Raw genomic sequence first — 72089 nt, 5'->3', positions numbered from 1 at the left:
TCACGAGCTAACGCCTTCCCACTACTGGTACTGTCCCAATGTGTCCCCTGTCGTGATATTGACACATATGAGAAGGCGGACCTAAGTATACGAGACAGTGGGCTTGCCCAGTGGTTAAAGCCTTCGCTCGTCATTCCACAGGCTCGGATTCGATTCCCCACATTGGTACAATATGTGAAGCCCAGTTCTGGTGTCCCCTGTCGTGATATTGCTGGAATATTGCTTGCCCAGAAAGCGTTCACCCACCCACCCACCCAATGTGTGAAGCCCAGTTCTGGTGTCCCCTGTCGTGATATTGCTGGAATATTGCTGAGAGCGTCTAAGTTCAGCATGGGTTAAGCCAATATGTACGTCAATTGATGTTGTAATTGGTGTGAAATAAGACCTTAATATTTGAGGTACTCATTAAAGTTAATATGAATAACGAAATTTAATTAGGAAACAAACAAACTGGTGTTTGAAAACGTTGATGAATCGCATCCGGCCAAATTCCCGTCTTATCATTAAAAGAGATCGGCAAACATTCACACAGCTCTGCTTTCCCACGTTTATATGTTGAAATTACGACTTTTACATTTTACTAATCAATAAAATGATGAATATTTCAGTTTAAAACAACACACACCAACATTCACAGACGCCTGACGACACGTTTAAATGATTCTCTTGTTTTCTGTATCGACCTGATCCCTGTCACAAGGTCGATAGACGATATATTTAGGCCACGATTGTACTAGCGTGGGAACGTGTGGAGAGGGATGCAATACCACAGCGCTAAATCGCTTCGAGATGTATTGATTATCTTACACCACAAACGCCTGCTTAACATTTACAGTTCTGATAAATCAGGTATAAAATGCTGGATAGGTATGGGGGCGAAACGGGTGCGTGGGGATCGTGAAGTAGCTGAATCGACAACTCATGGGGATTGAACGGACGCTTCATTTTGTTTGAACATGTGCGCTCAACGATGCGTTTATGCTGTAGACTGACTGACTGACTGACTGAGTTTGGTTTTACGCCGCTTTTAGCAATATTCCAGCAACATCACGGCGGGGGACACCAGAAATGGGCTTCACACATTGTGCCCATGTGGGGATTCGAAAACGGGTCTTAGGCGTGACGAGCCAACGCTTCAACCATTAGGCTACCCCACCGCCCCTATGCTGTAGACACATGCTTCGAAGTGAAGAGTGAGTGAGTTAAATTTAGAGTCACATCGGCAATATTTCAGCCATATCATGACTAAAACAGGTAATACGATAACAATAGATAATATTAGAGTATAAATAAACAGTACAACAACTAGAATATTACAATTTGAGATATTAAAACTAGCATTTAATTAAAATTTATATGACTATTTGGGACAATACACTATAAAAACGGGCTATAGAACTCCAACAATTCACGTGAAGAACCGTAAGCACTACGTTGTTATATACGGACAGGCAGACAAACAGATATATTGAATAATCAAGGCACACAATGCACTAATTAAAGGCAATATTGCTGAAGGGGTCGTTGTCGGCACGGGTACTACAAATGTGTTCCCGTGGTACTTTTATGTTTACAGAAAAGTACCCAAGCCAAAATCAGAATACCGAAACGTACCGTAGGACGAGTCCGTATTGAGTCTTTTTCTTGATCAGAACTGTCATGCTGTTGCATTAGATACTTTCGACTGCGTTATGTAAGAAACAAACATACACAGTAACGAATATTTCACGATACACAACACCGCTTGCAATCAGTTGAACGGGAACAACATCATACGGTTTCGTTTTAAGAGTGAAGAAGATGGTACGTTTCTGTATTCGACTTTGTTTAAGGTACGTTTCTGAATACAAAATCAGAATAGGGAATGGGGTACGTATCTGTGTCGACAACGACCTCTTCAGCGGTAATATCCTGCACATCAAAGTATTCATATACTCATGCCAATAATGGTTGTCACCCCCTCCCCACCCCAACCCCCAACCCCTCTCCAATTAAGAAAATTGAAGGGGGTGACAACCATTATTGGCATGTGTATATTATATCAGTATTTTCGTTTTTCTAGTTGCTAAAAATATAAGCCATATAGAGCCCAATATTTTGTGTAGAGTGTTGATTTCATGCGTTGGATAGATTTTTCAGGTGTTGTACAGGCGGTCAGAGGTAAACGCATAATGCGTTGTTAGATGAGAGAAGTAGTCACATAGCATCAATCCATGGTACAAATGTTCTGTAAACTTCTTACTTTTGTTCAGACAAAATTCACAATGTCTTTTATCACTCTTCTACACCTAGTTTGTTTACACATTCCACTACAAGGCCTGTTTGTTGCCACAGGACTTGTAACAGATAACAAAAACTTGAATCATGGTTTATATTGTCACTGCCGGGTCTTAGCACTAGAGTAAGTGAGTGGGTGAGTGAGTGAGTGAGGTTTTACACCGCTTTAAGCAAAATCATGACGTGGGGCACCAGAAATTGGCTTCACACAGTGTGTCTATGCGGGGAATCGAACCTTGGTGTTTAGCTTGACGAGCGAAAGCTTTAATTAACCACTAGGCTACCCCAGCGCTCCTCTTAGGAGGCAATATATAGAAGGATATAAGACCCCGGCAGTGACAATATATACCTCGATGCCACTTTTCTTCGTTGCAACCCCCCTGGGTTAGACTAACAACTAGTCTCTGAAATGAACATATTTCACAGAAAAAAGGATCATAGTGAAAAAAAAAAAATATAATAAAAAGGAGCCCTGAGACTTTCTTCATTTTCAGAAGCTGTGGAAATCTAGACATTTTCTAGACTTGCGTGGGATTTCTTGGATATACAGTACAACAATATATACCTCGATGCCACTTTTCTTCGTTGCAACCCCCCTGGGTTAGACTAACAACTAGTCTCTGAAATGAACATATTTTACAGAAAAGAAGGATCATAGTGGAAAATACCCAAAATATAATAAAAAGGAGCCCTGAGACTTTCTTCATTTTCAGAAGCTGTGGAAATCTAGACATTTTCTAGACTTGCGTGGATTTCTTGGATATACAGTACAACCAGAAATTATTGAGAATTTAAATATTGTATTTTTAAAAAAATTCACTCATTACTCATGTATTAAATGTGAATATTATCAGAACATAACTCCAGATTCAAAGACATGTACAAGTGAACAGTTAGTATTTTGTCAAGTCACCATGGGCAGCAATGCAGGCTTCAATGCGGCGGGGCATACTACTGATCAAAGAAGTTAGAAAGTCGTGGTCCATGCTGTCCCAATATCGGACCACCTCTTCTTTCATTTCAGCAATATATGTAAGATTTTTGTTATTGACACTTTCCTCCATAGGTCCCCAAACATTTTCTATTGGATTTAGGTCAGGGCTATAGCTTGGCCAATCTAATAATGTCATATTTTGGGTCCGAAACCAGGCCTGTGAATGCTTTGAACAATGGTCTGGGTTGTTGTCCTGCTGGAAAATCCAAAAATTTACATAGAACACATGAGCAGATGGAAGTAAATGTCCCTCGAGAATATCTGTGTACCGCTCACTGTTCATATTCCCTTCAAATACACGGAGGGGCGTTGCCCCTAACACAGATATGCCACCCCATACGTTAAATTTCGGACTGTACTTTGGGCGCTGATACAAAAGTTTGGTCCAGAATTTCAGTGTATTAGGAAACAGCCACACAGAGCTTTCATCTGAGAAAATCACATTGTCCCAGTTAAAATGTCTATGCTGTAAGCACCAGTTCAACCTTCGCTCCTTTTGCTCAGGTTTCATGATCGGTGATGGAATTCCTCGACTTTTCTGCCAACCCATTGCATGCAGCTCAGTTCTAATTGTCTCCTTACAGACAGCCACAGTTCCTCTATCAGTCATATCCAGCCTTAAGTTTTCTAAACTCCTTCGTTTGTTTTTAGAAACAAAAATACAAAGCCGCCTCCTGTCAACGGCAGTCAATTTTCTGGGCCTACCTGCGCCTCCCTGGTGCTCAATGCCATATCCATTTGCAATATTTTTCAGAACACGATAAACAGTGGACGGATGCCTGTTCTACTTGAAATCACTTTAGCTGATCTGATGTCCTTGTAATAATACACTAAAATTAACTTCGTCTTCTCTAAATCATCCATACTGAGGATCACTGAAAATGTCGTCTGCTAGCAAGTAAACAAAGGGGGATAACTCTTCACAAACTAATGAAAAAGGATTAACGGAGTTGTCTCTCTTGAATGAAACCAAGCACTTGATAGCTGGTCAAGGTTGTTTATACTAGAAATCCAATTAAACATATTCCTAAAATTCTCAATAATTTCTGGTCATACTATATTTGCTTAAGGGTCTGTATGACAGACTACCCCCTGGGTATGTTGGCGGATATGATCTAACATTGAGTGGTGTATTATGAATGCCAGTTTGAGATATCGTATGAAAAAGCCTTTACCGAAATTCGCAGAGATAATTGAAAAGCACCGCTATTTTACAGCTAACAAGGGTTGTTATTAAGTCGACATATTGTTTTGGGTACTGTATCGATGAGTTCATGTGCTGCCCAGTCGCCAACTCCACCACTATCAGATGGAGAGATCTCCGTCCAACAAACGAGACAGAAACCTATGATCGCTTGTTCGAATCTGAAATTGGTATTCATGATGTTCCTGGTTTTGTCAGTACCATACTCACACGGGTTGGCACCAAAACTATTTTACTCAAATACTAGTATTGCTACAACACCGTTAAACAAACTCCACCAAGTATTGCATGTGTGTGCGTTCGTGTGTGTATGTATGTGTGTGCATGCCATATACAACAGTTGAGGGCATCCAAAATATATTGTCCAACATGTTCTTTCTTGTCCCTTCCCTCTTGTAAAACTGCTGGTGCCTGTCTACAAGAATCACATACTACTCTAAGTCTTTTTATTACCCATATAGGAACTAGGACACAGAGGTGTATTTGTCCTGTAAGTCCCCAGGGAAGTTACACCTTTCGGTGAACGTTGATTGGCTGATTCCAGCCAATGAAATGAAGCCGCGTCACAGGCGTATCGTGGGTTTATATTATGGGCCTACCTGTGGGCAACGTCCAACACACAGCCTTATATCTTTGATATGAAACAGAATCTTTGAATACACGATGACTTTTAAAAAGAATGATAATCTAATAGTGATACAAAATGACATTTACAATGTTTTACCATGGTCGTTTCATTGTAGTCACTTTGAACTGGGGTGGTACAGTGGACCAGTTGTTAAAGCGTTCGCTCGTCACGCGGAAGACACGGGTTCGAATCCAAAAATGGGTACAATGTGCGAAGCCCATTTCCTGGTGTCCCCTTTCGGAATATTGCAAAAAGCGGTGTAAACTATACTCATTCATTTACTCGAATGCTTGCTCCTTATAGAAACTTTAGGCAACGTCTGATTGAATGACTTCATTGTCCCTTCATCTAGACTTGAGATACTATGTGACGTTTAACCCATGGCACTGCCCCGCGTGGCACCGCAGACAACGACTGATTGAATTACGTTGTCGGTTTATGTAGATAAAAATGTAATTGATATTTACTATATCCAGCAGTCGGACTGATACTTTCGAAATGTCAGTCACGTAATAAGATAAAGCATTCAAATGCGATACATGAGATGATACCAAAGACGAGTCGTGTTACATCACTAGGTTCCGCTCGCACTTAACTAATAAAACTGTTATCGTGTTTCAAGAAATACGATTTTTTGTAAGACACCGTAGACATAATTAAAGTACTCTAGATGTAGATTGCAAATTGCACACATACACATCCTGGGCCTAGATTTTCGAAGCTCTCTTAGCGCTAAGATAGTCGTAAGTTAGTGTTAATGAATGGCACTTACGACTATCTTAGCGCTAAGAGAGCTTCGAAAATCTAGGCCCTGGAGTGTAAAGAATGTTGTCTCCTTGTAATCTGTTCATGTACATGTTTCAGGAAATTAGGCAAAACTCTACCTCTCTCTACATTTCCATCTCGCATATCCTATAAAGAAGCAAATGAACAATGGAACAACAAGCGTTACAACAAGTTATACACAGTAAAATGTGCAAATCAGTTCCCTTGGAGGCATCAGTGATCTATCGGTGCATCATATGTTCGGTCCCCGCAACCTGCTGCGCAGCAGACCCTGGGAACCAGACTGCTGTCAGACCGGTTCTTTAAGTTGCCAGTGTTGTTGTTTGTTTAACTCCGCACTCAGCAATATTCCAGCTATACGACGGTCGTCTGTAAATAATCTTGACCAGAAAATCCAGTGATTGACACAATGAGCATCGATCTTCGCAATTGGGATACGATGACATGTGTCAACCAAGTCAGCGATCCTCAACCCCCGATCCTGTTCGTCGCCCCTCACAACAAGTATAGGTTTGCTGAAGACCACCCCCCACCCACCCCCACCCCCGTTTTGTGCAGATACAAATGTATATCGTCATCCATTTGTGTCAAGATCGTTTAGTTAAGAGTCAAATCGGGTTTCAATCGACTTGCAGAAATAACAATAAAGAATTGGTAGGTGTCATGGGTGGTGCTCGATAGGCCAATCATCCATAATTATGTTTACATTACGTTTTAATCGGTTGCATGCGATGGTAGCGTAGCGATCGGCAAAGCAGGCGGGTAGGGTGCATCAAAGTGTCCGGCCTTGTCATGATGTATTGTACTGTGAAGCATTTCGAGTCGGGGGTCATCTCAAAAACAATATTTTTTAATCTTGAATGTCGCCAGTCACGCATCTGTCAACGTCGAACTCATCTGGCCCATGTCAATCGACGACGTCGGTTTTGAAGAGTCACATGCACTCCACAATAGGGTCAACGTGCTCGAATACGACGTTCTCTTAGTCGGCGGTACACTGCACGTCGACTGATACGGTGTCCTGGTGCCGTCGCTGCCGTTGACGTCCCGTTACAAAACGATTTCTCAGATGAATTGTCCGGATGTGGTCAACCACTCCTAGGCCGGTCTGACGAATTGCCTGTTTGTCTTAGTCGTTGCATCAGTTTGATGACAGTTGTTCGTGTGCAGCCGAAGGTTCTGGCAATGACGGTGTGGTTAGCTCCTTGTTCGGCCATTCTGACAGCTCTCTCTATCTTTCGATTTGCCTATTTTTGTGTGTGTTCTTTTCACTTCTGCCTTGCTCACATGTCGAGTAGGCTGTTTTCTACCGTCAATATGCACGTGCATTTCGTGATACATCAGAAAAAGTCGTTTTGGATTTTTTGCGACGTTTAGGCGATTCGTTAACTTGTTTCGCCGTTTGGTCTGTAAGTGTCTGACATGTCTCTTTATGGTTTTATCACTTCATTTCTATTTTTGTGAATTTTATGTAATATTTTGCGGTGTGTAGTTTCTTTTGAACACTAGTTTACTTTGTCTAATACAAAGTCTACTTTGTCTGACCTAACATGAAGGACATGACTGTACACAAAATTACAATCTCGGCATGTCTGAGCATACGACCAGGCACAGACAGTTAATCACTTGACGGCCTTACATACGACCAGGCACAGACAGTTAATCACTTGACGGCCTTACATGTGACAAGGTTGTGAGGTGGTTGAAGCACACTTCCTGTTTGAGGCACGGGTCACGAGATAAGACGGATTAGAAGTCTTACTTCTTGCGTAAGAACTTTCAACAGGTCACCAATCCCGGTAGCTGAACAGAATCAGTATTTGTATCTGTTTACCGCCCGGTAAAAGAATCCCCACAAACAAAGCGCAAATGTATGTTTCGCTAGAATCTAAACACAACTAAATATTGCAAAACGTAATGAAAATAGTGTTCATACTTGTAAGGATGTTGAAATGAGTACTTAGGTTCCTTGTCCGAAATACATACTTACAGTCTCTCCCACACAGGGGTTCAATACTAGTGTTGGGAATTGGTTAAAATCTCATAATTGATGATTGGTTCATTACCACCGATCAATCATCGAAAATAATTGGTTAGCGTCACTTATGAAATTTGTTAATGCACAAAAATAAGGAAAAAAACATGTAGTTAATTTGGGGTGTTTTGGCTAAATTTCACATCTTTAAAGGATGACTAGTATGTTAGGAACAAAACTTTCTTGGTGTCTTTAAGATAAATTTAATCATGACTTGGAACGAGCTTGTAATGCTTATGAAATGTAACAGACAAAACCAACCTTGTGAAAAATATTGTTAATGAAAACAAGTGTTCCAGAATTGTTTGTGTTCTATTATGAAAAAACATGATCGATTGCTTGGTCGTTTAGTCACTGCGACCAATCTTCGATTATTTCAATTAATCGGACCACCACTATCAATACCCCTTGAGGTGGGCTAGTGATTAAGTGTTCGCTCTTCATGCTGAGGATTTCCCGGTTCCATTCCCACATGGGTACAATGTGTGATACACATCTTGGTGTCCACCGCTATGATAATGCTGATTATTTCTCAAAGCGGCGTAAATACATACTTCCTCACCCTCTGACCACTGAAACTAATGGTAAACGTGGATAATAAAAATCAGCACCTCTTAGGATATCGGGCTAAAAATTCAGCCCGCGCCCCGCACATATTATGCGATTTTGCTGGAATGATTAAACCCTATTCACTCACTCACGTAACCCTTGTTGACTTTAGTAAATGCTGTCGCTGCGTTAACGTCTGTGTTTGTGTACCCAGCTGTTCACGACTCACACATTATACCTCCCTACAGGGTGTCGTTGTACGAACGAGCCTTAGTGCTACAGCTGTCGTAAGTCAGAGTTAAGGTATGGGAGTTACGATCATCTTAGCCCTAAGGTCGCTTTGTACAACGGCACCCTTTCCGTCTTCGTTCACATTAGCTTAAGTCACTGCTTGATACAGGCTAAATCACCTGCATGTGTGGTGGTGAATTAATGCTCTGTTTACATATCTTCAGTGTCTAAAATTTGACAGTTCACAAATTACAAACTTACCTCACGTTAAACCAACATAACACTTGTTCAGTTGATCTTACACAAAAATCTAAAATCTACAATATCATTTTTATATATTTCCACATCAAACACTCATTTCTAGACAGGGGATCCCCTTTACTATTTTATGACACATCACACGAATTTGTGTTTACATGGCAACAGATACTATCAAAATCCAGAACAGATAATATATTATTTAAGAACATGTTTTAACTGCTGGTCGGCAATAATGACTACTATTTCAACTGTTTCCTGAGATTCATTCTTCCATATAGATATTTTCCAGTACCTCCACGTCCCGGTGGAACATACAACGTTCTTGTGCCACAAGTCTGTCTCACAGACCCTGGATCATGTTTTCCCCTCTCTGTGATATCCGAATCAAGCAAGTCATTTACCAAACATTAAGAATCTAATTCTCCCGTCTCACTCCTTTTCTTTTTCAATTTACACGGATGTTTTTTTTAATGCAGTTAAATATGTTAAAACAAAACGCATTAGTGTAGTTCATCAGAAGAATAGATATGCCTATTTGGGATACGATGACATGTGTCAACCAAATAAGCGAACCTGACCACCCAATCTCGTTAGTCGCAGCTCACGTTAAGCAGGAACCCGGCACCTCACGGTATCTTGGTGAGGTACCAATACTTCATACGTAAACACAAGGGCGTTCGTGATACTTAGAAATAAAGGTGAGTGGTTCTTAACCCTTTCCTATCTAAGTCCTTGGGAACAAGGTAACATATAAACAGAAACTACTCATGTGAGGTAGACAATGAAATACGACAATGAAACATCAAGAACCTGAAGCATAATTAACACAAGCACAATCATTTGATCTACTCTGTCATATCAACAGTTACTATATTACTCTTTCATGGCTTAAATGTGTACTCCCGTCACATACTATCCTCGACCTTCGACGTTTATAGTCGTGTCAGTTAGGGCTGGGACGGGTCCAAATTTTCTACCCGGTACCCCACCCCCTATTACCCAACCCTACCCTGATACCCGTTATGTTAATTCCTGACATCAAATTTGTAAGAAATGGCAATATACATGTATTCTTCAGCTCGGAGGCTATAATTTCGAGTTTATTCAATATCTTATCCAGGTATTATGTTAAAAACAGAATAGAATTATATGTCTAAATCTTCAAAGAGAATACAACCTTTTACTCATGAAAGAATAACATATTACATTGTTTAATCTATTAGTCACATAATCATAACGGGTCCGGGTATTGAGACGGGTAGCCGGGTCCAACTCATTACCCACCCGTCCCGGGTATCCGGGCTACCCGTCCCAGCCCTAGTGTCAGTGTGGTGATGCTAGGGCCTCCTATTACCAGTAGGTCTAATTTTGTGCAAAGATTTGGACACAGTAGCTTCATCGATACCACTGTGGTATAATTTCACTCGTATGAAGGCACTTAAATAAGGATTCTTGGTCTTGCCAACATTTTCTGTTATCAACAGGCACAAAACTCCAGAAAAGCCTTTCACTAAAGACTGACACAGGAGGTTAAATTCCTCCATCTTGGATTGAGATTTCAAATAATCAGGGGAGATAACTACGAATGCATTTTTGCTGTTTGAAATGCCTTTCAATATAGCGTCAAGTTCCACATCGCCGGGATCAGTATCTCGCTCTGGCACAAACACAGTGACCCCATCGTTTTCGAGGCTGGGTAGCAGATTATCTTTGACCCACACAATCACATCATCACTCACCGAGATATAGATATCGTTTTCTTTCGCGGGCTGTATTCTCGGACGCCATTTCCGCCATTTTGGACTGACGTAGTAATGAACCAAAACCAGAATTTCAAAGCGAAACACATGTGATAAAATTGTGGAAACGATTACAATGACAGCCAGTGTTCCAAGTACTGCACCAATGATGACAGGAGCTGGGTCATCTGGTGCGCAAATGTCCAAATACGCTCGAAGAGAAATATACGTTTCTGTGTCCTCTAAAACGCATGTAGAATTGGTTCCGTTGATTTTCTTGATATTCTTCCAGTCAATCATCCAACCGAGGTCGCACTTGCAGATGACGTCATCAAGCTGTATTTTGATCACCGACTGAGGGAAGAGTTGAATTTCCTTGGGTAAAGTCCTTATTTTGTTTCTTTCCAAATTAATGTTTGTTGCATTTATCAACTGTTGGACAGCCTGTGCAGTTATTGTGGTTATGACATTATTGGAAGGTCAAGACTCTTCACACGGGGCAGGTAGGGTCTGTTGTCCAGAACAGATATTGAGTTACCTGAGAGGTCAAGAACCAGCGAGAGGCCACTGATGTCGGGAAGATCAAACGGAAGTTCGGTGAGACCAGCGTTGACACAGTCTACGAAAATATTCAAAACAGATGGCTGGCCTGTACACGTACAGACACTGGGACAGAACTCAGTAAGGTTACAGACCAATTTATCGGGTTCCATGTTAATAATAATATCCCCTCGATATTCAGGGGGATTTTCGCATCTGACGCCGAAGTAATCTCGGCCGTCGATCGCCTTGTAGTGTTTCTGAGCTAACCTCACAAAAGAGTACAACAAACAGTCACAGTTCCAGTGATTGTCCCTGATGTCGAACCCCCAGTCTGACAGGAGACCCAGACTAGAGATGTTGCCAAGGCCGAGCTGTTCCCAGTCAGGGAACTTTGTGAAGTTGTTGTATTGCAAGTCCACCATCCCTGGTCCCCGATGCTCAAAAACCTCCGTTTTTAATTTAACGTTGTTGACAAATTCCCTCAGGTTGTTATTGTTCACATTCATTTCACAAAAAGAGTAAATATTCAAATTGGAAATGTCAAAAGTTTCCAGTTCGTTGTCCGACAGATCTATACTCTTCAATCTGGGAAGGTGAGTTCCTATAGTTCCGACCTCCATGGTATGAATATTATTTTGGGACAGGTCGAGAATCCTTAGGCTGGTCAAACCCTCAAATGTGTGCCGGTTTAAACTTGAAATGAGATTCCTTTCCAATTTCAGCTCGTCAAGTTTGCCCAAGCAGGAAATGCCTTGGATATCTACGATCATGTTTCCTGAAAGATCTAATCTTCGCATATTAGGATATGCACAAACATTGCTTGGTATGAACACCAATCCGCCATTATTATGTTGCAGAAAAGAGTTCTTCACCTTGTTACCTACAACGACAGCGACACCTAGCGACATATACTCCAGCAGAAGCGGACGTAATTCCAAGATGAGATTGGACCTGCAATTACAACACGCGTCTGTTTCTATTTGGTCGTCCCTCCATTTACTGTCACAGGAGCGGCAGTCGCACATGACGCCGTCCTTCTCTTTCTGTGTGAGGTTACATGGCACATGGTCTTCAAATGCTTGTCCAAACCACGTGTCGCACACTAGACATAGAATGGAGATGGACCACAGGAGCATGATGAAGAAGACTCCAGCTCGAACATAGGTGTTTCCACTCCAGCAGGCGCCCCTTGAGCTTCTGCCAGCTACACCCCAGCTCTGTCATTTCTAAGTCCCCCCAATGCGGGCTGCAACTCGCATATAGATAAGAGGTAGACATTTGAAGTTCCTGTTTCGCATTCAGGGTACCCTAACTTATGTAGGTCGGGTGAGATTAACAACTGGTTTCACTGTAAACGTTTAACTGTAAACCTCATACCACGTGCAGTGGATTTGACTGAGAGATTATCTCGAGTTTTGCATGCATCAAAGAGAGACGTGATTGTAGCTTCTGACATATGCAGTCTTCATGCATTTCGAAATAAGTAGAAGATCCCGGTTTCTCTGTCCCGACTTGTCATTGGGTGGTTTGGTTAGATCTCCACCTGCAGCAGTTTGGGCTGGGACGGATAACCCGGATACCCGGGCGACGGGTGGGTAATGATTTGGACCCGGGTACCCGTCTCAATACCCGGACCCGTTATGATCATGTGACTAATAGATTAAACAATGTAATATGTTATTCTTTCATGATCAAAAAGTTGTATTGTCTTTGAAGATTTATACATAATTGACCGTCACCTAATTTGAAAATAATACCTGGATAAGATATTGAAAAACTCGAAATTTTAGCGTCTGAGCTGAAGAATATATTGCCCTTTCTTACAAATTTGACGTCAGGAATTAACATAACGGGTATCGAGTAGGGTAGGGTAATATGGGGTGGGGTACCTGGGTAGAAATATTTGGACCCGTCCCAGCCCTAGCATCAGTGTCTGTTGGTCACTCTAGGCGACAGCCGAGACTCGGGTGGTCTAGCCAAGTGGGTGTTGATTGCGTGTCATCCTAACCACTTAAAGGTCCTAACGTCTCTCATAATATCAATCACTGGACTGTCTGGTCCAGTAAAACAAACAACATCCTCTATTCCTCATTTTCTTATTCAGTGCTGATGAACACGCCTCATCAAGACTCATGATCTGACGTTATGCGTAAATCAACATATATCTCTATGACATAATAGTAAACAATATATAACCCTTTAATGAAATACGTCCAGATCAACATGTGCATACATTCCCCGTGAGGTATTACGTACTGACGACCACACATCCTCGTGACGTAGTACGTCCTGACAACAACACATCCCCGTGACGTAGTACGTCCTGACGACCACACATACCCCGTGACATAGTACGTCCTGACGACCACACATCCCCCGTGACATAGTACGTCCTGATCAACATACATCCCCTGTGACGTAGTACGTCCTGATCAACATACACCCCCGTGACATAGTACGTCCTGACGACAACACATCCCCCGTGACGGAGTACGTCCTGATCAACACACATCCCCCGTGACATAGAACGACCTGACGACCACACCCCCGTGACATAGTACGTCCTGATCAACACACATCCCCCGTGACGGAGTATGTCCTGATCAACACACATTCCTCGTGACGGAGTACGTCCTGACGACCACTCATCCCCCGTGACATAGTACGTCCTGATCAACACACATCCCCGTGACGGAGTACGTCCTGATCAACACACATCCCCGTGACGGAGTACGTCCTGATCAACGCACATTCCTCGTGACGGAGTACGTCCCGATCAACACACATCCCCGTGACATAGTACGTCCTGATCAACACACATCCCCCGTGACATAGTACGTCCTGACGACAACACATCCCCGTGACGGAGTACGTCCTGATCAACATACATCCCCCGTGACATAGTACGTCCTGATCAACACACATCCCCCATGACGTAATACGTCCTGACGACCACATATCCCCCGTGACGGAGTACGTCCTGATCAACACACATCCCCGTGACGGAGTACGTCCTGATCAACGCACATTCCTCGTGACGGAGTACGTCCTGATCAACACACATCCCCGTGACATAGTACTTCCTGATCAACACACATCCCCGTGACATAGTACGTCCTGACGACCACACATCCCCGTGACGGAGTACGTCCTGATCAACATACATCCCCCGTGACATAGTACGTCCTGATCAACACACATCCCCCTTGACGCAATACGTCCTGACGACCACACATCCCCCGTGACGTAATACGTCCTGATCAACTCATCTCCCTTGACGTAATACGTCCTGATCAACTCATCTCCCTTGACGTAATACGTCCTGATCAAACACAACCCCGTGATATAGAACGTCCTGACGACCACACATCCCCCGTGACATAGTACGTCCTGACGACCACACATCCCCGCGACGGAGTACGTCCTGATCAACATACATCCCCCGTGATATAGTACGTCCTGATCAACACACTTCCCCGTGACGGAGTACGTCCTGACGACCACACATCCCCGGTGACGGAGTATACGTCCTGATCAACATCCATCCCCCGTGACGTAGTACGTCCTGATCAACACACTTCCCCGTGACGGAGTACGTAATGACGACCACACATGTTCCGTGACGGAGTACGTCCTGATCAACACACATCCCCCGCGACGGAGTACGTCCTGATCAACATACATTCCTCGTGACGTAGTACGTCCTGTTCAACATACATCCCCAGTGACATAGGACGTCCTGACGACCACACATCCCCCCTGACGGAGTACGTCCCGATCAACATACATCCCCCGTGACATAGTACGTCCTGATGAACACACATCCCCGTGACATAGTACGTCCTGATAAACACACATCCGTCATGACGGAGTACGCCCTGATCAACACACATCCCTCGTGACGGAGTACGTCCTGATCAACACACATCCCACTTGACGGAGTACGTCCTGATCAACACACATCCCCCGTGACGGAGTACGTCCTGATCAACATACATCCGCCGTGATATAGTACGTCCTGATCAACACACTTCCCCGTGACGGAGTACGTCCTGACGACCACACATCCCCGGTGACGGAGTATACGTCCTGATCAACATCCATCCCCCGTGACGGAGTACGTCCTGATCAACATACATCCGCCGTGATATAGTACGTCCTGATCAACACACTTCCCCGTGACGGAGTACGTAATGACGACCACACATGTCCCGTGACGGATCGGAGTACGTCCTGATCAACATACATTCCCCTTGACGGAGTACGTCCTGATCAACACACATCCCCCTTGACGGAGTACGTCATGATCAACACACATCCCCCGTGATGGAGTACGTCCTGATCAACACACATACCCCGTGACGGAGTACGTCCTGATCAACACACATCCCTCGTGACGGAGTACGTCCTGATCAACACCCATCCCCTATGACGGAGTACGTCCTGACGACCACACATCCCGTGACGTAGTACGTCCTGATCAACCATCTCCCCGTGACAGTACGTCCTGATCAACACATTATCCCCGTGACGTAGTACGTCCTGATCAACACACATCCCCGTGACATAATACGTCCTGATCAACACATCCCTCGTGACGGAGTACGTCCTGATCAACACATCCCTCTTGACGTAGTTCGTCCTGATCAACTCATCTCCCTTGACGTAATACGTCCTGATGACTCCCCGTGACGGAGTACGTCCTGATCAAACACATCTCCCTTGACGTACGGACACGTCCTGATCAACATCGTGAAGTAGTACGTCCTGATCAACACACATCCCCGTGACATAGTACGTCCTGATCAACACACATCCCCGTGACATAGTACGTCCTGATCAACACATCCCCGTGACGGAGTTCGTCCTGATCAACATACATCCCCGTGACCTGATCCTGACGATCATCCCCGTGACGTAGTACGTCCTGATCAACTCATCTCGTGACATAGTACGTCCCATCCCCGTGACATAGTACGTCCTGATCAACACACATTCCCCGTGAAGTAGTACGTCCTGATCAACTCATCTCCCTTGACGTTATACGTCCTGATCAACTCATCTCCCTTGACGTAATACGTCCTGATCAACTCATCTCCCTTGACGTAATACGTCCTGATCAACTCATCTCCCTTGACGTAATACGTCCTGATCAACTCATCTCCCTTGACGTAATACGTCCTGATCAACTCATCTCCCTTGACGTAATACGTCCTGATCAACTCATCTCCCTTGACGTAATACGTCCTGATCAACTCATCTCCCTTGACGTAATACGTCCTGATCAATTCATCTCCCGTGACGTAATACGTCCTGATCAACACTCAGCCACGGTGATGGGAAACACAGAAAAACAACGGACACCCTATCCCAAATTTTATTCGGGATAATGAAGCATTCACCTTAAAAATCAAAATAAGCAATACTTGAATATCGGCAAAGAGAGCTTCAATGACAGGTACTTGACTACAACACTTGTCCCTAATCTAAATGGTCCCTGAAAATATATCATTTTGACAGAAACAAGTACATACATTTAATTTGGTAAGGAGCCCCAAGATTTACAACCTAGATTAGCTTCAAAGAGAACCACGGTATTGGACCCAGGGCTTGACGTAAGAGGAAATATTTGGTTAAGGGACTGTAATTCAGACGAGGTCGGGTATTTACTTTTAGCGTTTAATACCTCAACAAGTCACAAGGGATGTGTGTTAATGGGGCAGTCCCGTAAGATCGATCTTTGGGTCGAGGCAAATATCATTTGATGTTTGATGTTATCAGGACGTTGTTACGTCACAGGGCGTGTGTATTGTTCAGGTCGTACTATGTCACATGGCGTACGTGTTGTTCAGGACTTACAGCGTCATCGGAGATGTGTGTAGAAGTCCTTGTCATTGGGACGTAAAATATAAAATATACTGAACTGCAAAAGAAACGCATTTCTGGCTTTTTGTCAAGTTGTTTAATAGAAGACAACCAAAATTATGTCTAATAATTTATTCTATAGAAATCACTGTCAAATTAACAGCTGAAAGTTGCTGTTGACACTGAATCGCAATAAGTTTAAATTGATCACAGTCCGTCAAATGGAGATACCCCTGAATGTGAAAAGTGACAGTCTCTTTAGTAGCACGTATAGCCACCTTGTGCTTGCACACGGGCCGTGCAACATCGTCTCACTGTATTCACAAGCGTCTGAAAGAATGCCCGAGGCAAGTGTTTCCACTCAAACACCAATCTCTGTTCCAACTGTGCAGCATGAGTGGATGTCTACCTGCAGCAATCCTCCGTCTAATTTCGTCCCAGAATTTTCAATGGGAGCCATATCCGGGAAAAGAGACGGCCATAGAAGAACATTAATGTTGGTCTGAGTCAGATAATCCATCGACACTCTTGCTGTGTGAGGGCTGTAAACGTCGCTGGCGTTGTTGACGTGTCCAAATTGGTCCCACATATGGCTGTCGGCAGTGGATTTCAGCAGCCCGAAGACGATGCTTAATCGTATCGCTGGACACTGCTCCCCTTGACCCATGAACTAAGGTTGCTGCTACTGTTGCTGCTTGAGTTCAGTTCCTGAGATAAGTGACCCGGATGAATCAATTTTGCGCAGGAGTTGCCATTCGTGACCGTCCGGTATGAGGACGATCAGCAGCAACCCCGGTTTGCTGATGACGTTGAGCAAGTCGTGTAATGGTGGTAAGTTGACAGCCCAATTGTTTGCAGAGCTACCTCCGTGCAACTTTCCAATGGCCATTCCCCTCTGCTCAGTCGTTAGTCTAGGCATTGTTTGTGTGGCGTGTACACCTCCTAGCGTCAATACCGAACTGTTTTATGACACAAGCCTTTATAAAGGATGCCTCAGGGTGAACATGCTTTCCATCCACAATAGTCGATGCAGGAGCTAAAATTATGGTTTTGCTGCACTGTGGGTGTGTTTGTGCGAAAGTTTCGTATGGACGTCAAATTCCATGACATCATCTCACCTGGGATCATTACGTCACTTTACCATGAACGTTTCATAAACATGAACACTTACCATTATGAGATTCCAGTTTTTCGAAACTTGCGTTTCTTTTGCTTTCAGTATATTATCTTTGCTAAATTTTGCCCGGGGCTGTCGGAATTTATGGCCCGGTGGGATAAAGGCAGACAACCTTATCCATGCACACCCATAAAACAGGTCATTTTCATTTTTCTTCATCCACCTGTATAAAATAAAATAGTTTCCGAAGCAAAACAACTCGATTTAAATCACAAATGAAATTGAAGACTGGGTGAGATTGAAGATGTGAAAAGCAAAAGATCTCAGTTAGGTTTGTTTGTGTAACGACGCACTCAGCAATATTCCAGCTGTATGTCTGTAAATAATCGAGTATGTACCGGACAAGCCAGTGATCAACAGCATGAACATCAATCTACGCATTGGGATACGAGTGTGTGAGATAGTTTAGTTTTACGCCGCACTCAGCAATATTCCAGCTATAGTGCGGCGGTCTGTAAATAATCGAGTCTGGACCAGACAATCCAGTAATCAAAAGCATAAGCATCGACCTACGCAATTGGGAACCGATGACATGTGTAAACCAAGTCAGCGAGCCTGACCACCCGATCCCGTTAGTCGCCTCTTACGGTAATCGTGGATTGGATTGTTGAAGACCAGTTATTAAGAAGACACCCCCACCCCAATCTGGTAAAAGTCTGAGACGTGCGGCACTTCCAGATTATTGCATTCTTCCATGGTCGATGGAGTGGCCTAGTGGTTAAAGCGTTCGCTCGTCGCACTGAAGGTCCGAGTTCGATTCGATTAGATGAGACAAGTATTCCGAAGGTTGCTATAAAAGACGTTCGTGATATTTGGAAATAAAGGCGAGTGGTACTTAATCCTTTCTTCACGGGTATGTCTCGGTAAGGCATGGTTAGTGTTTACGGATGGGGAAGTTCGCCCAGGTTAATACCAAACTCCACATATTTTACTTCCTTGTTCATGGCTGTATGTCCTTTCTTGTGCTATAAGTAGATAGTTAGAGATCGCTGTCAAATCAAATAGGCCGACAGTGGGAGAAATGAGGGGCTTTTTGAAATACGAAACTTGACTTTCGGAAAGGTTAAAACTTTAACATCGTTTCCGCCTTAACACATGCATCTTGTGGATTGTGAAATAAGTATGGCTAAAAGTTTCAAAATGGCTGATTATTAGAGGTTTCAAAGAAACCTTTTTCTTAAATATGAATTTTTCTTGCTTTTTCACTGGTTTCAGCTAAAGTACAAAACATGGAAATGTAAGGAAGATAAAATCGGTTAGTTGAACATACTTAATAATTTTGATACCATATGGTATCCACATTTTAACATTATATTTTCTCAAAGGGTAAAAACAGCCAAATTCCCACCCCTTCCCTCGTCTCAGATTGGCCGTTAACTCCAGGGTATATATTGAGTGTGCTGTTGGAACGGTAGTTCTCGCCCAGCAAACAGTAATATCCCAACTTTATAATCAAACTTGGACCAGACAAACCATAATGAACGAAGAAGCAGTCACGGGAGTAGGTTCAAACACAGCTACAACATGCAGACCATTTCTTGGGATGGGTCGATCGACCCCGGGGGTGGAAACAGCTGTGAAATGTAGACACACACGTCACAGCCCCTGTGGAATCACCCAAGCAGCGGTAATTCTTAATGCAGACGTGGTTATCTTGCATAATTTCCTACCCAGCATAACCTAATGTATATATAAACAGTAATCTTGCATTGTTTTCTGTCCTGCCTAATCTAGTTGAATCTAGACATGGAATACTTTTCTTTCTTGTAACATGAAATAAGCTAAACCTAAATCTGTTCCATAATTATGTTATTCAACGTTCCATATAGCATAATTATCTTGAAAAATGCTCCTCAGTAAACCTTTCATGTTAATGCATACATGTATTTATATATGTGTGGGTCAACCGACGCGCGCCGAGTAATTAGTGTGTGGCCGACTTATGCACCGAGCTTGTAAATAAAGGGCTATGTTTCATGGGTTATCATGTCTATGGTGATAGTAGGGTTTCTGTTACCCGCTGAGGACTCAGTGGTGAAGACTGGAATGCGTTATTAGTATAAACAGTTTTCAAGTTTGGACCGTAGTCACTGAAATAAATGTCCTTGTTGTATTTGCATTTTTAAAGTATACGTTACGACTGTACGTGTTGCTTCTTGGAAATTTGAAATTTAGTATGAAAACCATCTCCTGACAACATGTGAAATGTGCATATACGTTAGGGGTACACAATTTCATCTTTTCGTGGTAAAAGACATAACTTATTATAATTTTTTGTTTGTGTACTTGTTGGACTAGTCTGGAATGGAGTGGTAGTTTTGGCTGTACTAATAATTCTGCTGACCGTCCAATCAAAATAAAGTAGCGAACTAGAAACAACGCAAGTTCTTGAAACATTTAAGTCAACTACAGAATTTGCAGAGCATGTGCACATTCATCTGGTGCAGAATTGTTGCACTTTCCAAGACTAGTTTCATTCCAATAAAGACCTTGATCAGGTAGTCCCAACTGAGCGCCGCCATTTTGTTTGAATCAGATGCAAGACTTAGTGATATGAGAAGGAGAATCTGATTGGTCGAAATGGAAGACACAGAAGGGGCATAACTCGTAATAGCCATTGGTGGAACTACGATCGGGCCACAAATGTTCATCCTAGTTCGGAAAGGTTTGAAATTGGACTGTTAACGCCAGTTAATTCCCCTGCCTTGAGGAGATGACTCATACAGGATATTTGACATTTTTTCATTAAAACGCAATACATCACTATGTTGATGTGAATAAACGATTTTCGCGACTTTGAAATTGGGTGTACGAAACTTTCTTTCACTATCACTCATCTAAGACACTGCTCATGTAAATGCTCTTAAAAGCTTGTCCCAAATCAAACTCCCAGTTCAAACTAAAACACCACCTCCTCGTCTCTAATTTGAATGTATCTCGTTTATCGATTGCCCTTCGATTTGTTCAGGGTACATTATAACCTGTTCGCTGGTCTAGGTGGGGATATGGGTTCATGTATCTTCTATGATAAGTTTGTGTTTTGTAACCGATGGATAACGATTTATTTCACTGCACACCTAATTATTTCCTATGCGTGCCTGTTTGGGTATTACAGTAAGGCCTTTACGAACTTTGTTCGTTTTTCACATTTATCGAAATATAACAGACTATTGAAAACTGTCAAATTGAGTTATTTCTCTAAGGTCTTTTTCATTTGGGAAATACTCTACATACATAAAACGGATATACCAGTTGATAATCGTGAATAATCAATGAATTATCCATTTGCTCATGGGGGCGGCATCACAACAGTTCGATAATTCCTGAAAGGGGTCATAACACCCAGCAGGCTCCGATGGTCATAACATTACATTTACAAAAGTGGTCTTAACGTTAGGAGCATAACTGTAGTATAGAAACCGCCATGCGCAAAGCGTGGGCTCACGGAGAGCAGACTGGTTCCCCCTGGAAGATGCGCAGGTGTAAAATAGGCCTTGGCATCTTGAAGTTCTGCTTTACAAGAACAGCATTGGAAACGTGATTTTATTCCCTATATATTTTGTTGTTAGTATTTATAGAAGCATTTAAGGCAATACATGTTATGTTTTTAATGAAGAGATTGGTTATTAAGTACGTTGCCAACCTTTGTTCGCTTCGCTCGCACATGGGAAGACTGGTACTTTTTCTCTCTGTTGCGCAACCCTATTTGCGCAACAGTTTGCCTGTGGTTACACACTACTAGTTGATTTATAGTGCACATTATGCTGAACTGTATCCTGGCAACGTGCATTTAAAACCATTAAAATCTACTACATGAGGTATATTGTACTACACAGATATCCCGTGGGAATATTTGTGATACATAGGCGGTTCCAGAGGGATGTACAGGGGTGCGCACCCTATCCCCGCCCCCGATTTGCCCTGAAAGTTTATTAAATGACCATTGAAACTGTTGAGAAAACGGGTGGTAATAAAGTGTGCACCCCCTGTCTCAAAAAGCTGTATCCGCCCCTGTGTTGCTTGTCTGTCGACGTTATACTCTCACGACGTCGTGCGTGCAAGGTCTTAAGGTCAAGGTCAAGGCTACTAGCTCGCTGCTTCTGTAAGTAACTGTTATTTGCCTTACGTATCCGGGTGCATCACAAACAAACCTTACAGTTGTAAGTCACTGTGACCTTCAACCAATGAATCGCTGGAAGGTCGGTTCACTCACTCACTCTGTGTCAATATCACATAAAGCTGACACGCTGTGTTATATGTGAACTAATGTTAAAGAAGCGAGAACCCAACTCACTCACTAACTCAGTCACTCTGGGTCAAGATCACATCAAGCTGACCCCCAGTTAGACACGAAAACTAATGTTAAAGTGACGTAGATCCTTCTTACTCACTCACTCTGCTTTAAGGTCACATCTAGATGACCCGCCCTGGTACACGTGAACTAATGTTAAAGCGGCGTAGTCCCACCTCACTCACTCACTCACTCACTCACTCACTCACTCACTCACTCATTATTAGGGGTGACTGTTGAGGGGGAAACAACTATTGCGATAGCGATAGTCTATTGTGACCAACTATTGCAATACTATTGCAATAGGTTTTCTCTCCTTGAATTGTCTCATTTGAAGTCATTTCCCAAATGAATGTTTGGTTTATTTGAAATATAAACAAGCTGAAGTAGTTTCAGTCTCTTTTAATAACTGACAAGAAACTTGAAACCCAGATGAAGTTTGTCCAAGAGGTAACAGGGACGGATAACTCTAAATCAAAGTGAACGAATCTGGTACTTCTTGTATTTTGCGCTGCGCATTGTCGATAGATACACATATACTATCGATGCATCGATAGTTTTTCGTTTCTACCGTCGATTAATTGCTATCGGAGACTCAACAATTGCAATCCATCGATAGTTCGATGCATCGTTACAGCCCTACTCATTATAGGTCAAAATCACATCACGTTGAACCATCGTAATATACGTGAACTAATATTACAGCGGCGTAGACCAACCTCACTCACTCACTCTGGGTCAACAGCGATCATTTCATGGGGATGACTACGGTAGGTCAACAGTCGAACTCATATCGCCATTCATAGTCTGGGTGCCACACAAATGTGTATATGACACCCTTTGCTGCGACAGAGAGCACACGCCACAACACTCATGCTGCACACTCGCTAAACAAAAACATCCTCAACGCTGCAGATTTGCCTTGTTCAGTTCTAGGACACATTAAGGTAAGCTTGTGAGTTTAAATATCAATAACAACTAAATATGTTTCAGTCAACTGCAGTTAATAACCAAAATATGGTTATTCGAGAGGGATGTTGGTAACAAAGTACTGTATCATGTTCACCCCAGTGGTACACTTGCATTACAGTTTGTTCTTAGTGGTACTCACTGGGAAGAAACGGTATGCTCTTAGCACGGTACGGTATGTATTGCGGTACAAAGCCTTCGGTTCGGTCCGTTTCAGTTCGGTATATGAGATATGGTCATATTGCAGAACATTGACAACAAGAGGGAGTGAGTGAGTGAGTGAGTTTGGTTTTACGCCGCTTTTAGCAATATTCCATCAATATCACGGCGGGGGACACCAGAAATGTGACAACAAGAGCCAAACCTTACATTGTTTAATAACATGGAAAAACTAACCATTTGATCTTAGTCATTTTGAATGAACAAAACTGTCATTTTATGACTAGACAGAAATGACGGTACGAAACCGAAAATTCCGAATGTTTGGATCGCATTACGGTATACCGAGCCGAAGGAAAAATACCGCGGTTCTACTAATACCGCGGTATACCGTTTCACCCCTGGTACTCAGCACGATAGTTACATCTGATCAGGCACTTCCATCCAAATAGGAAACGAACCCAGCAAATGTTGGGACAATTAGCGCCATATTCACTTCTTACAATGGTGTCAAACAGACAGGTCAAGTAACGCTATCATGAAACCGTGGCTTTGTTTCAGGACACTCAGCAGTATGCATACACTCATACGTTAAATGGGTTATAGGGGATAGAAAGTAATACAGGAAAATGTGATACATGTTATGAATTTAGATGCTTGCGTTAAAATATATCTGAACTGACGACATAACGGGAATGGGTAAAATACCCATGCCAAAAATGAATGAGCTCAGACAGTTGTAGACAAAATTAGAAATGCATTAATTCCCTACATATTTACTCATAAACCTTTACCCATTAACCTTTTAACAGTTGCAAATAATCCATGGTGGCACAGGGAACTAGCGGGGGTACATCTTTGATGGTGGCTAAATTAATGAAATCCCCCGTGAAGGTCCGGGTTAGAATTGGTCTTCAGCAACCCATGCTTGTCTTATGAGGGAACTGACGGGATCGGGTGGTCAGGTTCGTTGACTTGGTTGACACGTGTCATTGTATACCAATAGATCGATGCTCATGCTGTTGACCATGGGACTGTCTGGTCCAGATTCTATGATTTACACACCGCCGCCATTTAGCTGGAATATTGCTGAGTGCGGCGTTAAACAACCAACCAAAGTAATGAAACCAACAAAATATGGTTATTCGATGGGTGTGTGTTTGATATTGGTAACAAAATAGAGTTTCGGACCCACACTACCAATCTCCATTCAAATTGATTGGCCAAATGAATGTTCCCCAACATGTTGATAACGTCAAATCTTATGTGTATAGTTTATTTTGCCCGGAATTGCATGTGCTCCATTGAATACATTCTCAGATCAATGCTTGGCTGTGTGGGTTTACGTCATGGTCACCAGTAACCCCGCTGTATCAAGGCAACCTGACAATACCCGGATGTATAGCATGTCTGCTAAACCAGTGGTTCATAGCACGAACAAAGATCTGCAACATTGGAAACGTTGACGCAGTCCATCAAGCCACGTACCCATGTTTGCATACCCGTTAAGGTCTGGGTTAGAATATTGATCTTCAGTAACCCATGCTTGTCGTAAGAGGCGACTAATGGGATCGGGTGGTCAGTCTCGCTTAGTTGGTTGACACATATCATCGGTTCCCAATTGCGCAGATCGATGCTCATGCTGTTGATCACTGGAGTGTCAGGTCCAGACTCGATTATTTACAGACCGCCGCCATATAGCTGGAATATTGCTGAGTGCGGCGTAAAACTAAACTCACCCACTCACTCCCATGTTTGCATCCTACTAGGGTGTCAGTTCAATCAGGCGTGACTCAATAGAACGGATACAGTGTTCGACTAAACAATTTTTTTTATGGATTTGGCAAATTTAAAATGTTATCTGATCAGCCAATACACTCTATATAACATAGATACAGTGTCACTTCAGCAAGAAGTAAGTAGTTTCCTGATGAGATAACATGTCCTGACCAAAACATAACAAGTGGACAAAACAGTTGTATCAAAAGGTGCCTTTAGGGGCGTGGACTCCGTTGGTTGCAAGGGGATTCCTCTGGGGCTGGTAATGTATAATCGGGCTGTATATAATATCTGCAGCAACTAGCCAAATCCGCAATAAAGTGAAATGTACACTTAAATACATTAACATAATTCGAGCCTTTTTACTTATTTCCATGTAAAGTCTCATTCCAGTTTCAGTCACCTGTAATGACATGCCAAATCAACGAACATAATTTACTAAGTTCACATGTCTGGACCCCCCTCCGTGGTGTAGTGGTTAGATCGTCCGCCCGGAGAGCGGATGGTCGCGGGTTCGATCCCCGACCGCGTCATACCAAAAGACGTTAAAATATGGTACTTGTGGTCTCTGCCTGGCTCTCGGCATTAATGGGTACAACAAGGACTGGTCGGCTCGGAGTCAGTATAATGTGTCTGAGTAGGGTATTCCTGCTTCACTGCGGCATGGTATCTCAGTGGGCTAGCACTATAAAACCAGCTTCAGTCTGGGCTAGTACAAGCAGCCGCACATACACATACACACGCATGCACGTCGTCATATGAGCGAAATATTTTCAAGTACGACGTTAAACCCAATTTCACCTCACCTCACATGTCTGATCTCGACCATGTTTTGCTGGCAATAGTGATTCGTTGTATAGGTTTTAGTAAGACCAAATACAAACAGGTTTCATGGCATTTCTGTGTTACAAAGTTTAATCCTTCACTTTAGTTTCTCATTCTTTCAGCCTGCTAATTCAAATCGGCTGATATGATCGGCCCACAACTGATCTCATATAGAGGGCAGTTGGGGTGTGAATAAAAAACAGTCGTTCCATTAAGTCAAATCCCTTTCCTTTCTATTTCAGCTCTAAGGATAAAAATGGACTTGGAGAACCTCACTGTTACCATCGGTGAACACAACTACACAAACAATAACAAAGCCATGGAGGTATTCTCCGTACTTGGGCCCATCAACACGGCCTGGATCGCTCTCACCAATCTCTTGCTCACGGCGGTGTTATTGTCGTCTGCTCACCTCCGCACTCAGCTGAGAATACAACTTATTGTTTGCATCGCAATATGCGACATGACCAACGGTGTCCTTGTCAAAGCCTTCTTCTCACACGCGGCCATCCACAAAACCTGGAATCTCGGATGCCCTTTCCATTTCTTCGTTCAGGTACTCGGAGTGTTCGCCGATGTATTTCTCACCTCTTGGTATCTTGTGATTGTTAATGCTAACTATTTGGTTTATCTGATGGGATTTTCCTATCGAAAGTTATCTCCTCTAGCAGACAAGGTTGTCAGCGCACTTCTGCTGTCACTACCGATTCTCCTCTTCTGCGTTGTCCCTCTACCGATGATACTGACCCGCTTGACGGAGGTCATACCTCGCAATAGCATCTATTGTCCACTGTTTTTGGAAGACAAGTACGAGGTCGCTATGTGTTTCATCTGTTTCTTCGTCCCCGCGACATTTCTGGTCATCTTCTGCGCATGTTTCGTCATCTTCCGGAAGTCAGGAACGTGTTCTCGCGAGACCTTGGCCCGCAATCTTCTCTCTGAGACAACAATAGTGGAACGGCCGATGTTTTTTGTTATCCCAACTGTTACAATGCTGATTATGATGATGCCAGATCAGTTATTGAACGTTTTGTTTTTCACCGAGTCAATTGCTCCACACTCAGGGCTAGAGTGGATGTTCATGATATTCGCCTCCCTGGAAACGACACGAGGAGGGGTTCTTCCTATCTTGTGGCTGTTCTTCCCGGACATCCGCCAAGCTGTTAAAGACAAGCTCAGCTGTAGACAACGCTTCAAGGTCTCAGCAACGATGACGGTGACAAACGTTGGATACAAAGATCTACAAACCCAGTAGTCACGGCAATTCTCGAAACAAGGGTTGCACGTTTATGTCAGTTGTCTATATTTGCATTTAGAAGCCGTCGTATCAACGAAGATGTCTTTGTCTGTTGGTTCGTTGGCGCTGGTGACACGGCGCATCCATGCGGGCACTAGTTTTAAGGCCATATATACAAATGGTCTTGTTTCTCATTACCGCCCGACACAAAAATTCTACCCGACCCTAAGATTTAAAAAAAAAAATTACACTGAAGAAAATGCAACATTGACTCTCAAAATGTGCATGAATGTTTGACACTTCTAAGTTTTGATTTTCAATCGGAGGAAAGGTGTAAATAATCACAGAAATCAAGCGGTTTAGGACATAAAATAAAATGTAAAAATAAAAATCGCCCGCCCCATATTTTGTTTGAAAAAAACGACGAGAAACAAGAATATTTTTTTATGTGGCCTAACGTGTCATTTAATACTGGTCAAAGGACTTAGGCAACCATGGCGTCCCCAATCAAAATAGTCCCTTTACCGGATTGGATTCAATCGTCTCGCCAGTAACAGAGAGAAAAAGGACGGACTGTGTCATCGGTCGGATGTATGTGTCTTCGGCTCATCCGAATTCGAAATGAACCAAGTGGTGGTAGATATGGGGAAAGACTGTCAGGGTGAGAATCACGTCTGTGAATGTTGAGTGAAGTCTCGTCGTATTGTGGCCACAAAGGTAGAAGAAACTATTGATATGATTGTCTAGTGACATCGAGCACTGAACATCTTGCTGACTCTCCTGATGGATGCTGGGGAAACGTGGTCCAATCAGTGACGTTGAAGGAGACGGTGGATACAGAGAATCTCTGAAGCGCCGTACAATCACGCCGTGAAAATGTCAGTAAATTGGCCCTACGAATGCTTCCTGCAAAATTGTATGCAAATATTTCCTGCGTGTGAGTTGGTCAGACTATAAGCCGCAAGCTGAAACATACTCTTCACGTCACGGTCTGATACATAAACGTTGTAAATGTACCTTGCCTGAAGATATATATTTCAGTAAATATTAGTGTAAATATTATATATTTACTAAAATCATTTTAATCCCCCTTCCTATTCTCGTTGAAGCCCATAAACGATACAGCGTTACAATAGACGAATATTAAGAAAGTGGGGGGGAATTTTTCGTATATGCATATAAAACCTAAGTTTAACCATTCCTTGAAATAAATTTCTTACTTCTTCATTTTCTTTTGGGGGCGGGCTTGGTGTCGGTGATGGTGAGGTTGGTTTTGTTGTTGTTGGTGTTTTAAAATCGCCCAGGGGAGTCCATTCGGACTTGTTCGCCTAATTCTTCAAGGACCTCTCTCTTCGTGTGAGGGAACTGTGCGGTGGCATAGCCGTTAAAGCGTTCGCTCGTCACGCCGAAGACCCAGGTTCGATTCCCCACATGGGTACAATGTGTGAAGCCCAATTCTTGTGTCCCCCGCCGTGTTGTTGCTGGAATATTGCTAAAGGCAGCGTAAAACTAAACTCACTCACTCATATTTGTTCCAATAGTAGTTTTTCATTGTTGGTTGGTTGGTTTAAGCCGCACTTAGCAATATTCCAGCTATATGGCGGCTATTTGTAAATAATCGAGTCTGGATCAGACAATACAACAGCATCAATCTACGCAATAAGGATACGATGTCATGTGTCAACCAAGCCAGCGAGCCTGACCACCCGATCCCGTAAGTCGCCTCTTACAAGCATGGGTTACTGAACATCAATTCTAACCCGGGTCTTGCGTTACGGCTTTAAGTTTACGAGTATGCCGGCAGGTCACAAACTGACTATAGTCAGTTACCTTTGGGAACAATAAAAAAAACTACTAAGCTAATTCATTCAGGTCTTTTTAATATATTTCAGGATCGTGATTCCATCGAAGGTAGACTCCAAAGGGGCTGATGTTGGACCTCAGTTGTTGTTGAGTCTGTGGTACTGTATCAAAAGAATTAATAAAAATTAAAATATTACTTTAAAACGATAACCACTGTCACATTCTATAAAATCCAGTGATTGAAACATTTTATACTTATGCAAAATAGATCAAAAACAATTTCTCACTAAATGCTGAAAGTATTATCAGAAGACTAGAATTTGACTCCGAGAGGATTAAACAGGTACAATGTAAGAGTAAGTCTTACGTCGTTTTTAGCAGAGGCGGGGAACAGGACAAATGGGCTTCACATATTGTATGTCATGTCTACATTCCAACCGGTACCTTCGGCATGACAAGTGAACAGTTAAATGAAATCAAATGACCTCAACAACTGAAAGCTGCTTATGAAACAGAGTGGGCAATATACAATCTCCGGGCACTTGAAATAACCTCTAGGCGCATCCCCCGCCCCTTGTTTAGGTAATGGTAAATACAGCGGATTACCAGAAACAAAGAACAGCAAAACAAAACAAAGCAAAAAAACCCTAACAAACAAAAGACCCCACCCACCCCGAAAACCCCGAAACAAAACAAAACACAAACACAAAATGAAACAAAACAATCAATAACATAATTTTTTGTTGAAAAGGGAGTTAACTCTTGGAATAACTTCGGCTTCGGTCGTACCGGTTGTCATCAGTCGCTCTGTCTGTCTGTCTATCGTGACGTCCAAATGAAACCATACCAAGAGACAGTAACTTCAATTAATTTATAATGTGGAGAATTGAAATTACGTAGCTTTAGTACGTGAGACAGTCACGGACAAACAGATGACCGGATAGGCAGACACACGCATACACAACATACACACGCACGCACGTTGGCACACACACACCACAAACGTTCATCCATCCGTCATACACACATACATATACTTGAACTCGTCCGTTGCGTCCGAAGAGCGAGTTGAATATCACCAACGGCCATTACTTACACTGGGTTCACGTCCTGGTCCAGTGTCTCAGCACGGCAATCACCATGACGCCCACCATCAACCACAGGTGCACCATCTGAGCCGTGGCCCCGGCGCTGGACATCGAATAGTCCTTCTGTCCCTACGAATGTAATAGAGATTTAGTGGCTCTATACGTATGGCAGCTATATATACTACCGTCAAAAATTAAAGGAAGAAATTAAATGAGGGTTTAATGAAGATAAATGACTGCAAAATGAATAAGGAGCGTGTAGATCAATATGATCATGGTGCCTGCCATGTTGGGTGATGTATGTACATCATCTTGATAGATCCGTGAAGATCTGGGTTAGAACTGATCTTCAGTAGCCCATGCTTGTCGTAAGAGGCGACTATCGGGGTCGGGTGGTCAAGCTCGCTGGCTTGGTTGCTCATGCTGTTGATCACTGGTTTCTCTGGTCCAGACTCGATTACTTACAGACCGCCGCCATATAGCTGGAATATTGCTGAGTGTAAAACTCACTCACTAACTCATCATGATGGTTTCACGTTGATTAACGTGTATATGGTTGCTCTTCGTATTGCCCGCTATTCGACCTGAAGAGTAACCCCAAGCCGAGCGTTGGGTCTCTGCCCTAGAACATCCCCCTAAACGCTTTATAGGGAACATATCAGGGTTTTTAGCCTGTCCAGTGTTCTTATGTATTCTTGCAGCTTGCAGGGGACAATTTCTGCCAATACTTCTGACAAATGGACGACAGGAAGGTAAATCTACCTGGGCTGTGTGGAAGATGTTAGAATTCGCCTTCTTGTTGTGCGGAATTCAGATAATTAGTTTTAAAAAATCAAATTGTATTTTTGTAGGTAGTACTGAAACAAATGAGCAGTCAAGCTAATGGATCACATGACTGGCTCAGGTCTGGTCAAACTCAGTATTTACTGAAACAATATCATTTTACATACCAAAATCTGGCCCATGATCATCTTGAAACACAGACAAATCGTTCATGCGTTTCAGTGCATCGGGAGAAAATGACTCCCAAAAGCAATCCCAATGTTTTATGTACCCATTCGGAAGTATTTCATGTGGTGCCATATTACAGTGGATGAAACGGAGTACATGTATATATTACCTGAGGTTCCAAATGATCATAATCTCCCATCTGAAAAGGAAAAAAAATGGTTTTCGAGTGTGGTATAGGAGAAGAGTCTTAATACATAGCTAAACCAGTGAAGAGATGTGCGTCAGAAGAGAGAAAGAGTGTGTTTGTCGGACATGCGCACAGACCAGCTATTGGATGAAAACATTTGGCGAAGACTAGTACAGAGGAGTGAATGTCGGTTTACTAAGTGCCTGTCCGACCAACACGCCGCGATATCATTATCTGGTCGAAATTAACAACCGAGAGAAGGACGGGTTGGAACTTCCACACAATCCCTCCTGAATCAGACCCTGATATCCAAGTCTCTCTCTCTCACACACACACTTACACCACACACACTCTCTCTCTCACACACACACACACTCTATCACACACACACACACACCCTCTCTCTCTCTCTCAAATCAATAATAACAAAGAAGACGCCACAATTCTTGTGCAAGGTTGCCTCCTGTGGGCGCACCAGGATCCGATGATGGACCCGATGTTCACTCACACTTTTGGTTAAGCTAGGGCAGTCTCAGACCTGCATGCACTACTCCGAGAATTCATACCAAACTGACCCGCCTGGGTGTTACTACTTCTGTTAAAACTAACGTGTTCAGCTGTTTCTTCACCTTGAATTAACTGTTTCCTTACCTTGAATTAGCTGTTTCCTTACCTTGAATTAGCTGTTTCTTTACCTTGAACTAGAGAAATGATCAACCGACTTTCTCAGTTGCGTGTTGGTGCTTGGTCTGCCCTGCGCACAGTGCAGGAGACAAGTACCGCACGTAATACCCTGTTTGACATTAACCAAAGTGTTCAGCCAAATGGGACGTGTCAAGTATAGTTTCATGTGAAACATTTACACACTTTGTGTCTCATTATTCGGTAATTTGGAGTAATTAACTTCGGACGTGTCAAATTAATGCTTCCTATATGATGACCTGGTTGAAGTTAATAAATCCAAATTACTGAATAATTCGACTAAAACGTGGATGAGCGTGTAATATATAAGCACGTATGCATGTAATATATATGGAGTGGATGTTACGCTTTTCAGTTCCAATCCTGAACAAGAAATTGTTAACATCCTGTATAAAATGTCGCCTATTATGTCACACAGATTACATCTGTGATACCCCGCTGTGATTTCAAATGTCTCCACAATCAGTTGCGCATTTACACTGGTTGGACCAAGCTATTGCTGGAAGTCAACGCTGCAACTCAGCGGAAGGAGATCAAAATCACAGGGGCGTGTCACGCTTAGAAACAGCGTTAGAAAGACATATAGGTACATAGACCCTACCTTAGTACTATATAAAAGGAACTAGGGTAGGGTCTATGTACCTATATGTCTTTCTAACGCTGTTTCTAAGCGTGACACGCCCCTGTGATCAAAATGACACCCTCCACCCCTCATATATACTCCCCATCAACAGTTTATATTCACTTTAAACACTCACTATATGTTATGTATATATATGTGGTTACATCAAGATGAATTTATCCACTAACTTGGGGGAACCAACTGCAAATCTTCTGCAGATGAATTGCACGAGGATCATGCATCAACTTGCTGAAAGGTATGTGCAAATATCGTGTATGTGAACAACTGCGTTTTGGTGTAAAGTTTTGTTAAGAATTCGCCAATTTTCACTGAGTTTCATCATTATTGAACTCATGACAATAACCTTTTCAACGTTACGAATTTGTTTTACAATACATCAGTTCATGTGTAAACAGTACCCTTGAACTGTACAGAATGTTTTGCAAAATCTAGTTTAGATCAGTTGTCTGAAGTAAGTGGCTACATTTAAACTAGTGAGTCTAAACTTTTGATGGGGAGTATATATTGGACGATACTAAACAACATGCTTTCGACCCCGAACTTCTACCTAGCTCAACTTGACCTACGTCCGTATCTCTTCCCTGTCGGGGCCGTTTCTGGTGTCCCTCTGATATTGCTGGAATATTGCTAAAAGCAGCGTAAAACCACACTCACTCACTCACTCTCTTCACTGTCCATGGCTTACAAAATAGGTGTTTACGGTGTCTGTGTTATTTACAAAGAACCCAAAGGATCTGTAATGTTGTGGCCACCTGTTTTTTTCTGATGGCCATGAGTCTGCTCGTACAACCTCGCTGCCAACGGAACCACCTAGTATGGCAGAATACCGCCATTTTCAGCAGCAGACGACATGAGGGTTTGTGGCAGATGATAATGTGGCCAAAGTGGGCAGCAGAGGGTTAGTGTATTTGTATTTGTGTGTGTTCTGAAACACATTTCTTCATGTTTGAAATGCTGACGTTCAGGTAACAAATGTATAATCTCTATTTGGGCAGCTTTGTAATGCATGCACAAATAAACAGGATGTCAAGAGATCGATTGTGTTATGTTTTCATATATCTTTGTGTGTAAACCCAGGATATTTGGATGCCTGATTTTCACCAGTCAGAATTAAGCAGTCTTCAGTGTGATATAGAAGAACGCTGGTTTATATAAAACAGAAAAGTTAAGGTCCTGCACCATTCTACTGTATTATTTGGACGTGTGTATGATGTTAGTTGTAGTATGCAATATTCCTGCGGTATTCAGACTATGTAAACAAGCGGTCATAAAACGCCGAGGTGTACGTTGACAAACAATCCGACAGGACACATAATGAGACACGGATCCTAAATGTAATTAGACCTCCATTATCATAACCTATTTTAGCGAACAAAATAGTCCATCAGCTGATTTGGTGAATGGTAGCTGGTTTTGACGTTCTGGTAAGTCTTTGGACTGACCTTACAGTCAGTTCGCCGTGGCGAGTTGCGTACCTTAGATGTACCAGAAACCAGTTATCCTGGACTCACATACTGGTTCGCCCTTTAACATGATTCTCGTGTTGTCAGCACCATACTAGTGTTAGGTGGTTTCACCAGCATTGTTGGAGCGGTGGGGTGTCTAATGGTTAAAGCCTCCGCTCGTCATGTTGAAGATTGGTACAATGAGTGAAGCCCATTTCTGGTATCCCCTGCCGTGATATTGCTGGGATATTGCTGACAGAGGCGTAAAACCCAACTAACTAACTCACTCACTCACTGCAGTTGTAAACATCGTATGCCTTCAGCACCTTGAGCAATCTTACTTCTCTTACTGTAGCCGGATGAAAATTGCTACCTAAAAGATTTAAAAAATAGGGGTCCACTCAAAGATTGGGTTTTCTTTTACGCCGCTTTCAGCAATATTCCAGCAATATCACGGCGGTTGATACCAGAAATGGGCTTCACACATTGTACCCACGCGTCTTCATCATGACTAACCATTAGGCTACCCCACTGCCCCCAGCTCAAAGACATCCAAACGAACTAAGAATCATTTTAAAAGAAAACATCCATTTGTGAAAAACGTTTATTTGCAATATTAGTGACAAACTCAAAATCAAATGAATTTGTCGATTAGGCTCGACTCTTTTCATTAAATATAAGACACATATTCACATAAAAGGCATAACGGTAAAGTGACATGAGGTTATCTTCTCTTAGAAGAGCCGTATGTGAGATACAACCCAAACAGACAAAGATTTGTACATATAGTGCCAAACGACGAACACCGGGGATAACCAACGTAAGCAAATGGGAAGATCTTGACCAAGGGACGCAACTCTGCATCACGCCCATGTAAGCTTAGCAATTGACAATGGGAATTTCTCTTTGATTTCTTTGGTTTTGCAGCATTTCATAAGCTGTCGAAAGCCATAACGAAAATCTTTGCCAAGAAACCATACAACGGGAATGAGGGCGCTCCGTGAAACGCGAAGGAAGTGTACAATTCGGCTTCCTAGTATATACATATCACATTCTTCATCGTTAGAACAATTGTTATCCCCGTTCTTTAACTTAAAATACATCTGCAAGGCAAAAACTGGAAAACTGAGAACCACTGTTAATATACTGACTAGCAGCACGTCAAACATGAACTCACGTCTTTCATCTTCCGGGTCACCGCGCGGTACGCGGTTGTCTCCCCTTGACGGAAATGATTTACCGCATACTGAGCCGCAAATTGAAATATTTCTTCTGTATAAGACAAGTACTGTTGTCAGAAATGATGTCATCACTAAAAACAGACACATTAATGGATAGGTAAGCAGTAGAAGAGCCACGTGGCGTTGTGGAGATATTGTGTACATGCAGGGATGGCCTCTTATAACGAGGGGCTCTATTATAACGTGGTATAACGGGATAAACCCCAAACACGCCATGGCCCATGGGAGGATCATCAACGCAACTGCGATGTATGGACGTTTATAACGCTTGTCAAACAGGGTTGTGCAAACTGTGAACAACATGACAATATTCAACATGCTGAGCGCTAGCCAGGTGAACGCCGGGTGGAAGCTTGAGTCGTACAGTTCGGCAAACAGTTTCAGTTCGCAGAAATGAATCCATTTGTCTCTAATGTTGAACTCTGCCAACAGAGGGAGCACCGCTACTGAATAGATGAGGTCAGCAAAGGTCAAATTGAGAACATGGATGTACTTGGGTGATGATCGAAGCGATTTGTCACTGACGATGACGCAGATGATGAGGAGGTTGATGATTGTGATGAGAAACGCTAGAACTATGTGTAGAGTGGTTTCGACTGACTGGTCCCCGTCGAGAAGTTCAACATCGTCGTAGTAGGACGTGTCGTTGTCAGGGATGCTCTGGAATGAGTAACAGTGAAGTGAGAGAAGGTCGTTCTACCTCATAACCTGCACCAATCTGACAGATATAATTCAAAACCTTAAAAATACAATACATACATAACGTTCTGCAGTATTCAACAATAATACGGCAGCCGAATAGTCGACAGCATGCCACTGTAGTATGTCAACACATTATTGCAGGGACCCGTAAACATCCGGGTTACGATTGGTCTTCAGCAACCATGCATGTCATAAGAGGCGACTAACGGGATCGGAGGGTCAGGTTCGCTGACTTGGTTGACACATATCACCGTATCCCAGTTCCATAGATCGATGCTCATGATGTGAATCTATAGACTGTCTGATCCAATTGCGATTATCTACAGACCACCGTCATATAACTGGAATATCGCTGAGCGCGTCGGTAAGCAGCAGACAAGTAAACATTACTGCAGGTCCCTGTTATAGTCTGTTTGCAGTGAAAACGTACCGATGAATTTCACTTTCAACAAAAAAGTAAATCAAATAAAGTGAAATTAAGATTGCGAATCCTCATAATTTTTCCTTGCGAATTGAACATTTGAATCTCAGAATTTTATTCATCTTATGATAAACGTTGTTTAACAAACGATCATAGATTCAAATCGCTATTATTGGTTTGTATTACAAGGGGATAAGCGCAGTAGTTGGAACACTGAAACAAATGCAGTGCGGTACGTGATGAGCGTTAACTTAGACCAACCCTACTTGATCTCGGTGTTTCATTTATTGTGCATACACCCTTGTGTATTTAAATGTTCAGTTGGCAAGGTACAATTATGAGCATTCGCAATCTTAATTTAACTTTATTCGATTTACTTTCTTGTTTAAAGTGAAATTCATCGGTACATTCACTAGCAAACTTAACTATTGTACAAAACCCAACAGGACCGAGATAAGAATAGTTCTCCAGAACGCTATTGTTCGTCACACCAGGTAACTAAATTTGATCAGGCTTGGTTGATTGTTGATCATCGTTACCTATGTTGTTACAATAACAACCGGTCTTTGGTCAAAGACTTTTATATCAGGGAGAAAAGACGGTGTAGATTATCCCTGATTATATACACACCATGATATTGGTAGAATAGTGTTGCTTATGTCATACAACAACTATCAAATCTCCGATGAGAATGGGCTCTGAGGGAATGACTCTAACTTTGAATCCCAAATGAGGAATTAAAACAAATCAATGACAATTATTGGCACTGAATCATATACGAGCAACGTCGATATGAAGGAGAATTGCACAGACCACTTCGGCAGTATGGCTTTCCGAAATGGGCGGGCCGCACCGTAATACACATGTGAAATGAATATTAAAATTGTTGAAAATAAAACTATTTTATTTGATATTAAAACTGACAGCTTAACCTACTTAGGCTTGATTTGCAGGTAAAGGGACATAACTCTTGGGAACTTAATTTCCCCCAGCCTTCACCTCTGGTCCAAGGGAGATAACCCTTTTTATTAAGGTGCTAAGGGCCTTGTTTATGTTTGTTAATGAGCTAAGGGGCATGACAGTTTCAAGGTCACCTTGGAACCATAGCAGACGAAAATAATATGCAGTGAGAATTTGCAGTAAAAAGAAATGGAAGACACAGATTCCTTCTGTATCAGTGAGTGGGGTTCTTCATCAGGACTGAGTAGCATTACTCTGGACATTCTTTCCAAGGAAGAAATTGTGTCAAAGCAGTGTTTATTGAGATTATCAACAGATGATGTGCTTGAACTGAAACTGCCTCTTGGGCAACGTAATGCTCTTTTGGAAGCTGTGAAATTGCTGCGGCAACCTTCAACAACTACATTTCAGCAAGAATGTGGAACTAATATTGACAGCAGTGCTGGAGTAACAACTAGGGATTTGTCTAAGATGGTTGAACTCAATGACTTACTAAAGGGAATGTCGGCCTACCGGCCTACCTTTAGAATACAGCACCACAAACTTTAAAAATACGTCATAATACCCTTTTACGTAATGTAATGTGATTTTGTTCGAAAGCACGTTCTGGAAACAATGCCTTATGACGCCTGCATGGCAACACGGTTGTCTGGCTCAGCGAGTGCGTATAAGCTCCGCTCACTGGTGTTTCATCTCTACGAGCTATGTCATTGCATAAGCCCAACGATGTTGAGAGTTTCCAGTAGTTGTATACCGGCGGATGCGCAATATTTTGCAAGCACCAGTTTGAAATATTTTTCTTTTTTCACTAATACGCTCATATTTATTTGTATTACGGGCTGCTGAGGTGTTATGTTTTGTGTATTTTGTATTTTTTAATTTTTTAAATTTACATATTATATATTTGTCATTCAGTAATTTGCACCATTACATAGAAAAGTGTTTTATTAGTATTTTATTTTTCGAAGCGGTAATAATGCATTACACTAGACACGTCAGTCGTGTTTGCGCCGGTTCGGTCAATGCATTCTATTTATTAGGATTAATTCAAGGGATTGGGGTTAGGGGGCTAGGGCTAGGGCTAGGGCTAGGGCTAGGGCTAGGGCTAGGACTAGGACTAGGACTAGGGTTAGGGTTAGGGTTAGGGTTTAGGGTTTAGGGTTAGGGTTGGGGTTGGGGACCTAATGCAATATATAGTAGGTACATGTCCGGTGGTTCGGTCAATGCATTCTATTTATTAGGATTATTTCAAGTGGTTAGGGTTAGGGTTAGGGCTGAGGGTTTAGGGTTTAGGGTTAGGGTTAGGGTTAAGGTTAGGGTTAGGGACCTAATCCAATATAGCAGGTACATGACCGGTGTAATACGTGAGTACCATTTGTTGTTTTTCCTTTTTGCATTTTAATACTTTTATTTCACACAAAAACGGGAAACCAAAAACGTCGAAAGTACATTATGAAATGGGTTAATGTAGACATTATTATTATTATTAAAGTAAGACTGCATTACACTAGTCAGTCGTGTTTGTGCCGGTTCGGTCAATGCATTCTATTTATTAGGATGAATTCAAGGGATTGGGGTTAGGGTTAGGGTTAGGGCTAGGGCTAGGGCTAGGGGCTTAGGGCTTAGGGGTTAGGGTTAGGCTAGGCTAGGGCTAGGCTTAGGCTTAGGGTTGGGGTTGGGGTTGGGGTTGGGACCCAATGCAATATAGTAGGTACATGTCCGGTGGTGGTTCGGTCAATTCATTCTATTTATTAGGATTATTTCAGGGGGTTAGGGTTAGGGCTGAGGGTTTAGGGTTAGGGGTTAGGACTTAATCCAATACAGCAGGTACATGTCCGGTGTAATACGTGAGTACCATTTGTTGTTTTTCTTTTTGCATTTTAATATATACTTTTTTCACACAAAAAACGGGAAAACCCAAAACGTCGAAAGTACATTATGAAAAGTTAGGGTTAGGGCTAGGGCTAGGGGCTTGGGAGCTTGGGGGTTAGAGAGTTAGGGGCTGGGGCTAGGGCTTGGGGCTTAGGGTTGGGGTTGGGGTTGGGGTTGGGGACCTAATGCAATATAGTGGGAGTACATGTCCGGTGGTTCAGTCAATTCATTCTATTTATTAGGATTATTTCAGGGGTTAGGGTTAGGGCTGAGGGTTTAGGGGTTAGGGTTAGGGACTTAATCCAATACAGCAGGTACATGTCCGGTGTAATACGTGAGTACCATTTGTTGTTTTCTTTTTGCATTTTAATATATACTTTTTCACACAAAAACAGGAAACCAAAACGTCAGAAAGTACATTATGAAATGGGTTAATGTAGAAATTTTGGACTAATGGAAATTGGCCTGAATTTGCACTCAAGCCTCTTTCACACGCAACATAAATTTTGTTCAGTAATGATTCGAGGCTAACTCACCCTCGTGCCGTCACTACACATGCTCATGTCTCCCTCGTTTCTTAGTGCGATCCACATTATCCTTACAGTGTTCCCTACATCACTTTTCTGTCACAAAATCACCGATTTATATAAAAGCGCGTCATTCATGCATGCACCGTGAAATCTACGTCTGACGCCTGACGTCAACAACCCTTTTCAGTTTGAGGCATATCGGCTCATTCCACGCCACACGTTAATTTGTAGATTACGGAATGGGACGAGTGTGCCAAATGGCATCGGATCCATTCGGCAATTGTCCGAAGAATAAAATCACGCGACACCAAGTCTACCCGTAGCATTCGTAATTGTCCGTGACCTATTCGACTCTTTCCGTTCATTTCCGTGACGTCACAGGAATGACTCGATAAATTTGCACATTGTGCAACAGTGTGGACGTAGCTCAGTCGGTTAGCTGTCGAGCTAACAATCCGAAGGTCACGGGTTCGCGTCCGACGGGTCTCACAAACTGGTTGCTTGTCTTAATGACATGTGACCTACGGCAGAGATCGTCCTCACGAGAAGTTGTGGTGCTGTATTCTAAAGGTGCTCCGGAATGTCTGACCTCCATTTAAAAGACTATCTGAACTTCAATAAATGTGAAGAAGAGATCTGTGCCAAGGACAAATCACGGAAAGGTGAGAAACCCCATTTGATACCAGACTTTATCAATAAACCAAAATCATCTGTATCCAGTGATGAAACTCCCATTTTTTAGTGAGGGTGACAATAAGCTGTTCATGAGAAGTAACTCTAAGCCAACGCCAGAACAAGTCTCCTTATCTCAGTGGATTTCTGCTAATGCTAGGATATTACGCAAGCTAGTCGATGAGGGTAAAACTGACATGACTGGAGTAAAATCTTACCTGGATTACACTGCTCAGATTGGCGACTTTGCGCAGACCTACACCACACAGTCAATAATGTTACTTGATGACAAACATAGAAGGCGACTATCAGATGAAGGTAGCACAAGTTGGAATTGTGTAAATTTCCATGACATGTTCCACTACCTAGAAAAGAAATCTACTGCACCAAGCACAAGAAAGCCTCCCACAAGTTCAGCTCCTCATCATAGGAACAGACAAGTAGATCAGTTTGGGAAACTGATATGCATTAACTTCCAACACCCTTCTGGTTGTAAGTTTCCAAACTGTAAATACAGTCACACATGCCTTGTACCAGGATGCAATGAGAAACACCCACAGTTCGAACATCGCAAGGACAAGGAGGTGCCTCCTCGTTTCCGTCCCTCCATGTATTGATAGCCCCCTGGGTAAATGCTTGCCAACTTGTCAAGTTGAACTGAAGAATGACAAAGACTCAGATTTCATCCTTGATGGTGTTGTTAATGGTTTTCGGATTATTTCTCAGGATGCAGAACTTAAGCCTGTTAGGTGTAAAAACTATAAATCAGCTACAGATGAACATTCAAAAGCATTAGTTGAGAAACAGATTATTCAGGAAATTGAATGTGGAAACTATCTTCCATGTAAAAAACCTGTGACTATTATCAGTAGTTTAGGAGCCATTCCCAAAAGTGATGGCAAGGTAAGACTGATCCATGACTGTAGCAGACCAGTTGGTTACAGCCTTAACTCACATGCTACTACTACCAGCTTTACATATGAGACTATAGATAATGCCTTGAAACTGCTACCCCCCGGAGGATATATGGCCAAAGTTGACTTAAAACATGCCTACCGCAGTGTACCCATACATCCGGATTGCTATGCAGCTACTGGGTTATCTTGGACTTTTTCAGGTGGAATAATACCTAACTATTTTGTGGACACAAAACTTCCCTTCGGTGCCTCGATGAGCCCACAGGTTTTCAATCGTCTTTCTACAGCTATATCGAGGATGATGAAACGTAGAGGGTTTGTGATAGTTGCCTACATGGATGATTTTTTGATCATTGGTAAATCAGAAGCAGAGTGTCAAAACTGTTATGATACCCTACTTACCCTGCTAGTTAATCTTGGATTTACAATTAACTATGAAAAAGTGGAAGCACCGTGTCAGAAGCTGGTATTTCTTGGAATTGAAATAGACAGTGTGGCAAAAACATTATCATTACCTCATGATAAACTAGATTCGTTGAAAGTTCTTCTGAGGTCCTGGTCCAGTAAGAAGAAAGCAACAAAACGTGAACTTCAAGTGCTCGTGGGAAAACTTAACTGGGCATCTCGTGTTGTGTATGGTGGACGTACTTTTCTTCGTCGTCTAATCGATATCATGAACTCTTTAAAGCGCAGCTCACATCATGTGCGACTGTTACAGTCCTCTAGAAAAGATATTCAGTGGTGGATAACATTTTGCAAAACCTTCAATGGTACCTGCAGCTTCCTAGATGCTATTCCGGTGCCCGTGCATGATTTCTCCACTGATGCTTGTTCTACTGGTGGCGCAGCATATTACAAGAATGACTGGTTCTACTGCAGCTGGGAATCTGATTTTCCCAATATGTCGAATGAACACATCAACTTGAAAGAACTATTTGTTGTATATCTTTCAGCTAAGCGCTGGTGCAAGAGATGGCGCAATAAACGCATTGTTGTTTACACTGACAATGTCACTGCAAAAGCATGCATCAATAAGGGAACTTGCAGTAATCCTCTTGCAATGTCGTGGCTTCGTGACTTGTTTTGGCTGTCGGCGGTGCATAATTTCCGTCTATCAGCTAGACATATCCCTGGTGTCCTTAACTTCGCAGCCGACTCGTTGAGCCGACTACATGATCCTAGTCATCTAAGCAAAGCAGTGCCTTACCTTCAGGCATTACCTCATGACTGTGGTTCATGTAATTCCTTGACCATGCTGATGATCTGGGACCAACATATGACTGATAGGGCATTTACTTTTTTTGCAGGCCCAGTGGGAGAACAATGGACACTGCTTAGATCTGAATTGTTGCAGCTAAAAAGTCATTGTTATGCGGATTCAACTAAAAGGACGTACTCATCAATGAGGTCAGCATACCTGCGTTTTTTGCCTCTACTTTGGATTGAGACCTGTGCCAGCGGATACACTAACCATCCTACTGTATGTAGTGTTTCTCGGGCGGACACTGAAAGCAACCAGTATCCCCAATTATGTGAATGTTGTGCGCCTTATGCATGTGGAAGTTGGACTCCCAAACCCGACAGATAACTGGGAGTATAAACTCCTACTCAGGGGTGTCAACCGGTTGAAAGGTGTACCACCCAAACAGAAGTTGCCTATCACTGTTCACATCTTTCAGGAAATTCGTAACAGGATCAATACATCTATTGCCTTCTATAAGGCATTCTGGGCAGCCTGTGTTATTGCCTTCTTCGGCTTTCTCCGTAAATCTACATTGTTGCCCCGGAAAGAGAGCGATACCCCCTCTCATTGTCTCCTCATGTGTGATGCTAGCTTGTCTGATGACAAAAAATCTGCAACCATAGTGATCAGACACGCCAAGACAATTCAGTTTGGACAAAGAGTACTCAGGTTGCCCCTCCACTGGATTCCGGGCTCACCCCAGTGTCCAGTGAAAGCTCTAGACAACTTACTCCAGCTGTTTCCACCGTCAATCTCACAACAAGGTATTCCACTTTTTTCCTACTTGGACAATCATATACCTGACTTACTATACCTTTGTGAGCACCCTCAAGAAAATCTTGACTGTATGTGGATACAAGGCAGATGACTTTAGCGGACATTCCTTCCGACGAGGAGGTTGCACATTTGCCTTTAAAGCTGGACTGTCAGCACCGTTCATTAAACTGAGAGGTGACTGGAGATCCAATGCATATGAACGTTACATCACTTTAGATGATGAGTTACATGAGAGAGTGTCGCAAGTGCTCAGTTTGTATGTACTTTCTAGTTAACTGATCTTTGGGGGTTTGGAGGAAATTGCAGTGTTCGTACTGATTAATTACATGTTTGGATTTGTTAATGTTGTCAAGTTAAAATAAACTTGACCCTTTTCCCCCCCAAAGATCAGTTGTTGTGTTATCATTAGTATTGTTACACGTTTTGATAAACTATGGAAGGTTTAAGTCCAAATTAAGGGTATTTGACCCAAAGCCAACACACGACTTTACACTATAGCAACATGCACCACTGCACTTATTTGGTATTAAAGTGGACATGAGAGGGCTGTTTTGCCTTGTGTAGAACCGTCCTGCAGGGAACGATACTCAACAGTGTATAGTCACTGTGGTTGTGAGGTGACAAACAAAATGCCCGGGGAAATAGAGGTCGATATTCGTAAAGCATTTTGAATCATAAAAAAAAATCATGAGTTATTCCACGGCAGTAAAAAGCGGTGCAAACACAGATATCTCCTTAACTGTGAGAAACATCTGAAATGAACAGTAACATTTAATGATTGCTCCCTCATTCATACTGAATACTTGAGAATTGATCCGGTGAAGGTTTATTTGTCTTGGTTCGATTCCTGACTCGCTTACGTCATAGGATCATTATGGTTTTGCGCTGTTTTGAGCAATATCCCAGCGGGGAACACCGGAAATGGGCAGAACTGGGAATCGAACCTGAGATTTTGACGTGAAGAGCGAACGCTCAAACCAATTGGTTATCCACCGCCCCCGCATGGTGGTTTTTTAATAAATTGTTATAAACTGAGTTATAAATGAAATGACCGTTTCACTTGGGCCTGGCACCTTAAGGTTTTTTTCAATAATCATTATATTAGCGAGGGTTTAACGACGACATCTGGCACCAATTTAACTTTGTCTTCAGGATGACAACTACCAACGTAGCTGGTTGTCTGCTTTTGATATTACAACTCTTACATGTTTTGGAGTAGTAGCCATGTTGGGGGACAGTAGCCATGTTGGTGACAGTAGCCATGTTGGTGACAGTAGCCATGTTGGTGACAGTAGCCATGTTGGTGACAGTAGCCATGTGGGTGACAGTAGCCATGTGGGTGACAGTAGCCATGTTGGGGACAGTAGCCATGTGGGGGACAGTAGCCATGTGGGTGACAGTAACCATGTGGCGGACAGTAGCCAAGTGGGGGACAGTAGCCATGTGGAGGACAGTAGCCAAGTGGGGGACAGTAGCCATGTGGTGGACAGTAGCCAAGTGGGGGACAGTAGCCATGTGGGGACAGTAGCAGTAGCCATGTGACAGGAGCCGCTGGTAGCCAAGTGGGGACAGTGGGGACAGTAGCCATGTGGCGGACACAGTAGTCACAGTAGCCAAGTGGGGGACAGTAGCCATGTGGCGGACAGTAGTCAAGTGGGGGACAGTAGCCATGTGGAGGAGAGTAGCCATGTGGGTATGCAGCAACATGTCGGGTATAGGAGCCTGTTCGGTACAGTAGCAACGAGATTCACATGGCCGGAAATTTTAATGTTTTGTTATAATTAAACGATTCGTTTATCTTTCTCTCAAAAAAATATACAAATCCAAAACGTTTTGTTTTGAAACTAGAACAAATCATTCTCTTAATCTCCGCGATAAAGAACCACAGACGCACTCGCTACAAATGTGGTATGTACAGAAATATTAATTGCTCTTGAATATATCTGGCTTCACTTGTAATTGACATAACTTAGTGATGAATAACTGTCGTATATGGCAATACATACTGGACCAGACTGATCGGCATACCGAACAAATTGATGACAAAACGACGTAGATATTCCTTAATTAAAGCTACTAATTGGAATGACTGAATTATTGGTAGGGGGTCCTTTACCAATTGCACATAATGGGAGATGTGACCTTATGAAAAAGTACAAAGGGTGGCTAATAGAGATAATTAGCCAATGTGCTTTGCCAAACGTTGGCATAATACAGTTTCTCTTCCTAACATGGTATTTACAATTAATTTTTCTTTACAACATTATGTCGTTGTTTCACATATATGCTCTGTCATTGGAATGCCATTGAATTGCACCATCTATACAGTATATTTTGTGGTACAAATAGACTTGTGGCCATGTTTGTTTTTATAAATTTTAAGTACTCCCAAATTTTGAAACGTAATAAATATATTATGGATTTTTGACCGATATGCAAGTTGTCATTTACAGAGTATATCGGACTGGTTTACTTCATCAATAACGCTACCTAGTAAGTCATTAGCAACTGACCTGGTTGAATAAGCTGATGCCAAGGTAGTCGTCGTAGTAGGTGGTGAACAGGTTGCTGGAGTTGTCCATCTGGAGGAGGAGGATATTACAGTTAATGGTCAAACTAAAGACAAGGGAGGTGAAGATGATGATGATGATGACGATGATTGTAATGGTGAAAACGTGTGATACTGCTGTTGCTCATGTTGACACTAGCATACACAATGACGACGACTACGACTACGACGTCGACGACGACGACGATGATGATGACGACTACGACGACGACGACGACGATGATGATGAGATGACCAGTGTTTAAGTATAGTGTGCTAGAGCGGAAACTGGGATGATGATGATGATGATGATGATGATGATGATGATGACGATGATGATGATGATGATGAAAGATTGTAATGGTGAAAACGTGTGATACTGCTGTTGCTAATGTTGGCACTAGCATACACAATGACGATGACGACGACTACGACGTCGACGACGACGATGATGATGATGACGACTACGACGACGACGACGATGGTGATGATGATGATGATGATGATGATGATGATGATGATGATGAGGACCAATGTCTAAGTATAGTGTGCATAAAGCGGAAACTGAATTAAGCGTTTTCGTGTAAAATCATTACATTTAAAGATGGCGATGGCACATCCTTTGGTTTTACCGTCCAGCCCTCAACACACAAGCAACCATCCAACTAAACGACAGTAATACATTTTCACTTATGCACTTAAGCCATTAATTCCGTTTCAGACACTGTCAGCGTGAAACGTCTATTTCAAAGACTACAACACAAAACACTTTTCCGATTTGAAGAACACTGTACTCAATACAAGTGTTTTTACATGTTTCTAAAATAGTAATCTTTCAATCAATATTTGATTTTTAAAATGTCGTCGTTCAAGCTCTGGATGATGTTCTGTGATGTTCAGAGCGCTTGATTAAAGCACCCAGAATGTCGACCAGAATCTGACTTACAGTCATATAATGTAATACACTTATCGATAATGAAATAAGTAATGTCTATGATTACATTCGTACTATATGATTTCCAATCGATATTTAATATAAATCAGGGGAAGTAATGACACACTCACCATAAATGAAGCGGCCACATGCCCTGATCTCTCCTTGTCATCCGATCACGATATTTATGCCACGCCGATCATCTATCCATTGCAGAGAATTTCGCTTAGCTGGAAATATCATTCGGAACATTTCGCCAACGCATTTGGAAAGTGTTTTTGTGTAATTATATCCTCGGCTTGAGAGCGCAGACATATTTATGCCATCAACTCAGCTCTGACTGTTGTTTTGCTTTGCAGTGGAAATGACATCAGGATTACTGGATATATTTTGCGGATAATTCAATAAATAAGTTATGAATACCAAATAACGTGAACAGTTACACATAAGTATGTTTTCCCACTTGCATACATGAATGATTGTTAATGGAATGTTCAGAAGTACGAAGACTCTTAAATATGTATAATGGCTTCTCATTATGAGCATTAACTCATAATGTAGTTAAAGACGATGTCGATTTATCGTATTTCAGCATTGGGTATTGTTACATCGACATTTCGATTGAATGCATACGCATTATTCGACATAAATTGCCAAGCAACGAAAGGATATACACATGTTTGTTTGGATGGCGTATGAAAGGGAAAAAGCATGAAATTGCGATGAGTTGGTAATACTAGTATTACGAACGATATTATATGTGCCATGTGAATGAAGACCTCACAACACGTGATCATGCCCAATCTCTCATACCCACCACTCTTTCCTCCTTCCTAATCTTACATAGCCACCACGCTTTCCTCCTTCCCAATCTTACATAGCCACCACGCTTTCCTCCTTCCCAATCTTACATAGCCACCACACTTTCCTCCTTCCTAATCATACATAGCCACCACGATTTTCTCCTTCCCAATCTTACATAGCCACCACGCTTTCCTCCTTCCCAACCTTACATAGCCACCACGCTTTCCTCCTTCCCAACCTTACATATAGCTTTCCTCCTTCCCACTTTACGCTTTCCTCCTTCCTTCCCAATCTTACATAGCCACCACGCTTTCCTCCTTCCCAATCTTACATAGTCACCACGCTTTCCTCCTTCCCAATCTTACAAAGCCACCACGCTTTCCTCCTTCCCAACCTTACATAGCCACCACGCTTTCCTCCTTCCCAATCTTACATAGCCACCACGCTTTCCTCCTTCCCAACCTTACATAGCCACCACGCTTTCCTCCTTCCCAATCTTACATAGCCACCACGCTTTCCTCCTTCCCAACCTTACACATAGCCACCACGCTTTTTCCTCCTTCCCAATCTTACATAGCCACCACGCTTTCCTCCTTCCCAATCTTACATAGCCACCACGCTTTCCTCCTTCCCAATCTTACATAGCCACCACGCTTTCCTCCTTCCCAATCCTTACATAGCCACCACGCTTTCCTCCTTCCCAACCTTACATAGCCACCACGCTTTCCTCCTTCCCAATCTTACATAGCCACCACGCTTTCCTCCTTCCCAATCTTACATAGCCACCACGCTTTCCTCCTTCCCAATCTTACATAGCCACCACGATTTTTCCTCCTTCCCAATCTTACATAGCCACCACGCTTTCCTCCTTCCTAACCTTACATAGCCACCACGCTTTCCTCCTTCCTAACCTTACATAGCCACCACGCTTTCATCCTCCTTCCATCATCACTTACATAGCCACCACGCTTTCTCCTTCCCAACCTTACACTATCCACGCTTTCCTCCTTCACCCACTCCACATAGCTCTCACCACGCTTTCCTCCCTTCCCAATCTTACATAGCCCTCACGCTTTCCTCCTTCCAATATCCTCTTACATAGCCACCACGCTTTCCTCCTTCCCACATCTTACATAGCCACCACGCTTTCTCCTTCCCAATCCTTACATAGCCACCACATACAGCTTCTCAATTCCTGACAGCTTTCTCCTTCCCAATCTTACATAGCTACCACGCTTTCCTCCTTCCCAATCTTACATCAGCCACTACGCTTTCCCAGTCCTCAATCAATAACCCACTCCACATCCAGTCTTCTCAATCTCCTCACCCACTCCACATCCAGTCTTCTCAATATCCTCACTCCACTCCACATCCAGTCTTCTCAATATCCTCACCCACTCCACATCCAGTCTTCTCAATATCCTTCACCCACTCCACATCCAGTCTTCTCAATATCCTCACCCACTCCACATCCAGTCTTCTCAATATCCTCACCCACTCCACATCCAGTCTTCTAAATCTCCTCACCCACTCCACATCCAGTCTTCTCAATATCCTCACCCACTCCACATCCGGTCTTCTAAATCTCCTCACCCGCTCCACATACAGTCTTCTCAATATCCTGACCCACTCCACATCCAGTCTTCTCAATATCTTCACCCACTCCACATACAGTCTTCTCAGTATCACCACCCACTCCACATACAGTCTTCTCAATATCTTAACCCACTCCACATCCAGTCTTCTCAATCTCCTCACCCACTCCACATCCAGTCTTCTCAATCTCCTAACCAACTCCATATCCAGTCTTCTCAATCTCCTCACCCACTCTACATCCAGTCTTCTCAATGTCTTCACCCACTCCATATCCAGTCCTCTCAATCTTCTCACCCACTCTTCTCAATCGCTTCACCCACTCCACATCCAGTCTTCTCGATATCCTCACCCACTCCACATCCAGTCTTCTCAGTATCAACACCCGCTCCACATCCAGTCCTCTCAATATCTTCACCCACTCCACATCCAGTCTTCTCAATATCTTCACCCACTCCACATACAGTCTTCTCAATCTCCTCACCCACTCTACATCCAGTCTTCTCAATCTAATCCCTAACTCCACATCCAGTCTTCTCAATCTCCTCACCCCTCCACATCCAGTCTTCTCAATATCCTCACCCACTCCACATACAGTCTTCTCAATGTCCTCACTCACCACCTCCACATCCAGTCTTCTAAATCTCCTCACCCTCCACATCAGTCTTCTCAATATCCTCACCCCTTCACATCCAGTCTTCTCAATATCTTCATCCACTCCACATCCAGTCTTCTCAATATCTCACCCACTCCACATACAGTCTTCTCTCCAATATCTTCACCCACTCCACATCAGTCTTCTCAATCTCTCCTCACCCCCACATCCAGTCTTCTCAATCTCCTAACCAGCTCCACATCCAGTCTTCTCAATCTCCTCACCCACTCTACATCCAGTCTTCTCAATGTCTTCACCCACTCCATATCCAGTCTTCTCAATCTTCTCACCCACACTCTTTCTCAATCGCTTCACCCACTCCACATCCAGTCTTCCGATATCCTCACCCCTCCACATCCAGTCTTCTCAGTATCAACACCTGCCCACATCCAGTCCTCTCAAATTCCTCACTCACACCACACCCAGTCTTCTCAATATCTTCACCCACTCCACATCCAGTCTTCTCAATCTCCTCACCCACTCTACATCCAGTCTTCTCAATCTAATCCCTAACTCCACATCCAGTCTTCTCAATCTCCTCACCCCTCCACATCCAGTCTTCTCAATCTCCTCACCCACTCCACATCCAGTCTTCTCAATGTCCTCACTCACACCACATCCAGTCTTCTAAATCTCCTCACCCACTCCACATCAAGTCTTCTCAATCTCCTCACCAACTTCACATCAGTCTTCTCAATATCTTCATCCACTCCACATCGTCTTCTCAATCTCCTCACCCACTCCACATCCAGTCTTCTCAATCTCCTGACCCACTCCACATCCAGTCTTCTCAATCTCCTCACCCACTCCACATCCAGTCTTCTCAATCTCCTCACCCACTCCACATCCAGTCTTCTCAATCTCCTCACCCACTCCACATCCAGTTTTCTCAATCTCTTCACCCACTACACTTCATCCAGCTCGCTCCTTTCCAAACTGGCCGTGCAGTTACCTCCCTTAGGTATGCCTATCATCGTGGGTTTAAATCCCAGACCGCCCTGAATATGTACGTCTGTTTGCCAGCACCATGCCAACACTCTTGGGTTCAACCATAGTTGTAGACGTAATACAACTGCATCACTTAAGGATTCCCTCCATCATCAAGCTGACTCAAGAGTTAATGCAGCGTTAAGCAAAACAATCTCAATCATTCAGTCTCCCGTACCCACTCAACACGACCACTTCCTAATCAGTTATACTCTGCTTCAAGCTATGCATGTACATATCCGATTGGACCAGGGACAAAAAGGGTTAAAACAGCATCCCACACATACTCCATGTAATGCTGTTTTCCAACACGCTCAGCAACTTAGTTTAAGTCGCAAAAAGTAAGTTCGCCTCTTCTCAGACTTATTCCAATTATAAACAAGAAACGCTTTTCTAGCTGTACATGTTATTAAAGTGGTCGCCAGCCTGCATGTCGTCACGACCCTCTGTGTCAGTGTTTAACGGTAACTGCGGAGTACCAATAAACATGCACGCATTCTGTAACAGGAACCTGGATAACGAAGGAATATTCCGTTTCCCTAGCAACCGACTCTGCAGTCTGAGGGGAGTGAATCACCGTGAGGTATTGATTAAGCCAGAGTCGCCATTTTTCGTGGTTCCGATGTAAACAGAATGGGTAAAACAGGGTTGTCTCGTTGAAAAGGTATGTTTTATCTCCTTGTGCCACTTTCCTTGTGTGTAAATGCACGTGCATGTTGTATGTAGTTTGTGTTTGATAAGTATGCTGTATAGATCTTCAGTTTTCGTGATCATAGAATTTCAATCTTAATTACTTCAGTTGCGTTTGAGCGACCCGCGCAGGTTCCCCGATCCTGTAATACCGTCGTATTCTTTGTTTAAATCATTCTCAGCTAAGCTATTCCATGGCCTACAATAACATAATCTACACGTGCTGTTGTCATTAAACAGACAATGGAAGGTTTAGACTGGAAGGGTCGGAGGTTAAAGTACACATTTAGGAAACTTTAAAATGTCATATAATTTTTTAAGATGAAGAACTTACTACATCACATGACTAATTCGACTCCAATGATGAATGCTCATGCAGATATACAAATACATATCTCTTTGAAAGGTCGGAACTACAAATTAATTTATGAAAAGCCTCATCATCTTCGCTGCACGCACCATACGGGAGAGTTTGTGAATGTGCATTCATGCATTAACGAACGTGAATATGTCGTTCCTGTCGGCACCAATCGATGTGAAGGTATTCAAGTTCATTAATTACTTTAATTCATAAATTCTGAAGCTTCACCTCCTTTAAACTTCCTTGATCACCGGTGGACTGAACTGATTGGTTTGTGTTAACTGATTGCTATAATGAAGAGTCACCAGGGGAGCTGCCTTATAACGAGGGTTATTTATACTGTTATAATGCTGTACACCCGAGGTGGTCAGAACGTTAACTTCTGGTGGTTTGGGGCAAGAGAAAACATATAATACTATGAGTTCGTTTGCCGATAAAAGGTATTGGTATGAATTATGTGTAGTTTTCCTATTCCGAGTGATTTTGGGTTATTATTAATGGCCACAGTCAGCAGTATTCACAGTATTTGATGGCGGCATGTGTAAAAGCCGGTCCGACGATGGACGAGGAATTACCGAGCCTGGCCTCTTGATGTATTTACATATTTAGTGAAGGACATACTCTGTCTCCGAGTCCCTGTAGAATAAATAGGAGTTCTACTCAAGTCAAGAATAACTTTGCAAGTCAAGATTGCTGCATCTATTTGAAATAAGTATTGTTTGGGGTTTCACTTGGATTATTTCTAAGAAAGATAAGTTTATATCCAGAAACTAAATGTCAGTCTGCATGTGACATAACAAAAAACGGTCACAGTTTAAAAAAAACAACAAATAAATAAAGAAAGAAAAAACCCAAAACAACAACAAAAAAAAAAAAAAGAAAAGAAAAAGAAAAACCCAACACCCCCACCCCCACCCCCAACAACAAACAAAACAAAAACAACAACAAACAAACAAAAAGCAAAACAAAAAACCCAAACGGTTTAGCTAAACTAAACTGAACTACACGTTTAAAACTAGAGGGACATATTTACAAGGTTCTTTTCTCAAGTTGCACTAAATCTATTTTCGGCATTTCTGTCAATATGAAGGGGAGTTAACGTTGCTTTCACGATTACTACACTTTGATCACGCACATGTGTGTGTCTATCTGGTTTTGAAGTGCCAGCCCACTGAAATACGAAGGTGCAGTTTAGCATGTTCGATACTCCATTTAGACACAGTCAACTGACTCCGACACATGTCATCGTATCCCAATTGCGTAGATTGATGCTCATGCTGTAGATGACTGGATTGTCTGTTCCAGACTCGATTATTTACAGACAGCCGCCATATAGCTGGAATAAATAATCGAGTCTGGACCTGACACTCCAGTGATCAACTGCATGAGCATCGATCTGCGCAATTGGGAACCGATGACATGTGTCAACCAAGTCAGCGAGCCTGACCACCCAATCCCGTTAGTCGCCTCTTACGACAAACATGTATTGCTGGAATATTGCTAAAAGCGGCGTAAAATAATACTCACGCACGCTTTTGTGCGTAAACGTCACAGTCATCAGTGGTGAGTTTTGTTTTACGCCGCTTCCAACAATATTACAACCCAGAAACGGGCTTCACACATTGTAGCTATATGGAGAATCGAACCAGAGCTGTGCGTGATGAGCGAACGCTTTACCACTAGGCTACCCACAGCCCCATCTATTCAAAGACTACAAATGTTATGATCGGAATTTGATGTCTCCGCGGGATTCGCTACATCTGGAAATTTTCAGTTCTATGGAGATTGTACACTTCAACAATCCCCTTGAAAATATAAACATGCCAAAGGTAGCTTACCGAAAACCTAATTACCACAGCAAGCCCATATCTCTCTACAGGAAGCTTGCCAGACAGCCATAGCAACGTTGATGGGAAAGGAGTATTTGTAGCTTGCGATTGCATCATGGGAAAAGAAATAGCTCTTACTGGCCAGTAAGTTTATTTGCGTTCAATCATAAGTCTGGCGTGTATGAAAACGGATTAGTTTATTAGTTTATTTTAGGTATGACAGAATGTGATCATGAGAGACACATTGAATATTATTTCTCAATACTCAAGTGCTGTTTCCTCAAATTACCGATGTGATGTTCACCCACTCCATGTACGTATCTACGATGTTTGTCGAACTGCGCTGGTGACTCAAGTAGAGAATTCCTTGATGTGATGTTGATGGAATATTGCTGAAACGACGTAAAACCGCACTCACTCACTCACGCGAATGTTGATAGATGTATACATATCTGGGAAGTGAGTTTGATACACTATAGCGGCCATCTGTAAACCCGTCATTCATGCAGGAGCGACGCTATAGATAAGATTAATATTTCATTAAAGTCTCACCTCACTTAACGTGTTCATAAAATACAAAAACATACAATACACTCAGGGGTATGAGAGACTAGAAGACATAATAAAACATTTTTATATTTTTTTATACTAGATCTATATTGTAATGCATTGCTTTACGTAAACGGATGGGCGACTCGCAGTGACATGTGTTCACTATTTGTATGGGGTAGTTGGGTAGCCTGGTGGTTAAAAGCGTTTGTTTGCTTTAAGACATCGGTTCGATTCCCAAATGGGTACAATATGTGAAACCATTTCTGGTGTCCTCCGATGATCGTGATATTGCTTGAATATTAGAAAAAAGCGGTGTAAAATCATACTCACTCACTCACTCACTAGTTGTTGAACATCGATTCGATACATCGCTACGTTAAGATTTACAAAGAACTCAGGGTCAAGCAGATCACAACCGGAGCTTATCTGGGATTCGAACAACGACCATCTATGTATTTCTTGCATGGTCAAAGAGTGAGTGAGAGAGTTTAGTTTTACGCCGCTTTTAGCAATATTCCAGCGATATCACAGCGAGGAACACCTGAAATGGGCGTCACACATTGTACCCATGCAGGGAATTGAACCTGGGTCTTCAGCGTGACGAGGAAGGCGTTTCTGAACCTCATCTTCCGGCTTCCACAAAAGATTCTATATCCTTTTTGAAAGCTTACATATTCTTCACTTCAGCGCGTGATAATTGACAATATTCACTTTTAAACTTCAATATTTGTGTTACCATCCGCCCTGAGCCAATCTCGCCAAACAAGCGCCTCTCCTCATGTCTTCGTTCCGCAAACATGTCAAAGGGAAATGTTTGGCACAAACTGTATTGGTCTTCTCTCGTGAATGACCTGTGTACACATGGTTATTGAATAGTCGCTCCAAATCGACCCCCTGTGTCTGTGTGACGTCATAATGCTTCAGAAATACACCTCAGAACCGTCCCCATAACTATGTTACCAGTGCCTAATCAATTTAGGAAATTGAATTCTTTATCGGGAGATCACAGCGTGTAGTGGTAATCGGGTTTCTCTGTTCCCGTGTTCCTCTCATGTACCGCTGCAGTGTCGGGGTCGATCGGAGACGAGTTGCCACAGGATATCGAAGGGGGAATTATATGACGCTTGTTTCAACTGAATAACATACGTCGGAATTAGTTGGTAACTAGTGGCTGCGTTTTGGCGAAGGGTTTCGCGTTTATGTATGTATGTACATGTATGTATGAGTCAGTGTATGAAATAAGGCCCGCCCGACCGCCCGAGACGGTCTAGATTTCTGACGGACGGTCTAAATTTACAGCTAGCCAGCCCGATGGTCTGGTAAAAATGTTAGATGTTCCATACATCTGAGTAAATTCACCATATTTGGTCTGGTTAAATCCATTTTGGGCTGGTAACATTTTGAAGTTACCAGCCCTGATGTCTGACTGGAGTTTTGGCTTATTTCATCACTGTATGAGTGCGTGCGTGCGTGCGTGCGTGCGTGCGTGCGTGCGTACGTGCGTATGTGTGTGAGTCGCACTGCAAACAGCGTAAAAGCACACTCAGAAATTATTAAGACTCACTGAGCGCGTTATCTTCGCAATGTAGAGATATAACGTCCCCTATGAATAGTTTGTATCATAGTGAAACGGCTTCAATTAGGACAATACCGGGACAGCGGTAATTAAGGCGTTTGCTCGTCGCGCCAAAGCCACGTTCGATTCCTCACATGAGTACAATGTATTAATCCCATTTCCAGAGTCCCCAGCGGTGTTGACGTTCAAGTATTGCAAAGAGCCGTGTAAAAATATACTCACTCTCTCCAGACTGTGCCATTCCTGTCAAATTCGTCCGAAAAAACGAATTCTGAATTTACCATGTTGAAGTCATGTCTTCTTCATTTTTTCAAAAGATATGTCAGAAACGTCATGTGTATGTTTGCACTATACGTTCCCGTGTAGCATCTGCTCTCTACGTTACGCCGATACAAGGGTTCGGTAAGGCAAACTGTAGCGCAAGAGGGTTGCGCAACAGAGAGAAAATGACCAGTCTTCCTATATGCGCGCGCAGCATATACGAAGACTGGTCATTTTCTCTCTGTTGCGCAGCAACAAACAAATAAAAACACTCTCCCAAACAAAGTAAACACTGGTGATATGGGAACATAGTGAATGCAAACACGTGAAGCACTGACGACAATTCAGAAGAAGATTTACTTTTCTTAAATGACGTGGACAACATCGATGACTGTCCTACTTAATTCATTATTCACAGTCATGGTCCAATCAGATTCCAGCCCCAGAATGGAGTGTTCATGACACTCTGTTGTTTGTGGGATGATGCGAGAAGTTTGGACCGTGTGATCAGAATCGATGGCCCGGCGGACTGTCACGGAGCTCGTGATATCAACCACTGTATATATTTTATCTGTCCCTGATTCGTTTTACCTGGTTTTATATAAGTTACGACGTAAATTTCTTTTGTTCGCCGAACTGTAGTGCTGTTCCAAATTCACCCGGGCTGTGGAGTAGCCTAGTGGGTAAAGCGTTCACTCGTCACGCCAAAACCCCCGAGTTCGATTCCCCACATGGGTACAATATGTGAAGCCCATTTCTGCGACCCATGATATTGCTGGAATATTGCTAAAAGCGGAGTAAAGCCATACACACTCACTCACTCACTTACGTATGATATAAATACAGTTATTCAACCTGAACACGACATTACAGTGTGTCAAATTCATGCGCTTGCGACCTTTCTCTCTTCTATGTGACATTCAACGGCCTACGCCAACATCAACATCCTAAGGTCAGACTCTGTGTAATGTAACGACACTGACAGAAACCTAGCCACGCGAGTAATCATGGAAAGTGGAGTGTAACTGGGGTGAATTTCTCATATATTGTCACGACTGGCCACATATGCTTGGTCTCTTCCTACCGTCTCTGTGAGATGTAGTTATCGATTTATCTACGTTATCGTGGTCTTTGGTGTAGTCATTTGTGATTTGTAATTTGTGATTAGTGCTTCCCCATGCTGTTATTCCTTGGTTGTTATGCACACGAGATTTTTCGTTTCTGCGTATATTTATTTGTCGGTTTGTTGGTTCCACTTTTTTGAGAGTTTTTGCTTCTCTTTGAGATCAAATATATTCGGTTTTTGTCATCAAATTGCTTTCTTGTAATCTTCTAAATGATTTATTGCACTTTTTATATCGATATTTCCTGATGAAAGGGTGATAAAGGCGTGTTATTGCGTTATGTAGCACTACTATCAATCATGTTCACGAGTCGAGTTTAGATAAACACACGAATAGATCAATCGAACCTTTGTAATTTAGAAATCTTTAAAAGTAATTAAACGATGCTGCAGTTCTGAATCAAAACACACATCATGAAAATTAAGACATTAATCAAAATGTTAGGGCATCTTCTGAATCTGTTATACGTGGTTTTTAATGAACCCCATTTTCATAATGCTTGTTTTTCAGATTTAACCCTCGGATATATGGGAAGTACCTTTCAAGATGGCATTTGATAAAGACCGAGTATTATCTCTGCAACTGGTTGGAGGTCGTGTTCTGATTGTCATAATCATTGCTATCATCGTTACTAACCTTTCTCTCATCGCTTCCATATTGTGGTCATCAAAGCTTCGATGTCGTCTACGGAATCTCGCCATTTGCTGTCTGTCCGCCTCAGACCTTCTCCTAGGCTTGTTCGGGGCGTCTCTCATCGCCGACAGGTATATCAGGAATGACTGGGTGCATGGTTGTGTCACTCAGTTGGTTATGTTCGTGTTCATGAATCACTCCCAGGAGTTTGTGGCCACGTGGTATATCGTCCTGCTCAACATTGACTACATCATGCGACTATTTAACATCAACACAACAGTGTTATCGTCCCCCGTCAAAACACTTCTGTACGTTGTACTCTTGATACTCCCGTGGGCTGCAATGTGCGCTGTGGTCATTCCGATATACTCCTTCCGAATACACCCGAATGTTCGCGAAATGTGGCGACCCGATTTCTGTCCTCCAATCATCCCTTACAGTCCCTTTGCAACCATGACAACGCTTGGTTTCTTCGTCCCAGCTGCCATTATAATACTCACGTCAATTGTCATGGTCGTTGCTCATATCATTCAAAAAATGAAACTAGGTGAATCCAATATGGCCGCCAATTTCATTGGTATCCGAGACTCTCCTACCGAGACTCTTAGCAGTACAGTAGAACACCCCATGTGTTTCATCATTCCCGGAATACTAACAGTTGCGTTACATCTGCCCTTGAGTATATTTCATCTGACTCCAGGTGTGTGGAACAACTATGAACGTGGACTAACGTTATGGATTGCGCTTCTGATAATACGCGTCTCCAAGGCGATGTTGGTGCCAGTGTCGTGGCTTACCATTCCCGACATTAGAGCGGAAGTGAAGACCAGTTTCACGTGCATGTGCTGCACCAGACAAGCTTCGGGCGAGGGTAACGGACATGCCACCTACAGACGATTTACAGATGACCAGACAACTCATAATGACGACCCAGTTGTAACAATCTCATGTCGATGATTGACCAGCAGGAACTGTCTTCCTGATTATAGTGCAAACCTTATCGAATTTTACCGGTGCCATCTTGAAAAGGTTTAATTAACAGGATGGTGGCATTTGTAGTGTGGTGTGTACCTATCAACAATGGAAACAAATGCCGGCAAACAGGGTTAAGAGTCACCGAAACATGCAGCCCAATCGACAGTATTTGTATTTCATTATAACTCTGTTGTATTTACCTTTGTTTTATGCGATGAAGAGTTCCATGAGTTACCATTATTATACCATACTTTCAGCAGGTTGGCACTATGGATGTTTCATTATTTTTCTCCTTTTCCTCATACGATGTTCTTTATCTGTCTCTCGCACGTATACTTAACGATGTGATTGTAAATATAATTTTAAGAATCTTTTATGTTTAATTAATAATTTAATTGTAAGTATATGTATGTGTTCAGCGTCTGACTGACCACAGACTCACCCATCTTGACCACTGAAGACGATATGACCAGCCAAAACGTACGACACAGGTTTACATAAATTTGCAGGTGGAACTTATCACTAAACACAAGGCTTCATGCAATGGTCACATTCGCATGTCCGGCTATTGATCGACTGTCAAATAATGCTAAAAATACTGGAATTAAAGCTTGCTGTGAACATAATTTATTTGATTAGTGAACTTGAAAAAGTCCCTGTGAAGAGAGAGATTAAGAACTTCTTGACTACGTGGAAGGGAAAGCAATTTGGTTAAGAGACAGACTAAATTGTTACATAGTGTCGTTGTCAGTGGATTCTACTCTAGACGCGCACCCACAAGGTACATGGTCAGTAGGTATTTACTATTAGAAGTAAATCTGAAACATTACAGCTGCTGTATATGGATTGTTATAACGCAACTATCAATATGTGTCTATGACAAGCAATAACCAATCAGCACTGATGCTAACTGCCAACGAGTGTGGAATGAACGCTTAGTCCAAGATCAAAAGCAGTGCCATTGAAGAGCCATACCTTGACTAAAAAAGATATCGACACAAGATTTTGCATAGATGTCTGTTGTCCCAGTGGTGCCTAGTTCTAGAATTTGTAAGTCTGCCTATGCCTAATAGTGGCATTGTGTAATTTCGGCCATCGTTAAGTTTTCAATGGCATGTGGTGTTCGTGGGACTTCCATACAATATGCTCATTTTAACAGGTTATTATCAATCTGTCCAACAATCTGAAGCCTGGATGAATCATTATTAGGGTTTTCGTAACGCCTGAACAACGAATTGTAATGCGTGAGAAATACAATGTACATGTGGAGTGAGTAAGTGAGTGAGTTTAGTTTTACGTCGCTTTTAGCAATATTCCAGCAATATATCAACGGTGGACACCAGAAATGGGCTTCACACATTGTACCCATGTAGGGAATCGAACCCGGGTGTTCGGCGTGACGAGCGAACGCTTTAACCACTAGGCTACCCCGCCGCCCCGTACATGTTGACGTGTGCGGTTGGCGGCGTCCATTTGTTCCAGCGTTCTGTGTTCACGTCACTTGAACGTCGCTGGTTGTTGTATTTGCACCTATATTATCACGTCATACTCGACCATAACGTTTTACGTTGGTCCGCATAAATCCACTGTATTATCTCTCATATCTCATTAAAATCAGATAGTTAACGTCTATCCTCCGAAGAGGCAATTCTAGATAAGCGGACAGTAACTACCCAAGTCTGTTATTTATTATTTTTTAGAAATTATCATTTGAACTATTATTATTTTCACCTTAGAAACTTGAGCAAGTCTATGCGATGCCTGTCAATGTGAAGGTAGGAGGACACCATCACAGAAGGTCGTGTCAAACGATCCCCTGAGTGAACTTTGACCCCAATCCAGGGTGTGTGTTATGTTTCAGCCAATCAGTTGTCAGATTTATGAAACAGTTCATCGTCATTTCCGATCAGCAGAAGAAAACTTACACAGAACACATATACGCCTCTTTCGGTATATTGGCAAGGCTCTACAGACGAAAGAATATATATGAATTATTCAAAGCACTAAAACAGCGCGAGAATAGCAACTCGGCGCTGATTGGCTGATTAGAAAGGTCATCTCACGTGACCACCCTCGCAATGCCCTTCACGCAGAGAGATACCCGAGTGAACATTTTATCTAATGAGGCTGATAATATGTCCATTCGCCACCACAATCGGCATTTCAGAATGGACGTTATCATGTCAGTATCTCTGCTACGACCTTGTCAGTCTGTGGTTATGCTGATAAGAGTAATATTTATAGTTTCAGTCGAATCGGGTTCAAAATGGCGAATGGGGCAATGGTAATTATCTCTAAGAGTGGCGATATTATGCTCTGGGTAATTGGGGATGTCATAAGTGGCCTTGCATTAAGATGCAATCAAATAGGCATTCGTTACCTTCTTCCAGGACAAGCCGAATACCGATTTACGGAAAGAGGAGAGTGGTGACGGTTGCCTTCTTGCACTTTACGGAAAGGGGCGAGTGGTGACGAATGTCAAATAGGGAAACTAGTTATCTCCCTTGTCCTATCTCCCAACATCACGACCTGGTTGTTCATTCTCTTGCATGAAAAATATGATGATACTTCTGTCCAAATTATTGATAATATATGTATATAATGAACTATAATGAACTATATATGACTGACTGATTTTTCAGATTTTAAAGTTTTTGATTGTTTAAATGTTTTTCTTCACAAGCAGAATCTCCATTGTTGGCGATGACGTCATCGGTATCGTTCCTCGTTAGACTAGCTGTTGCTGTGCAATATTTTCTTGTAGTTACTCAGTACATATATTGTGAGAACGTTTGACAGACATTCTCAAGTTGTAAAATAATGAGCGTATGAAAGTTTTTGGTTGGAGGTACTTCAAGAATGAAATATATGTTGATATGTTTGTCAAGTTGTTGACACCTGCTCATTCCTGTTTCCCGTACGGTGACATGTGTACAGGTATTGGAGAATAAACTATTACTGAGTATTTTGATACAAGAATTGTCAGCTTTTGTGTTATTACCACACCCTGTATGGTATCTTCTACTACCTGCTTCTTGAAGGATTTTACATATTAACTATGTGTAACTTTCATTCCCGGACATCCATTATAGTAACCAGGGCATCGAACCGAAGACCGGATGGTCGGTTGGGTGGATAGCTTAGTGTCAAATGAGTTAGCTCAACACGCCAAAGACACATGGCTCGTTCCCCATGTGGAGGTCATTTCTCATGTCCACGGTCATGGTAGACGAATGGTTAAAGCTTCACCTCGTGACGCCGAACGTCGTGTTCGATTCCCACCACGGGTACATGCTGAGTAAGAACCATACTTTCAGACTGTAATGCGGTATGTTAAGATAAAACTTGTGTCAACAGAACAACGATCAATCTATTTAGTTGCATAGACATTCGTATTGTTTAGTATCCAATGTCGTTGAAGTAGCACTGAGATACTAACCTGTGATGAATACTAACCCTCTCACCATTTGTCGTATTTCCTCCAAAACACCTCCCGGTATTCAGACATAATAATGACATGGTGTTTACTGGAGACCAAGCTATGCTTCGAGTCTGCTTTCGGCGCAGCGTCTGTTAGATCAACTACTGTTGTCTAAGATTCACCTACTAACAGCACGTTTGTGATGGCACGCCTGGCGAGTCTCTAGCATTCTGATCAAGTTTTGGGACCCGTGAAGATCCGGGTTAGAATATTGATCTTCAGTAACCCATGCTTGTCGTAAGAGGCGACTAACGGGATCGGGTGGTCAGGCTTGCTGACTTGGATGACACGTGTCATTGTTTCCCAATTGCGCAGATCGATGCTCATGCCTTTGATCAATGGATTGTCTGGTCCAGACTCGAGCATTTACAGACCGCCGCCATATAGCTGGAATATTGCTGAGTGCGGCATGAAACTAAACTCACTGACTCACTCACTGATCAAGTATTGGGACTCGAACCTCCGTACTTCCGACACTGTTTATAAGTTACAAAAGACCATTTACCATAGCTATCAAAATGATTTTGCTCGAGGTCAACAGTAACCCGTACTGAGCGTTTTTGAAACCTTCAGGATGACATTTATAGAAAGGAAAAGGTCAGTTCCACATTCTGAACTGATGACTGGATGCAGAGGAAGAATAATGGTCCACATTATCTCCGATTTGTCATTATCTCGAAGTCAACTGCATACGAGCCGTCGTGACAGGATTGCAATATAGCTGATTGCGGCTGAAAAAACCCCTCGTCGTTCACCTTGCTGAGGATGTATAAGATATATATATATAGCGGCTGAATAAAAACTCGCCGTTCACCTTGCTGAGGATGTATAAGATATATATCTAAGCGGCTGAATAAAAACTCGCCGTTCACCTTGCTGAGGATGTATAAGATACATGTATATAAATATATATATTAATTACATCATGCAAGTTAACTTTAGTGAAATGTATTTCTTTTCAAAACCAGCGCTTTGAATATGACACCAAACTTATCCAAATAGTCACAATCGAAAATATTTCGAATTCTGTTTCAAATTGTCAAATTCAGTTTGAAATTTGAGTAAGAAAAGAAATACATTTCACTTAAGTTAACTTGCATAATGTAATTGTTTTCATCAGAATCCGTCACAGATGATATCTCCACGTATCGGAGCTTATTATGTCATTACAACCACAGTGAATGGTGTGACGCTGTTTGGCGAGTGCCGCTGACCTATGGTATTTCAAGGAATGTCACAGCCAACTAACACCGGTTTCAACATTATAGCAATGATCTCAAGCGTGTATAATTAGTGGACGTGTTGGGCTTGACGCCAGTGTAACAGTGTTTCTGAATATCAGGGCGTGGCAGTGTGATGGCGAAGGAAAAGTGAGCAAGTGAGTTTAGTTTTACGCCGCTTTTAGCAATATTACAGCAATATCACGACAGGGAACACCAGAAATGGGCTTCACACATTGTACGCACGTGGGGAATCGAACCTGGGTCTTCGGGGTTAGACCTCTGAAGATCCGGGTTAGAATTGATCTTCAGCAACCCATGCTTGTCGTAATAGGCGATTATCGGGATCGGGTGGTCAGACTCGCTGATTTGGTTGACACGTCACCGTATCCCAATTGAGTAGATCGATGCTCATGACGTAGATCGCTGGATTGCTTGGTCCAGACCCGATTATTTACAGACCGCCACCATGTAACTGTAATACTGCTGAGTGCGGCGTTAAACAGCAAACCAACCAACATCGGCGTGAGGCTACCGAAGGAAAACCCCAACGTAAAGTAGGTCAGAGATGGTGATGACAAACCTACAAACATAATTAGTGCGATTCTTGGGTTCGAACCCCGGTCATAGGTTTCTGGTACACCTGAGGGACGCAATTCTGCACAAACCGGAAAAGAGCCGCTTCGGATGAATAGGGCAATCGCTTACCCTTGGGGTAAAGACGGGTTATAATTACTTTAAATTATCACATCCTTGTCGTCGGTTCTATGTCTTCGGTGTTATTGAGTACAAAGTATAGTGGCACGACCTGATTCTCGACTATGAACAAAGAAAAAATACAAAAATACCAGAGCCTCAAAGAGTGACGAAAATTGTCCTGTGGGAGACTCTTCGGACTTCAAAGAAGTACGCACCAACAAAATCAATGTGAAAACCCTATTAGTTAATTGAGTCCAGGCGTCTTGTCTAGATCTAGCCCATTCCAGCCAAACTCCCCAGTTCAATGAATACAGTGTCTTTCCGTGACACAAAGACAGAAATGTCTTTTTGCAAAACCTGAGGTAAAACTGTTTTTCAAGCACCGTTTGGCAACAGTTCCCGTCTCATAGTTGGTTCGCACCAGCTCATGGTATAGAATGGTTTTACAGATTCCTTATAAGTGTGGAAAGGGGCGGCGGGGTAACCTAGTGGTTAAAGCGTCCGCTCGTCACGCCGAAGACCCAGGTTCGATTCCCCACATGGGTACAATGTGTGAAGCCCATTTCTGGTGAACCCTGCCTTGACATTGCTGGAACATTGCTAAAAGCAGCGTAAAACCAAACTCACTCACTCACTCACTATAAGTATGGAAAGGGGTTTGTCGCTTAAATATATTTGAATGTGTGGATAATTTTCGTGCGTGTACTTAGAAGTTTCGTGATGTTTCAGAGTGACATTTCCAAGATCTGGCGCAAAACTTTGTCCTTATCACAGGGTTAAGAACACTTTTAGGACATCTAATTGAAAGTCAAACTGGATTAAATGGCGTATCCACTTTGTCGTTCGTCTGTCGAAAACATCTGCTCTCCAGTAACAACTGGACCAAAGAAAGTGAAACTCCACACGCTTGCTCCCATCAGTGATGCCTTCTGTATTACTCAATATAAATTATGTCCGAATATAAATATCAACATGGCTCCCACGGCAGCCATATTGAAAAACATATTTACGCTCCTTACGCGTCCACTATTGTGCAATTTTGGAGGGTGAGTGTGTGAGTTTAGTTTTACGCCGCTTTTAGTACTTCACACATTGTACCTATGTGGGGAATCCAACCCGGGTCTTCGGCGTGACGAGCGAACGCTTTAACCACTAAGCTACCCCACCGCGCCTTTGGAGGGACATTTGGTACTATCTACTTATAGTGGAGCAATTTTTTCCAAATTATACACATCGCTATATGTATTTGGTTCAAGGTACCATATGCACGGGGACATTAGACTCACCACTGTATAGCGATTCGCACTTTTCCATGTTTCTTGTATATGACAATATCACCATTTCCACAACAACACGATTCAGGGGAAGTAACAATTTCTCAGTCTGAGGATGAGTGACACTGATTTTAAATGGAGGTAAAAATATCTTGATGTTGATTGGAAGAAAAGAGGTTGTTACAGTTTGTGTTAATATTGATCTGCGGGTTAATTTGGTTTCATTCTGAGTATTGATTGTAATAATCATACGTGATCATTGAATTAGATCATTTTGATCAGGACAGTTTTCACTCACCTCGCTAGTTACCAGGACGGGCTATGTTAAAACTTTGTAAATAAATACTTTTAAAATCGATACAGAATTAAAGCATGAATCGATACACGGGTAGCCATATCGTATACATGTATAAACGATACATCGTGAAAAGCTAATAATTTAAGTATGTTAACATTGATTTGTATGATTTTAGAAATAACTGACGCACACACATCAGCTCTTCGTAATCTACACATACAATGCTTAATAAGTTAGTCAGAAGCCGAATTGATGTCAATATGTAATAACAAATATCCGGAACACACTATAACATACTTGACCTTTGGAACAATCACAAGAATGAATGAGTCATTATGGAGAATAGCTGCCTTGTAAACTATATGGTCAATTATCAGCTGCTTGTGCATGAAAAGCAAGATCCTCTCAGTCGACTCCCTACATTATTGGTGAGATTTTGATATTTGTGTTGTATGCAAGTAGTCTTAGGACCACGGACATGTTCACGTCAAGCTTGTATTCTCAGAGGTCAGAGTAAGATCTTCTCCTTGGACTGTCAACAGTATTGGTGAGATTTTGATATTTATGTTGCATGCAAGTAGTCTTAGGACCATGGACATGTTCATGTCAAGCTTGTATTCTCAGAGGTCAGAGTAAGATCTTCTCCTTGGACTGTCAACAGTATTGGTGAGATTTTGATATTTATGTTGCATGCAAGTAGTCTTAGGGCCAAATGGACATGTTCACGTCAAGCTTGTATTCTCAGAGGTCAGAATAAGATCTTCTCTTTGGACTGTCAACAGTATTGGTGAGATTTTGATATTTATGTTGCATGCAAGTAGTCTTAGGGCCAAATGGACATGTTCACGTCAAGCTTGTATTCTCAGAGGTCAGAGTAAGATCTTCTCCTTGGACTGTCAACAGTATTGGTGAGATTTTGATATTTATGTTGCATGCAAGTAGTCTTAGGGCCAAATGGACATGTTCACGTCAAGCTTGTATTCTCAGAGGTCAGAGTAAGATCTTCTCCTTGGACTGTCAACAGTATTGGTGAGATTTTGATATTTATGTTGCATGCAAGTAGTCTTAGGGCCAAATGGACATGTTCACGTCAAGCTTGTATTCTCAGAGGTCAGAGTAAGATCTTCTCCTTGGACTGTCAACAGTATTGGTGAGATTTTGATATTTATGTTGCATGCAAGTAGTCTTAGGGCCAAATGGACATTCATGTCAAGCTTGTATTCTCAGAGGTCAGAGTAAGATCTTCTCCTTGGACTGTCAACAGTATTGGTGAGATTTTGATATTTATGTTGTATACAAGTAGTCTTAGGACCATGTACATGTTCATGTCAAGCCTGTATTCTCAGAGGTCAGAGTAAGATCTTCTCCTTGGACTGTCAACAGTATTGGTGAGATTTTGATATTTATGTTGAATGCAAGTAGTCTTAGGACCACGGACATGATCATGTCAAGCCTGTATTCTCAGAGGTCAGAGTAAGATCTTCTCCTTGGACTGTCAACAGTATTGGTGAGATTTTGATATTTATGTTGAATGCAAGCCTGTATTCTCTGGATGGCAGTAAATCTGAGTCTGCTTCACGTTCCAAAACAGTTTGAAAGGAATATTGTGTTGCAGCAACAACACTTCAGTCAATCTGAGATTTTGCAGGACGCGCTCCACTGATTGCAGGTTACAGTTTAGCAGTTTAACATTTCCATTGTATTGTTTTTAGTTATTCTAAACATTGAAGTGCACTGACGTTCTCAATATGTGATCACGACACGTCTAACAGAATATGTACGGTATGTGTCTGCCTGTCTGTCTGTCTGTGTTTGCGTGCGTATTGATCACGTAATGAGATGAATACATTCTCACTATATATACGTCAGTGAGCGCCTTGGAAATAACACACAGCCACCAAGTAAACCTGTCTCCTGATATCTGAACAGACAACCTATACAAGAGAGTTATGTGAAAACAAAGCTGATTATCAATTAATTAAACATTCCAGTTATACTGCTTGGTTCTCGGAACAATCCTTTGATCTTGCAAAATGAAGCTAATTTGGCCTGTCTCTGATTGTTAAAGGACCGTGCCATGTATTCATATAAGCTTCAACACACAATGACTACAATAATAGCATCGAAGACATACAATCTCAGATTAAAGGTTAGATAGGTGTGTGTCCCTGTGTGTGTTGTGTATGTAGGTAGGTAGGTGCGTGCGTGTGTGTGTGGAATGGGGAGGGGCAAACTTCATTGTAAAAAAGGGTTTTGATCCTTAATGCAAACCTAAACCCGTTCCTTGACCCTTGTTTGTTTAAATTCTATTGTGGCAAACTATACACGTTTACAAATAAGACACATCTAACATCTAAACGTGTTTACATTAGGGGAATGTTGTGTTTAGACCGAGACGATAGCTCATTTCAAGTGTTTCGAGCATAAACGTGGTTAGCCAGGAGACACGAATTGTTTACTTCGGTCAGTATTTAAGCACATTCCTAAGCATGTTTTGTATGTGTTTAGATTCTGACAGATATTTCACATAGGTACAATGTGTGAAGCCCTTTTTTAGTGTTCCCCGCCGTGATATTGCTGGACTATTACTAAAAGGGGCGTAAAACCATACTCATTCACTCACTCACTAACATATATTTCATTTACTCATTTAGGTGGTTAAAAATTATGGTTGCATTATTCATGAAAAATCTGAATTTCACAGTTAGAAACAACCACATCAAGGTTTGTTGTAATTGTGTCTGACGACAGTCTGAAAACCAATTACACTTCAGTTCGTCCTTAAGGCACTTGCAATGTACCTTAATACGGGACTTCCACCGGCGTCCTTAGTGTCCCAGCTGGCTCGTCATACCTCTGGGGATGTGTTTGTTCACCATGAACTGATTGCCACATGTCCCGGAATAATCTGATGACATGTTCATTGAACTCAGGGTCACCGTAGGGCTGCTTCTTTGATACCATAATCCAATCCAAGTTATCATGATGGACTGACTGCACATCAGTTAGGTCAATATCGGGTTTCATTACACGGTGAATGATAGGTCTACATGCTACCTTTGGGGGAGAGGGCGTACCTAAGTTGGATAATTTGTGCCCAATCCATCATTTCATTTTCGAATAAAATATGTTACACCCCACAAAACCCCAAACAAAACAACAACAAAAAAACAACAACAAACAAACAAAACAAACAACAACAAACAAACAACAAAACAAAACAACAAACCCCAAACAAACAAGATTCAGGATGCTAACAAGGTATTTGTGATTTCAGGTAAGTTTTGATAACATATTTGAGAATATTGTTCAAAATAAATAAAAGTTATGAATCAACAACTAATTGAAATATTCATCGGGCGTTGTTGAGATGGTATTGCAGGTAATGTAAAATACACTGTCATATTTCAGCATATATTACAGTCAAATTTGAAATTAGTCATTTCGTGAAATGATTAAACCTTTCAGTCACTTATCTGCCAGTCATTTCCTAAATGACTTATCTGCCAGTCATTTCCTAAATGACTTATCTGCCAGTCATTTCAAGAAATGACGAAAGCTTTAGTCAAGTGATTAAAATTCTATTTTACATTTTGATTGTAACATACATACGACCTCCATCATGAGTGAATGAGTATGCTTTTACGCCGCTTTTAGCAATATTCCAGCAATATCGCGGTGGTGGACACCAGAAATGGGCTTTACTCTTTGTACCCATGTGGGGAATCGAACCCGGGTCTTCGGCGTGACGAGCGAACGCTTCAACCACCAGGCCACCCGCTCTATCATGACACTGACATGACGTGACAGAACTGAAATACTGTTTAAAGGAGCACTACACCCAAAACATTCCAACACGTCTCCCAGTCTTGTTGTACAAATTGCAAGGCACTGAGTAACACAATTGGGGCGGTGGGTTAGACTAGTGGTTAAATCGTGCGCTCTTCACGCTGAAGACCCGGGTTCGATTCCCCACTTGGGTGGGCACAATGTGTGAAGCCGTGATATTGCTGGAATATTGTAAAAAGCGGCGTAAAACTAGACTCACTCACGACACACTTAATAACGTTCCAGTATGTCATATTTCAGTCACAGTTCCTAGAAGAACCCGTCTCCTGTGGCTACATCCAGTACAGATTGAAGACAGCAGCACAATGGATGCCATTGGGCCGATAATCTTCATACTGATGGCTTTCGTCTTCATTGGTAACATCGGCTTGTGCGTCATCATTATCGCCTCCAAACGACTTCGTCAACGACTTCGATTTTGGTTCATCGTTGGAACAGCGGTGTGCGACATGTTGGCCGGAGTTACTCTGTGCCTCTGTGGAGTGCAGTATTACCAAGGAAACAGATACGATTGTACCTTTCTGATAATCCTCATGGCTTTTGTGTACTTCGGTATGCAATTTGTTAACTTGTGGTACCTTGTGGCACTGAATGTCGATTTCTGTGTGCGTTTGTGTCGACCCCGCTTGCCAAGGTTATCGCAATGTGGAAGGATCCTTCTGTACTTGACCTTGGCCCTTGTCCCCTGGGCGGCCATGTTCCTAACTGTCACACCTGGTATAGCTTTAGGATTGCGCGATTATGTGAACGAAACATGGCAGTGTTCGTTTATACTAAGCTTAGAATCGGATATCCCGTTGAAAGTAATATGCTGCTTGTTGCCGCTATTGGTTATCATTGGTACTTTCATATACATGGTTTATAAACCCTGGGCCCTATCCCTACCAGGGTCGTATGTAAATATGACGACACAGCTGATTGAAGAGTCCGATGATGACGTCATTGAACCTCGTCGCTGTTTCATAATTCCGTGTATGGTTACTATTGCGTGCTCGGCTCCTTTTCAGATTTGGAAAATTATACCACCAGAGAGCCTTGATGTTGGTGGTTTTTATGAGACAGAGAGCGTTTTAATACTTATTCTTTTGTCTAAAGCTGCTATCTTGCCGTTTGTGTGGCTGATTTTGCCAAGCCTTAAAACGGAAATTAAATACATTTGCCTTAAGCGACAGGAAACAGGATTCGCCACCTACAGGCGATTTCCACAACAACACGATTCAGGGGAGGTAACAATTTCTCAGTCTGAGGATGAGTGACACTGATTTCCAGTGGAGGTAAACAGATCTGATGAAGATTCAGAGGCGGTGATATAATCTTACTTGAATGGATGACGGTAGATTATTCAGGGGAGGTAACTTCTCACTCTGATGAACAGCTTTGACTATTCTGGGGAGGCAACAACACGTCAAACGTCAAGGGAGGTAACCACGTCTCACGAATTACGTTGATTATTCCGGGAGGGATATCAACTTACTCTGATTCTCTCGGCCCGATCCGAGTGAACCCGAGTGGTGTAGTACTTTCCCCTCGGCAATAGATTTAAGAGGAGAAAAAGTGACAACTGTTCCGATTAACCGGCAAACACTACCATTAAAGTGCCTTGTTACATGACAGCTATCGTGTTGAAAGGCAGCATTATACTACCTAACGAATGTCTTTACACAATGAAATCTGATATTTGCGAGTTACACTACCTGGAGAATGGCTTTAGACAATATAAATCTTAGTTTAAAAAAAGAAAAGTGATATAAAGACAAAGTGATACACGAAAAAAAACCCGTTTCCCTATCAATCTTGATATAAAAGAATATCTGAAACGTACGATACATATTTCACATTCGTCATTGATGATATATATAGCTATCCTCCTTTGAAACTGGAACATGGTTGAAGCAGATCCAAGGGTGCCATTGTCGCTAGAGAACCTCAAGACAGAGTTATGGTTATGTCGATAGGTGCATTTGGTGTGTTCCCAATTCAGCATCCACGTCAACAGGGAGTTCGTTCTGATTGTGCCTCGAGAGTAAGACGATGATGATGAAC

General features: G+C 42.4%; 3 protein-coding genes across 11 annotated transcripts; 1 reads left to right on the top strand and 2 right to left on the bottom strand.

The window, feature by feature from the left end:
* Positions 1-10302: 10302 nt before the first annotated feature.
* Positions 10303-12991, bottom strand: LOC124269011 (slit homolog 2 protein-like). The gene is given in 2 exon segments (XM_046704041.1): positions 10303-11180; positions 11183-12991. Coding segments are annotated over 2 exon segments (2079 nt in total). The 5' UTR covers positions 12384-12991.
* A 16421-nt stretch (positions 12992-29412) lies between these two features.
* LOC124268980 lies at positions 29413-58628 on the bottom strand. Of its 7 annotated transcripts, none has more exons than XR_006896392.1 (5): positions 47317-47394; positions 46217-46285; positions 31561-31590; positions 30449-30569; positions 29413-29513 (listed from the first exon to the last, which is right to left on the bottom strand). XR_006896392.1 is itself a non-coding variant. In XM_046704007.1 (5 exons), exons 1-4 carry the CDS (start codon positions 58370-58372, stop codon positions 30506-30508), a joined length of 282 nt encoding a protein of 93 aa, XP_046559963.1. In that variant the 5' UTR covers positions 58373-58387; the 3' UTR covers positions 29413-29513; positions 30449-30505. The 7 variants fall into 7 exon arrangements, 3 of the variants coding, with proteins under 3 accessions (XP_046559963.1, XP_046559964.1, XP_046559962.1); XM_046704007.1 differs by lacking the exon at positions 47317-47394 and adding an exon at positions 58254-58387; XR_006896389.1 differs by lacking the exons at positions 46217-46285; positions 47317-47394 and adding an exon at positions 32252-32381.
* LOC124268981 lies at positions 51690-71657 on the top strand. Of its 3 annotated transcripts, none has more exons than XM_046704011.1 (2): positions 51690-51888; positions 70287-71657. In XM_046704011.1, exon 2 carries the CDS (start codon positions 70352-70354, stop codon positions 71300-71302), a length of 951 nt encoding a protein of 316 aa, XP_046559967.1. In that variant the 5' UTR covers positions 51690-51888; positions 70287-70351; the 3' UTR covers positions 71303-71657. The 3 variants fall into 3 exon arrangements, with proteins under 3 accessions (XP_046559967.1, XP_046559969.1, XP_046559968.1); XM_046704013.1 differs by lacking the exon at positions 51690-51888 and adding an exon at positions 58282-58381; XM_046704012.1 differs by lacking the exon at positions 51690-51888 and adding an exon at positions 66548-66625.
* Positions 71658-72089: the final 432 nt, after the last annotated feature.

The sequence above is a fragment of the Haliotis rubra genome, unplaced genomic scaffold, assembly GCF_003918875.1.
Source record: "Haliotis rubra isolate DU_JTF1 unplaced genomic scaffold, ASM391887v1 Scf141, whole genome shotgun sequence".
Lineage (NCBI taxonomy): Eukaryota > Metazoa > Mollusca > Gastropoda > Lepetellida > Haliotidae > Haliotis > Haliotis rubra.
This window is presented reverse-complemented; position numbering and strand designations above follow the sequence as displayed.

Excerpts from the sequence above, each read along its gene's own strand:
- LOC124268981 (XM_046704011.1), top strand. The coding sequence starts at position 70,352 with ATGGATGCCATTGGGCCGATAATCTTCATACTGATGGCTTTCGTCTTC.
- LOC124268980 (XM_046704006.1), bottom strand. Across the intron at positions 36,270-46,216 it reads GCATCAGCTTATTCAACCAG|AGCATCCCTGACAACGACAC; the intron begins GTCAGTTGCTAA and ends TACTCATTCCAG.